Source organism: Nicotiana tabacum, chromosome 11 (assembly GCF_000715075.1).
Source record: "Nicotiana tabacum cultivar K326 chromosome 11, ASM71507v2, whole genome shotgun sequence".
Classification (NCBI taxonomy): Eukaryota; Viridiplantae; Streptophyta; class Magnoliopsida; order Solanales; family Solanaceae; genus Nicotiana; species Nicotiana tabacum.
This window is the reverse complement of record NC_134090.1, coordinates 150,969,338-151,033,520: the sequence shown is the minus strand read 5'-3', so window position 1 is coordinate 151,033,520 and position 64,183 is coordinate 150,969,338. Positions and strand designations below refer to the sequence as shown.

The following is a 64,183-nucleotide window of genomic DNA, read 5'->3' as shown; positions in this document are numbered from 1 at the left end:
TGAGGTTGCAGTCCTGCCGCCCAAGGCACCAGTTCCATTTGAAGTAAGGATAGCCGCGCCGATCCCAATGGCGATGGCTTCCATGACACCGTTATATACAAAGGCTGTACCCTGGGACTATACAGTCGAGGCGAGGAGGAAAGGCAAGGTCAGGATTGAAGAAACTGTCACAGCACAGGGTATGACAAGAACTGGTAGAGTCTATACCCCTGAACATCTAGCTAAATCAAACAAGCAGGCCTCCAATCGGCCACCCCTCATTGAGACAGGTTCGGACGACCTTTGGAGGAAAATACAGGCCAAGGAATATTCGGTCATTGACCAGTTGAACAAAACTCCAGCACAAATCTCCATTCTCACCTTGCTGCAAATTTCTGAGGCACACAAGAATGCTCTGTTAAAGGTGCTGAGTGAAACATACGTGCCAAGTAACATCACTGGCGGGGAGATGGCTAACATGGTAGGCAAGTTCTGGAAAGCCATAAGATCACCTTTCATGAAGACGAGCTGCCACCCGAAGGGCTGGGGCACAATAAGGCACTGCACCTCACCGTGCAATACGAGGATTATTTCACCACCAGAATCTTGATCGATGGAGGTTCCAGTCTTAACATTTGTCCACTAGTAACACTCAAGAAGTTGGGTAAAGGGCTGCATGATATAAAAGATGGAGCGATCAATGTGAAAGCCTTCGATGGATCTTAAAGGTCCACCATTGGTGAGATTAGTCTATGCCTACAGATGGGACCAACCTGGTTCGAGGTCGATTTCCAGGTGATAGATGTACCAATATCTTACAACTTGCTGCTAGGACGACCATGGATTCATTCCGCTGGCGCCGTAGCATCAACACTGCATCAGGTAGTAAAGTTCGAATGGAATCACCAGGAAGTGATCATTCACGGCGACAGTAGCAACCCTATATACAATTGCCAGACCATTCCAGCGATCGAAGGAAGAAGGAAGTTGGGTGGAGAAACTTACCATCACATTGAACGGGTAAATGCTATTGACAAAGACAAATGGTGGGATAACAAAATCGAGAGTATACTGAATTGGAGTGGGTACGAACCTGGCAAGGTGCTCGGCAAGAACCTCCAGGGAATCTCTAAACCCATAAAACTCAAGAAACATGGCACTACTTTCGGTTTGGGATATGATTACACCTGGGAAGAGTTTAATAACTGGTCGCCGCTATGGCGCGGTCCTTACTATCCATTAGAGCAGCCAATACCACATCTGGAACAGACCTTCCAACAGGCCGACATCATTTATGGGTAAGATGAAGAAGAAGCACTTGCAGCAGTGAAGAATTTGTTTCTAGGGAAGGATAATATGGACTATTGTGTTATTCTCGAAGAGGAGGGGGAGGAAGGCCCTTCCATATAGGCTGTGAGTAGAGGGGCCTATCTCAAGAATTGAACCACCAGGACAACCAAAGCCCGACGCGCCTCGGGGTAGCAAGGCTAAAATAAGCATTATCCATTGTTTTTAATGATTTTCTTTCACATTTTCAATTCCCGCAATAAGATCTTGAATGTTCAAAATAGTTATGCCATTTATCAAAGCATTTTGACTTTTTTTTTATGAATTAACACTTATTACTATCGTTTTCTCTCATTACTCTACTTATATAATATTACTATTACATGTCGTGATGAACCAATGACTGTGACATGCAATGAGGCAACGCAACAAACTGACATTGATTCGGAAGAAGATGACATACCTGACGAGAATGTTAAAGAAGTTGAGAACTTTGAGAACAGACCTAAGTCCAACCTAGACGAGACCGAGATTGTCAACCTGGGGGATACAAAAAATGTCAAGGAAACACGAATCAGCATTCACCTGTCGCCATTAGAAAAGAAAGAGTATACAAAATTCCTAAAAGAGTATGAGGACATATTCGCCTGGTCGTATGATGACATGATTGGTCTGAGTATGTCCACTGTAGCTCATAAGCTGCCAACCGATCCAACGTGTTCACTGGTAAAGCAAAAGCTCAGAAAGTTCAAGCCTGATATGAGTTTGAAAATCAAGGAGGAAGTCAACAAGTAGATCAAAGCTAAGGTTCTCAGGGTAGTGAAATACCCTACATGGTTAGCCAACATTGTGCCAGTGCCAAAGAAGGATGGGAAGGTCAGAGTCTGTGTCGACTACTGGGATCTCAATCGGGCCAGTCCGAAAGATGACTTCCCTCTACCAAATATACACATATTGATTGAAAATTGCGCCAAGCATGAGTTACAGTCATTCGTAGATTGCTTCGCTGGTTATCATCAGATCTCGATGGATGAAGAGGATGCTGAGAAAACGGCTTTCATTACGCTGTGGGGAATGTACTGTTACAAGATGATGCCATTCGGCCTGAAGAACATGGGAGCCACCTACATGAGGGCCATGACCACCATTTTCCATGATATGATACATAAGGAGATAGATGTATATGTGGACGATGTTATCATCAAATCCAAGAAGGTCACAGACCACATGGAAGATTTGAGGAAGCTCTTCAATAGATTGCAGAGATACAACCTGAAACTAAACCCCGCAAAGTGCGCATTCGGGGTTCCTGCTGGGAAATTGCTTGGGTTTATTGTGAGCCACCGAGGAATAGAAGTGGATCCATCAAAAGTCAAAGCCATTCAAGAACTACCACCGCCAAAGAACAAGAAGGATATGGTGAGTTTCTTAGGGAGGCTTAACTACATCAGCCGATTCATAGCACAGTCTACAATTATTTGTGAGTCAATCTTTAAGATGTTAAAGAAGGATGCCGCTACCAAATGGACCGATGACTGCCAAAAGGTCTTCAACAGAATCAAGGAGTACCTATCAACACCACCAGTCTTAGTCCTGCCCGAGCCAGGTAGACCCTTATTACTCTACCTTGCAGTATTGGATGGAGCTTTTGGTTGCGTTTTGGGGTAGCATGATGAAATGGGGATGAAGGAATAAGCCATTTATTATCTCAGTAAGAAGTTCACCCCGTAAGAGGCCCGGTATTCTCTATTGGAATGCATCTGTTGTGCTTTGACTTGGGTAGATTAGAAGCTAAGACATTACTTCTGCGCCTACACTACATATCTCATATCAAGGATGAATCTTTTGAAGTACATCTTTCAGAAGCTCATGCCCACCGGCAAGCTGGCCAAGTGGCAAATCCTACTGAGTGAGTTCGACATTATTTACGTAACTCAGAAAGTGGTCAAGGGACAGGCACTGGCAGACCATCTTGCTGAAAATCCCGTGGATGGAGGATACGAACCCCTAAAAACGTATTTTCCTGATGAAGAGGTAGCATTCATAGGAGAAGACATTGCAGAATCCTATGATGGTTGGAGAATGTTTTTCGATGGAGCAGAAAATTTCAAAGGAGTTGGCATAGGAGCAATCCTAGTATTAGAAACCGGTCAGCATTATCCGATGTCTGCCAAACTCAGGTTCCCGTGCACCAACAATATGGCCGAATATGAAGCCTGCATCTTAAGGCTCAACTCGGCCATTGACATGAACATTTAAGAGCTGCTAGTAATTGGAGATTCAGACTTACTTATATATCAGGTACGAGAAGAATGTGCAACCAAGAACTCCAAGATACTCTCGTATTTGCATCACGTACAAGAATTGATAAAGAGGTTCACAAAGACAGAATTCCAGCATGTTCCCAGAGTTCAGAATGAGTTCGCCGATGCATTGGCTACCCTATCATCTATAATACAACATCTAGACAAGAATTTTATCAATCCCATTCTGGTGAAAATCAACAATCAACCAGCTTACTGTGCCCATGTTGAAGAAGAAGCAGACGGAAAGCCTTGGTTTCATGATATCAAGGAATATTTGGCAAAAAGAGAGTACCCAGAGCTTGCAAATCCTACTCAAAAACGCACACTTCGGAGATTGTCCAACAATTTCTTTCACTGTAGAGGAATTCTGTATAGGAGGACTCCTGATTTGGGATTATTAAGATGTGTCGACGTAAAGGAAGCATCCAGTGATCGCCGCAATTGGAAACTAGGGCAGAATTTTGAGGAAGACCCTCAAAATTCCGAAATAATTTCAGTGATCGCCGCATGAGCAACAGTCAGAAGCGTCAACCCATCAAAATGGGGCAGAATTTTGAGGAGGACCCTCAAAATTCCGTAGCAGGAGAGGTTGCAATGTCCTGAACCACGTCATAGTCGTCGGTTCATCTAAAAGCTATTTTTAATTTATGTCACATTTTTACAAAATCATGCATGTTTATTATTAAAACTACTTTGTTTAGCAGCGCTACCCCAATGATACAGACGGTATCACCAGATCAAAGCCGAACGAGTCAAGTAAAAGCCAGCGGGGATACGAACTAACCTCCCCCTTACAAAACTCACGATTTTTCTTTGAATGCAGACATTAGGATTGTGAAATCATTAAATATATTGTACGCCCATGTAACAAACATTGTTCAAAAATACGACTCTCCGAACCATTGCACCTGCCAACATTTGCTATCCGCACACACTAGTGATGTCCCGTATGTCACAATGCTCCCAGTAATCACAACGCCGCAATCTGCTATCAGCTAAGAAAACTCTACTGTCATTTATTATTTTATTTTTTTGCATAAGGTTACTATTCTGCCTTCCGAGGTTAAGCTCTATCTCCATCTGCATCTTCATTCTTGCATAAGGATACCTTTTTGCCTTCCAATTTGCATAAGGCTACTATTCTGCCTTCCGAGGTTAAACTCCACCTCCATCTGCATCTGCATTCTTGCATAAGGCTACCATTCTACCTTCCAATCTGCATAAGGCTACCATTCTGCCTTCCAATCTGCATAAGGCTACCATTCTGCCATCCAATCTGCATAAGTCTACCATTCTGCCTTCCGAGGTTAAGCTCTACCTCCATCTGCATTCTTGCATAAGGCTACCATTCTGTCTTCCGAGGCTAAGCTCTGCCTTCCGAGGCTAAGCTCTTCCTTCCATTTTCTTCAAAATTAAAGCACTATACTAAGCATTATTTATATTGCTTTTCTTATGGGTTAAGCTCTGCCCTTCAATTCTCAAGACTAAGCTCTGTCTTGTCCGCATCATACTACTACATCTTTCATGGGCTGAAAAATTGCCAATTCATCCAAAGGCGTCATCGTTCGGAGGCACCATCCTCATAGCCCGAGAACATCATTTCATGGCATGTGAATCCCTTATCATATGCTTCATGGCCCGGGACATCATGGTCTAAAGACGTCACCTTCATTGTTCGAAGACGACATTCATGGTCCAACGGGAATTTGCATCATGTTTAAATTTATGCACAATATATGCTTGTATTATTTCTAATTGTAGGTAAACCGGCGAGCAACGACCATCCCGGCAGTAGCAATCCCACTCCATTTCCCTCAGCCTTATCAAACCCAACCATTCTCGTAAACCTTATCACCCACCCGACCCTAGATATTGCGTCCGTTCTTGGAACCGTCTTCATCGGTATACTCCGCCGATGGATCCTGAACTACATACGACCTGATTCCTGTAAAACTAGGGATATGTAGGTAGCTCAAAAGCCAGGGTATGGCCTAACTTCTTCGAACCATTTCATTCGGTCAAAATTGGTCATCATTTCTTTAACCGGAAACTCTTTCATTTTTCCCGAGTAAAGAGGGGCAGCTGTTGATACCCAATTTTTTTCTATATATTTTCAATATGAAAAATAACTTCAAAATAGCATATATATGCATATATAAGCAAGTCTAAATGTTTTATTATTTTCCACAATTTTAAAAGTATAAATTAATTTATTTTCTCCCTTTTTATCCAGAAAATCCCAATAATTATTTCCAAAATTATTATTTTGATAATTCATCAATTGAATTTTTATATTTATGCCAAAATATGGCTAATATAAGTTTTACATATTTTTACAATTTTATTTCGTATTTTTAAAGCTAAATTGCATATAATTGCAATGTTAGCCATTTTAAGGTTTAATTGTGTTTTATATTCATAAAATTGAGTCTTGTATTTTTATTTTGTTAATTATGTATTATAAATCATTTTATTCCTTTAAATTGATTTTCAAAAATTATTTATTATTTTTATAAAATTAAAAGGGGGAAACTGGCTATTTAAATAATAGCCTCTTTTGTATTTTAATTCTAGCCCAAATCGGACCCTAATTCCCTCAGATCAATTTTAATTTTAACCCGACCCTTACACAATTAAATCCTACCCAAACCCGGATCCCCACCTATCCCTTTTGATCTAGGCTGTTGATCATTCAGATCAACGACCACCATTGCCCCTTACCATTTTTAACCCAAAAACGACCCCTAACCTAAATCATTTCTCATCGCCCGACACCCTTGAATCCCTTTCCTCTCCAATCCTCTCTGCAACCTCACCTGAAACCTAGCCGCCGCCGCCCAAATCCACCATAATCCCTTTCAATCCCCACCCAATCCATGGACTCCCATGGCTGTTTGAGATGTACACTGGTCTCCTATATCTCCCGGTGGCCTGTTTGTGTAATTTCATGGACATATCTCGAAGAGATCTGGTCCAGTCCTTGCTCAACCTCTATCTCTAGCCTTTTTCCAGCCATTCATGGCCGTTAGAGTCAGATCCTTGACTTTTCCGGCTAGATCAGTAACCTTTCAAATTCTTTCTCACTTTTCTGGGTTCTCTGAAACCCTAACCTTTAAGGTCTTTCGATTTTCTTTCAGATCTATCTTAGATCTGTGTGTGTTACGAACCTCTTAAGTGTTTTCCTTAAGGGTTTTCCGATATTTCAAAGCGACTTCTCGTTTTCAACGATTAGGGTTTTTCTAAAACTCTTTTTAAAAGATCTCTTCTCTGATTTTAGTGTTGTTTTATGATTTTACTATGTTCAAACGATTTGTTTATGCTTTTCTTCTACTTGATTCAGCATGTTGAAAACCCTAGGTTTTTTTTTGGTTTTATCCGAGTTCTGAAACTGTCTTTATTTATTTTGTATTAATATTTGGTTCGATTAAGTTCTTTGTGTTTGAATCCTTTTCCTTGTTTGACATATCTGATTCTGAGTTCTTTCCATTTTAACTCGACTTTTGTTAAAACCCTAGTTTCTTGGAATTTCCCTCACTTGTTACTGAGAGTTTTAAAAGATCTCCTCTACCTATTGCTATGTTGTTCTCTTCATTTTTTTGGTTCTATGTGACTAATTGACTTTGCTGACTACTACGCTTCGAATGGGTTCTTTTACTACTGAGCCCTAGCTTACTCCTGTTACTGCTGTATGTTTGTATGTACCTGGTTGCTTCTTTTGCCAATGTGTTTGGCCTTGCATGTATGATACTTCTGTTCCTCCTATTTATATGTCAAAGTGCAGAATTGTGATTCTTTCTTGATTGATCTTGATTTTCCCAAGTTACGACTGATTGCAAATGTTTTCTTATAAAACCCCTAATTCCACCCGTTTGTTTGAATTGATTGATTCTTTTCCTTTGTTTGCTATGGTATTGTACCCCTGCTGAATCCTTTCCCCAATTAAGTATATTTTGTACTTAGACTTAATTATTTACTCTATACTTTTAATATCCCCAATATGGTCAGAAATCAATCTTTCTCAAACTGATTTCTTTCCTTAATTAACCCTGTTAGTATCCGTTTGAGCGGGAATCCCTTGATTAAAGGGAAGTACTTGTGGTAATTGATTCTTATTGTGATTATTTTCATATTTGTGTTAAAACCTTACTTGTTACCTTATTCTCTACTCGTTTTCAAAACTATAAATACCCCAATGCTTTCATTAACAAGACGAACAACTAAGTTCAAAAACACACACACTTACACACTCAAAACTCTATCTTTCTCTACTACTACTTGTGCTTCTGCCTTGTCTAGCCAGCTGAAAGCCAAGGCTAGGCTTTGGAACTCTGATTGCTTTACTTTTTTCTGCATTTTTCTCTTTCAACTAGTATGTTTTTAATTTAAATTCTGAAACTCAACCTATGTAATCCCTTGCTGTAAATCACCGCCTCTTTCTAACTTAATGGCTCATGCTGTTGAGTCGTACTGTTTGTCTACTGCTTTACTCAGCATGCCTAAAATTCCGCCCTTCTTAAAAAATGATCAGCATGTTTACCTCTTTATGTCTATATCCTTCATCAAGCATGTCTATAATGTGCCTAATGCATGACTAATTGTGTGATTCTGATTTGGGTCCTCTATGTCCTAAACCCCTATCCCTTCTATGTGTTTATTTCTGGCTGGTTTGTGATTATGCCAATATCAGCTATTGTTGTGCATGTCCAAACCAGACCCCTACTAGGGTTATGTGTTTACAGACAAATGTCTGTGTGTCCCCAAGTCCCTTGACCCTTTTGTGTGACTGCTGATTCTGTGCGTTTGAGTTTTTACTACAACTGATTTCCAATACCTATGTTACTGATTGCTTTAAAAAAAACGGACTTGCCAGTCTAGTTTTAAACAAACTATTTTCCAAATTATGTGTCCTGCACTTTCACTATACTCTTAGAATCTAGGTTTTGCCCCTCTTGTGTGAGCCTTGCTTTGGGACGCTTGAGCTCTTTCTAAACCTGGACACATAAGGGTTGGCTCTTTCACACTACACTTACTCTGTTTTGTTATGCAAATCTGGGTGTGAGCACTACCCAGGATCCCTTAAGGTCCTTAGGGAACTCTGACATGCCCAGATATGAGAAAGACTTTGGAATAATATTGGTATTTGAGGTGGTTTATTCCATAACTCAGAGAGGAAGTCAGAATCAGGCTTCATATGGTTGTAACATCTTATTTTTTACATTTTTCTTACGTAATTCAATCATTTGGTTTGTAATAATTTGTAAACAAGTATGAGGTTGGCTAGTGAAAATGTATGGGAAATCGCTTCAATAGTTCACTGAAATTTTTGTGAATGATCATGACAGCTCTTCAAATCCTATTCAGTCTGATTAGATATGTCACTGAAACAAAGTGATTCCGTTCTGTCTCTATTTTCTTTTCGGATTCCGAGGATGAGCCGACCGATCCTAACATCATTTATGAAGAGCCGGACAACGAAGCATCCTCCTCAGATAAAGACGTCTCTGACACTACTCTCCCGGCAGGAACAACTTTTTCTATTGTGATTTTTTTGGCGAGTTCTTACTGCTGCTGAATACATGGGCAGGCGACTCTACCTTTGCTTCCTTATCCTTGCTAACTAGAAATGAACCTTTACGAGTTGAGTAAAAGCACCTAGCCTATCTTACTCTCCATATGCAAAATAGTGCATGCTATATTTGTTAAAGGGTAGAAAATATGTTACTAGGTTTACATTCCTCATTGTGCAATAGAAACCATGTCTAGGAATTCATACAATGCATTAAGAATCATGTTCTTAGGATTCATGTTTCTTACTTTCAGCATCTCATTCATTAATCCATGTTTTATCTCTATCGCTTAGAAATGCTGATCTTAGGTCAATAATAACATTGGTATAAAAGTTGTATTCACAAAGTTATATTCTTATAATTCTGCAACCCATGCATACATTTAGAAATAATGCCTTAGGGACTATGTTTCTTTAACAACCCTACCATTTGCATATGCATATTAGATATCCTCTCTAGGATCCTATTTGCATTTCGTGCAAACGCCTAGTTAACTACTGATTCATGAAAGAGTAGTAAAGTAATAATTTTCGCACTATGTCTTTCTGAATAAAATTAGCAACAATTTTTGCGATTAGAACATCATGTTTTAATGTGCATCTGTCTTAATGATGCTGTATAACTACTGCATATGGTTTTACGCCTAGGCAAGCCTTATGTAATAACCTGACTAAAAACAGAACTGCCTTTGTTTACTGCTACAACCAGCAGGCGGGCCTGATTCGGACTTCTTATCTGAGTCATGTAATAAATTTGGTTCTGCTTCAACAACTTAAACACCTTGCTTTAGGATTTTAAATTCAGACCTTAACTGTGTATAAGTCATGTTGCCTGTGTGCATTGTCTGTGAAGGTATAATTGAGCCTTCTATTTGCTTACATGTTTTCCTCTAATTGCAGTCTTATATGTTTTGTATATAGCTTAGCATTTTTGCCTTTAAACCTGATGTCTGCTGTAAGCACGTGATTTGCCCTATATGAGAATTACTCCCAAAAAATTCAAAAATAAAATGATTTTTCTTTGGTGTACAATTTTGTGATATTTTGAAGAATTATTTGTATTTGTCTGTGCGTGTTTATTCGCTAAATTAATAAAAAATACAAAAATATGTCGCATTTTGCATGTAGGATTTAATTTTACAATTGTTAGTAATTAAAATTGTTTTACAAAAATTAAAAATTACAAAAATAGGCATCGTTTGCATTTTTAGCATTTAATGTCCAAATATACAATTTTATGCTTAATTAATACTTAATTGTGCGTTAATTGTTATTGGGAGTTAATTTGCGCCTTTATAACTTAATTTAGTTCTTAATAATAGTTTAAGTATTTTTATAATTTAGTTTTAGAAAAATAAAAGAAGAAAAGAGAGCGAAAATATAAAGAAAGTCGGAATTGGGCCTCTTCTTCAATTTCAAGCTATAGGCCCAAAAAATGGCCCAATCTTCCCTACGACCCAGTCCATTTCGAACTGGGTCGACCCAGTCCATTAACCCAACACCCCTTCTTCATTTTTGTCCAACACAAAACAAAACCAAAAAAAAATAAAAAAATAAAAAGTGAATTATCACTATTAATAGTTTTATTTTTTGTTTTTTTATATATAAAAAAAATCCGAAAATATTTTATTTTATTTATTATTTTTATTTTTTTAAAATATATATATATATATATATATATATATATATATATATATATATATATATATATATATATATATATATATATATATATATATATATATATATATATGAAAATAAAAAATAAAAAAATAAAAAAAAGTAAAAGAATGTAGAAAATTTAAAAAAAAAGTAAAAAGTTTTAAAAAATTTAAAAGTAAAAGAAGGTTGGAATTAAAAAATAAATATAAAGATATCTGAAAATTTAAAAAATTTAAAGTAATTGAAAGTAGCATTTTTAAAAGAAAAAGAAAAGATAGTGGTTTATTTTTTAAAGAAAAGTTAAATAAAGTGAGATTCTCTTTTAAAAAAAATAAAAAGTGGGATTTTAAATAAGATAAAGTAATTAAAGTTGGAATTTTAAAAATAAAAGTAAATAAAGGTGGGATTTCTTTTTCTAAAAAAATAAAAGCAATTTGTAAGTGGGATTTCTTTTAATTAAAAAAATAATAAAATAATAAAAAACAAATCTGAAAATTTCTAAAATTTTGCTATAAATAGAAGAGAAAATTTAAGAAGAAGTGTGGAAAAAGAGAGAGGAAAAACTAGATAGAGAGAAGAAAAAAAAAGGGGGCGGAGTGAGAAGTATACACCCGATATACATTCTGTATACACTGAATATACAGGGGCAGAATTCATTTTGGAGAGTTTTGAAGTTGAAAAAAAAAATAGTTACTGCTTTATTGCCTCGCTTAAGATCTGAAATAGTCAGAACCTTCCTGCCTTTTACTTCTTCACTATACTTGGAGTCGTTTATAGTCTCCTGGGTTTTCTGCTATTCCTACTGTACTGGTTTGCGATGTTGCTGAATCTGCTGTTGCTGTGTTATTACTGCTGCTGACTTCTCCTTCTTTTGTTCTTGTACTGCTGTTTCCAGGTACACATTTGTACAATCTCGGCTTGAAGCAAAAAATGAAATATTAATCAGGCTTTGTTCCTGTTGAATTCCTCCTGTTTAGATTTGTGGTTGAATATAATTTTTCTTTCTTCGTATAAAGATGTAGTTGAATGATTAATGAATAATGAGGTTGCATATGTATACTTTCTTCATCTAATAATGTTATTTTAAATTACGGAGAATAATTAATCTGTTTTTGATATTATGGTCAATCTCATGTTCTAGTATTATTGAATAACAGAATATAAAATGAAAGCAGTTTTTCTTTGTACAAACTCGATCGCAATTTTCCATTTCGCATTAGCCGTAAACTAATAACTAATAAGTTACGTTTTTCAGCATGTAAATAACTAAGAGATTTTCTTTTAGTTTAGAGACGAACTTAATAGAAAATATAGTCATTGTAGGTTTATCCTGTAAAAATAAAAATGAGACGAGCCTCGCCAAATAAAACGTATAGATTGCAGGGCCCTCACAAAATGTATGGTTTAATTAGAATTCAGAAGGACCGTTTAGCGAATTTCACGGTCTTCCCCAAAATAATAACGCGATAGTCTCTTTAGGCGCGTGTTTAATATTTTACTTTCTTAAGCCTGGGTGTGCATTTCATGCGACCCGAATCCAAATCCCAAAATATCAAATAAAACGTGTTCCGGATTGTGGGTGCATTTCATGTAACGCAGTCCAAAGACGTGTTTTAAGCGATGTTCATATTTCTTTTAAAAACAATAATAATAAAGCGGTTAAAAGATAAAATTTGCACATAAGTTCATATTTGTATAAAATCAGACAATCAAGCCGAATATAACAGTTGAGCGACCGTGCTAGAACCACGGAACTCGGGAATGCCTAACACCTTCTCCCGGGTTAACAGAATTCCTTATCCGGATTTCTGGTACACAGACTGTAATATGGAGTCATTCTTTTCCTCGATTCGGGATTAAAATTGGTGATTTGGGACACCCTAAATCTCCCAAGTGGCGACTCTGAAATAAATAAACCAATCCCGTCTCGATTGTCCTTTAATTGGAAAAACTCCCCTGCACCCTTGCGGGCGCGGAAAAAGGAGGTGCGACAGCTCTGGCGACTCTGCTGGGGAATTGGCCCAGAACCACTGGTTCAGGGTTAGAAATTCGAGCTTAAAATAACTGTTATAGTTGGCTTTATTTATTATCTGATTTTTACATGTTTATGCTTAATATGCTAAATGATGCTTTTACCGCTTTAATATTATCTGAATTGTGTATAAAACTGCTACGAAACTCTTCTTCTTTCTGAGTCTTCTAAATTTATGGTGTACACGTGCGCGTGACCCACCTTTCTGTTAGAAGTCATACCAAATAAGACGAAGTTGGGACAAGTAACTAGGCCGGGCAGACTTTCGTGCTCCCGGTACGTTGCCCCCATTTCGGCTCAAGCTGTCCACTTGGGTAAGCCAGGGCTAGAACAATATGCCTCAGGTTTTTTTTCACTTAGAATAACTCAGCTTCATGCCGGATCCCTAGTAAGAACGTTTGTTTGCATCACGTGCATTTGACTTTGGAGGCTCAACACAGGGGTTGGGTCTGTCTAGGACAGGTGTACCAAAAAATGAAAATGACCATCCTGATGCATCTTACTTGCTGCTATTTGCGCATTTATTTGATTCGGACTTTTGTGTTGACTGACTTTTGAATATCAGGAATAATATTTTGAAATTGAAAAAAATAGCGGTTAGGGAATTGATTGTTTATTTTTGAAAAAAAAAACAATGCCCAAATAACTGTCAAAACTCTGCCGAAATTTTGAGAAAATGAAAAAAAAATATTTTATTAGTTTGTTTTATTAAAAGCAAAGGAAAAATAGAAAGAAAAAAAAAGAGTCGTTGTTCTGTCTTGTTTTTAAAAAACAAATTAGAAAAAAAATAGTTTGTCTTGCCATAAAAAAAAATGAAAATGAAAAAAAGTCTTGTTTTAAAATGAGTTTTTATTTATTTATTTGTTTAGATACCAAAATAAAAATAACTAATAAAATAAAAAGAGTCGCGTCGAAAGTGGTTTTATTATTTGTTGCAAATATGTATATATATAAAAATCCAAAAAAGTTGTTCTTTATTTCCAAAAAATGTATATATATCTTTATTTGTTGCAAAAATATTTGTCGTGCCAAAAGTCTAGAAAAGTTTTTTTTAGACTCTCAATTTTCAAAACAAAAAAAAATCCAAATTTTTTTTTCCGTTATTGACTTCTTTAGAAAGTCTTTTTAATTATTAATATATATATATATATATATATATATATATATATTAAAATAAATAAATATATATATATATAATAAAATAAAATAAATTCGAAAATATTTTCCTTCTTCTTTAAAAATTGAAAAGAAAATTCAAAATTCAAAAAATATTTTTTTTAGAAAGCGTTTCTTTTATTAAAGGTAAAATTCCAAAAAAAAAATATTTTCTTTCTTCTTAGAATAAGAAAAAAAATATCTTCCTTTTACTTTTGAAATTCTCAAAGTTCAAATCAAAAGAAAAGGAATTCTTAGAAATCTTTCTTTCAAAAAGAAAATCAATCAAAAATCCAAAAAAAAATATAAAAATACTTCCTTTCTTCTTTTAAAGCAGTTCTTTTACAAAAAAAAAAAATCATAATTTAAAATCACTTTATTTACTTTATTCATGACCGGCCCGAACTACGCGGGTTTGATTCTCACTGGATGTGAGATACGTAGGCAACCCTCATCGGGTCCAACCCCCTTTTTTTGCTAAAATAGCCAAAAACCAATAAATAAATAAAAAACGTGTCAAAATTTTAATTTTGTCATAAATAAGTCGGGCAGTGTCCAGCCTCCCATTTGCTAAAAAAAAATAGCCAAAAAAAATATGTCTAATTTTAATTTTGTCATAAAGAAATCGGGTGATGCTGTTTTATCAAGACATAGCCGAATGTTCCCGAAAAGGACGCCGGAAGGCTGACTTTGCATAAACAGCCACTTTTTGGGTCATGTGTAGGATTTTGGTTCAGTTGACCTACACGGCCTTAAAAAAAAAATCTTCGTCCCCGAGGCGCTGAAGGGCCGTGTTTGCAACACCCTGGTTTTTATTGTAATTTGAAAAAAAAAACAAAGAGTCAACGGTCAGGTGAATACCGTTTAGATTTTTGGTCAAAATAAGCCGAGCCAGCTTCGGCCGCGTCTTAAACCGTTCTTGCCGAAATAGCCTCAGAGTATCTTTCAGTTGTCGAAAGGCTATTTTCGTAAAAGAACGGACAAGTGTGTAAAGTGTCATAAAATAATCCTCTCCGGCCTCAAAATTTGGACGGGGCCACATTTGCAAAAATAACCGTTTGGTTGCATTTGTCAAACGGAGAAAGGAAGCTGGCCGTTTGTTTTGGAGTTTGTAAAACTTTTGATTATAATATGTGGGTCGTTTGATTTTCTAGTTTGTAGGTCATTTTTAAACCTTTGAAACCCAATTTGAAAATTGAAAAAAAATGATTAGTATTGCTTATCTTTTATTGGTCCGAACTACGCAAGGTCTGATTCATGCGGGGGCATGATACGTAGGCAATCTCTATAAGATTCGACCACCACAATAAAATATATATAATAAAATAAAATAAAATATAAGTGAATAAAATTTTCAAGAAAACTGGGACGACACAAGCAGTCGAGCAAATGCATAATAGAAAGGGGATATTTGTCTAGGAGCATTGCATCTCAACGTGTAATTATATATGTGTTAAATTCTCAAAACTAACAAGTTTGTTCATTTCCAGAATTCAAGCAGTTAGTTTCTCTAAAGAGTATACTGGCATATTATCATTATCACACGAGATCAAAAGGACGAATACCCGAAAGTATGTCTATCCCAGATGTTGACACAGGTATTGAGCTAGAGGAGATGGATGTCGGGAAAATGAAAGAAGAGATGTTTAAACTCAAACAGCAAATGGCTGAAATGTACCAGGCTTGGTCTACAGGGCAGTTACCCCTATCTTACCCAACTAACCCTGCTCCATCAATGACCCAAACTCAGGATAATATTACCACTGAATTATCCCCAAATTTCCCCATTTACCAACACTACCGAGGAACCACCTCTCAAACACCGCAGTCTCCACCTCCAAAACCAGTTTCATACTTTCCTCCACATGTGACTCCTGTTTTCGTAGCACCTCCCCCGGCTACATTCCACAAATCTCCTAGTGAGCCTACATTCCAGGCCCAGGACAACCAATATTACCCCCGGAGCCCACCCTCAAAGCCTCCGAAATCCATTCAACTGCTCCTCGTTTTGATATCCCAACCGAAATTGACAAGCCAGCCAAAAATGCTGAACAAGAAGAAATGTTCAGGAAGGTCAAAAGTCTAGAACAATCATTCCGAGACATGCAGGGATTAGGTGGGCAAGTCAGTGTAGCTTACAAGGATTTGTGCTTGTTCCCAAATGTACAATTACCAGTTGGTTTCAAGATGCCTAAATTTGACCTATACAATGGGCACGGCGACCCAGTAGCCCACTTAAGGGGTTTCTGTAGCAAAATGCGAGGAGCTGGGGGAAAGGATGAATTATTGATGGCTTACTTCAGTCAAAGTCTAAGCGGATCAGCTTTGGAGTGGTATACACGCCAGGACCATGGGAGATGGTACACCTGGGATGACCTGGCACAGGCATTCGCATACCATTTCCAATACAATCTGGAAATCATCCCAGATAGATTATCTTTGACAAAATTTGAGAAGAAACATAATGAAAGTTTCAGAGAGTATGATTTTCGGTGGAGAGAACAGGCAGCAAGAGTGGATCCTCCTATGAAGGAGAGTGAAATGGTAGACTACTTCCTCCAAGCCTTGGAACCAACTTACTATGCCCATTTGGTTTCAGCGGTAGGGAAATCATTCAACGAGGTAGTGAAGATGGGAGGTATGGTGGAAGAAGGCCTCAAGACAAATAAAATTATGAGCTATTCAGCAATTAAGGCAGCTACTCAAGCTATTCAAGGCAGGGTAGGAGAAATCGGAAGAAAGAAGAGAGAGGAAGCAGCGGTAGTTGGTTCAGGAATTTGGTCGGGACCCAGAGGTTCACCGCCTTACTATAATCAACAACGACCTCGCCAATCAACTTACCACCACAATTCATCCCAACACTACTATCACCTTACAGAGCCCTATTCTTCCATTAACCAAGCCCAAACATATACTCAGCCTCCGGTTCGCTCGCAATGGCGCGCACCGGCTCCCCAGAACACACATACACCACTGCAAAACACCTATTCACCACCAAGAGCCTACAAGAACCCTCCAGGGGTAGGTTTCCGGGGAAATCAGGCTTTCAGAAATGAAAAAATACAAAGAACATTCACTGAGTTAGGGGAAACCTATACTGCCGTGTTCCACAAATTAAGGCAGTTAGGCTTGTTGAGTCCTGTTGAGCCCAGATTGCCAAATCCCTTTCCCAAAAATATGGACCACTCGGTAAGCTGTGAGTATTGTTCGGGGGCTCTCGGTCATGATACCGAGAAATGTTGGAAGTTGAAACATGCAGTACAAAATCTTATTGACACCAACAAGATTGAGGTTCAGACACCAGAGGCACCCAACATTAATCAGAACCCGTTGCCGGCACAACTTGAAACCCACATGATTGAGCTAATGCACGAAGGAGGGAAGCTAAAGAAACCCTCACAAACAGTGATGATGATCCGTGTCGGTTCAAAATAAATGTTAACCAGTGGGAAAACGGTGGTATAGTTGGAAAAGGTGGATAACAAGCCAATTATGGTGTTGGGAAAAGGGTCCAATGAGGCAGATGTACAGTTTGTGGGGTTGAAAGCAAAAATCAACAATTGAATGGCTACTCCTCTTCCTATACGAAGGGAGTCTTGGTAGTGGGCTCTGATTTTCTTTTTTGTTGTCTGGATTATTCCAGGGTTGTAATCCAAATCTTTCTTGTGCTCGCCAAAGTGTGAAACCTTGCTATCCCGTATTTTAATAAAGTGAAAGTTTTTTTCCCTCATTCCTTATTTGTTTTAATTTTTCTTCTTATTTTTGTCTTCTGAACAGTTCTCTTTCTACTGATTCTAATGACATGGCATGCACGACGGATCTTCAACCTAGTCTAAAAAAAGAAATCAATCAATCTGATTTCGAACTTATAGTACAAGATTGTGATGATAAGTCGGAATACGATGAGGACTAAGCCTTCAGAAAAATTAACAGAGAGTTGAGCCAAGTTAAAAAAAAAAAAAAAAGAGCCCAACTCAAATGACACGGAAGCCGTCAATCTAGGGGATGCGGATGACATCAGGGAAGCTAAGATAAGCATCCACATGGAACCAAACATCAGGGAAGAACTAATCAAAGCACTTACTGAATTCAAAACATTTTGCATGGTCATACGACGACATGCGGGCTTAAGCACCAATCTAGTGGTTCAAAAATTGCCCACTGACCCGGCATTACCCCCGTCCAGCAAAATTCAGGAAGATCAAAACCAACGTGAGTGGGAAGATTAAGGAAGAAGTGACCAAACAGCTGAATACTAAGGTTATTCGGGCCGCTCGATATCCTGATTGGTGGGCTAATGTGGTGCCAAAAAAAAAAAAAAACGGAAAATCCGAGGTATGTGTTGATCATCGCAATCTAAACAGAGCAAGCCCGATGCTTTATGATCCACAGATATCGAAGGGAAATGCGTCGACATGGCTATCAATTCTGACGCAGTTAAGAGATATTATGATTTCTGGTAATTGTAATTGTTGTTTGTTTGTACTTAGCATTTATCAGAGAATGAAATGACGGAGGCAATTCTTTCTTCTATCCAAACACTTTGACCTTTGCTTCCCCTTTTGAGCCTTATTTACTCTTTCATACCCCTCTTTTGGAATCTGTAATGAAAACGAAAAAAGTAATGATAATAAGAACAAAAGAAAAGTCAAGAAAAAAAAACAAAGGAATGGGAACTACATTTGACCTGATTCCTCAAAGAAGGATACGTAGGTGCCTCACGGCTCGGTCATAGTGTAACATAGTGTGCATAAGGTAACATATTGTGACAAAATAAAAATCCCCAAGCAAGAAAAACTGGGGCAGAAGTTGGCGCTTGTAATTTTGGCAAGAAAGTTTGATTCCAAGAGTTGTACTATTTTACCCCTAATAATTATTTTTGAACTTTTGATACCCCCTTCTCCTTTCAGCCATACATAAAAATCCCTATTGATGTCCAAAAAAGACCTCCCGATCAGTATCTGAGAAGTGCTAAGTCAATGCAAATGGAAGTCGGGAATAACACTCTGATCCCCAGCAAAGAAGAAGATCATAAGCTGGAACTAAATTGATAGCCGAAAGAATCCCCAACAGAGAGAGTCATATCGGCAACACTCCAATTCCCAGCTGAAAAATAAAATAAAATGAGAGAGTCTTATCGGTGAAAACCTTCACAGGCACCATAAGGCGACAGGAGTTGAGAGAAATGAGAGAGTCTTATTAGTGAAAACCCCTCGAAGGGCACTATGAGGCGACAAAACAAGATTGGCGGGAAGGATCCGCAAAGAGTTGAGTGCCTGTTTATCCCCAGCAACATGAGGCCGTCTGGAAGGTTGATTGATACAAATAGACTGGGTTGATTAATCCGGAATGCGCGACATGATTGTTGGAATCGGTTATATCATTCAGATAAGTTCTTTTCTTTCCTTTTCCCTAGCATTTGTTCAGAAAGACTTCTTCTTTTTTCTATTTTTTGAAATCATCACTTTTTTATTTCTTGGTTTAAAAGACTTACCTTCCCAGCAGTTTGTTTTTGAAAAGGATTTTCAGAGCTTACTACCAGTTGCCAAAATGATGCAAAGCAAAATGCGAATAGGACACGCCAAATATAAGACGATAAAGAGAAAAGAAGTTGGTCGCAAGACCAAATGATGAAAGGGACCTAGATCCCAATAGGACCAAATTTCCAGGGGAAGTTGGAGAAAAACAGGAAAACAACAGTTGAGAAAATTGTGGACCTAATTCCAAGAGGGCCCCTGACAGATCATCGAGATGTAGGAGCATCCCCAACAGATTTTCGACCAAGTTCCAAGAGGGTCGGACAACATAGAGTGGGGAAGGGAGAAAGGGAAAAAACCATCCCAGTAGGAGTATCATAACCAACCACCGGGTTTTTAAACTAACAAATTTTGTTTGGTTTGAAACAGGTAAATGGAATGGCAGTGAAGACCATAAGGGAAAATGCAAACTGGGGCAGAAAATTTTCTTTTCAGTTAGAAAATTTTCTGGAAATCAGGTACCCATTTGGGGAAGAATAAAGATAGCACCAAGGAAGTGGTCTTTGAACCAGGGTTTCCCCCAACATAATAAGCTTCCAATGGAGGAAGTTGATCCCCAGCAGACAAAACAAAGAGATGACATTTGTGCTCAGAAAAGCAAAGAGCCATTATCCTCCCCAGCAGCTTCCAGAAGAATGAAGCATCAATTTGAAGGGATAAAATTCCCCAGCAGCGTTATCCTCAACAACGTTATCCCAAAAAGATAACACTTTTATCCCCAGCAGTGTTAAGAAAAAAAAAAAGAAAAAAGAAAAAAAATTGAATTTGAAGGAAGGAAAGAAAGGAGACTCCCCAGTGGTATTATCCCCAGCAATCAGGCATCCACCTGGAGAACAAGGATGAGTAGTTGAAGTATTAGTAATCAGGCATCCACCTGGAGAACAAGGAAGAGCAATGAAATATCAGAAATCAGGCGTCCACCTTGGAGAACAAGGAAGAGCAATGAAAGAAACAACAATCAGGCGTCCACCTGGAGAACAAGGATGAAGAAAAGAAATAGCAATCATTTGGAGAACAAGGATGAGTAGTTGAAGTATTAGTAATCAGGCATCCACCTGGAGAACAAGGAAGAGCAATGAAATATCAGAAATCAGGCGTCCACCTGGAGAACAAGGAAGAGCAATGAAAGAAACAACAATCAGGCGTCCACCTGGAGAACAAGGATGAAGAAAAGAAATAGCAATCATCTGGAGAACAAGGATGAAGAATTGAATTAGCAGTCAGGCGTCCACGTGGAGAACAAGGAAGAACAGTTGAAATATCAGAAGTCAGGCGTCCACCTAGAGAACAAGGAAAAGCATCAAAACTGGGGCAGAAGATTTTCTGCCATGGTCGAAAATTTTCTCAGAAGAACAAGGAAATCAATTCAAGTTTTAAGAGATAGCAAGACAACAAGATTTGGAGAAAAACAGTCGGAGGTAAGACAATTCCAAGATGTTGAAAATGGGATCATCCGCCCTCGAATAGGATATTTGGGTTCATCCACCCTCGAATAGGATATTCTGGGTTCATCCGCCCTCGAATAGGATATTCTGGGTTCATCCGCCCTCGAATAGGATATTTTGGGTTCATCCGCCCTCGAATAGGATATATTGGGTTCATCCGCCCTCGAATAGGATATTTGGGTTCATCCGCCCTCGAATAGGATATTTTGGGTTCATCCGCCCTCGAATAGGATATTTGGGTTCATCCGCCCTCGAATAGGATATTTTGGGTTCATCCGCCCTCGAATAGGATATTTTGGGTTCATCCGCCCTCGAATAGGATATTTTGGGTTCATCCGCCCTCGAATAGGATATTTGGGTTCATCCGCCCTCGAATAGGATATTTGGGTTCATCCGCCCTCGAATAGGATATTTGGGTTCATCCGCCCTCGAATAGGATATTTGGGTTCATCCGCCCTCGAACAGGATATTTTGGGTTCATCCGCCCTCGAATAGGATATTTGGGTTCATCCGCCCTCGAATAGGATATTTTGGGTTCATCCGCCCTCGAATAGGATATATGGGTTCATCCGCCCTCGAATAGGATATTTTGGGTTCATCCGCCCTCGAATAGGATATTTTGGGTTCATCCGCCCTCGAATAGGATATTTGGGTTCATCCGCCCTCGAATAGGATATTTTGGGTTCATCCGCCCTCGAATAGGATTTTATTTTTTAAAGTTGTTGAAATCAGGAGCCCCCCTGAAGAACAGAATGGCGATGTATTGGTTGAAGAGAGGAATGACATTCATTTTTAAAGTTGTTGTTGAAGTTGGGAGCCCGCCCATAGAACAGAGGCATACATTTCAGTCTTTAATTTTCAAGCATTGAACTTGGGAGCCCGCCCAGATAACAGAGGCATACATTTCAAGTCTTTAATTTTCAAATATTAAAATTGGGAGCCCGCCCAGATAACAGAGGCATACATTTCAAAATCAAGTCAGAGGACAATAAAACAGAGGGTTACAATAGGAATCCCCAGCAGGAAACAATAAAATTCCCCGGCACCGGGAAACAGAAGGTTGCAACAAGAGGTCACAGTACAAACTCAAGTACATGTGTCAAAAGAAGTAAAGCACCGAAAGAAATGCAAGCAGACAAGGAAGCAAGGCAACAAAAACAAATTGTACTCTAGCCTAGCTTCTTGTTTTTTTAAGCACGGTGTAACAAGGAGATCGGTAAGCAGTAGTAATAGCATGCAACAACAGTAACATTGCAGTCCAACGGTAGTCCCAGCTACCAAAATTTCTCGAACTACATTGACCTGATTCCTGTTTAGCCCAGGATATGTAGGAAACCTTTGAAGCAAAGGTTCGGTCAAATCTTTTTCAAAAAAATGCTTCAACGGAGTACTCGGATGGGCAAAAATCGCTCGCTTTATCTTTGCACGAAAACCCTTCGTGTCTCCGGGCAAAGAGGGGCAGCTGTAAGCACGTGATTTGCCCTATATGAGAATTACTCCCAAAAAATTCAAAAATAAAATGATTTTTCTTTGGTGTACAATTTTGTGATATTTTGAAGAATTATTTGTATTTGTCTGTGCGTGTTTATTCGCTAAATTAATAAAAAATACAAAAATATGTCGCATTTTGCATGTAGGATTTAATTTTACAATTGTTAGTAATTAAAATTGTTTTACAAAAATTAAAAATTACAAAAATAGGCATCGTTTGCATTTTTAGCATTTAATGTCCAAATATACAATTTTATGCTTAATTAATACTTAATTGTGCGTTAATTGTTATTGGGAGTTAATTTGCGCCTTTATAACTTAATTTAGTTCTTAATAATAGTTTAAGTATTTTTATAATTTAGTTTTAGAAAAATAAAAGAAGAAAAGAGAGCGAAAATATAAAGAAAGTCGGAATTGGGCCTCTTCTTCAATTTCAAGCTATAGGCCCAAAAAATGGCCCAATCTTCCCTACGACCCAGTCCATTTCGAACTGGGTCGACCCAGTCCATTAACCCAACACCCCTTCTTCATTTTTGTCCAACACAAAACAAAACCAAAAAAAAAATAAAAAAATAAAAAGTGAATTATCACTATTAATAGTTTTATTTTTTGTTTTTTTATATATAAAAAAATCCGAAAATATTTTATTTTATTTATTATTTTTATTTTTTTATATATATATATATATATATATATATATATATATATATATATATATATATATATATATATATATATATATATATATATATATATATATATATATATATATATATATATATATATATATAATAAAAAAAAAATAAAAAAAAAAGTAAAAGAATGTAGAAAATTTAAAAAAAAAGTAAAAAGTTTTAAAAAATTTAAAAGTAAAAGAAGGTTGGAATTAAAAAATAAATATAAAGATATCTGAAAATTTAAAAAATTTAAAGTAATTGAAAGTAGCATTTTTAAAAGAAAAAGAAAAGATAGTGGTTTATTTTTTAAAGAAAAGTTAAATAAAGTGAGATTCTCTTTTAAAAAAAATAAAAAGTGGGATTTTAAATAAGATAAAGTAATTAAAGTTGGAATTTTAAAAATAAAAGTAAATAAAGGTGGGATTTCTTTTTCTAAAAAAATAAAAGCAATTTGTAAGTGGGATTTCTTTTAATTAAAAAAATAATAAAATAATAAAAAACAAATCTGAAAATTTCTAAAATTTTGCTATAAATAGAAGAGAAAATTTAAGAAGAAGTGTGGAAAAAGAGAGAGGAAAAACTAGATAGAGAGAAGAAAAAAAAAGGGGGCGGAGTGAGAAGTATACACCCGATATACATTCTGTATACACTGAATATACAGGGGCAGAATTCATTTTGGAGAGTTTTGAAGTTGAAAAAAAAAATAGTTACTGCTTTATTGCCTCGCTTAAGATCTGAAATAGTCAGAACCTTCCTGCCTTTTACTTCTTCACTATACTTGGAGTCGTTTATAGTCTCCTGGGTTTTCTGCTATTCCTACTGTACTGGTTTGCGATGTTGCTGAATCTGCTGTTGCTGTGTTATTACTGCTGCTGACTTCTCCTTCTTTTGTTCTTGTACTGCTGTTTCCAGGTACACATTTGTACAATCTCGGTTTGAAGCAAAAAATGAAATATTAATCAGGCTTTGTTCCTGTTGAATTCCTCCTGTTTAGATTTGTGGTTGAATATAATTTTTCTTTCTTCGTATAAAGATGTAGTTGAATGATTAATGAATAATGAGGTTGCATATGTATACTTTCTTCATCTAATAATGTTATTTTAAATTACGGAGAATAATTAATCTGTTTTTGATATTATGGTCAATCTCATGTTCTAGTATTATTGAATAACAGAATATAAAATGAAAGCAGTTTTTCTTTGTACAAACTCGATCGCAATTTTCCATTTGCATTAGCCGTAAACTAATAACTAATAAGTTACGTTTTTCAGCATGTAAATAACTAAGAGATTTTCTTTTAGTTTAGAGACGAACTTAATAGAAAATATAGTCATTGTAGGTTTATCCTGTAAAAATAAAAATGAGACGAGCCTCGCCAAATAAAACGTATAGATTGCAGGGCCCTCACAAAATGTATGGTTTAATTAGAATTCGGAAGGACCGTTTAGCGAATTTCACGGTCTTCCCCAAAATAATAACGCGATAGTCTCTTTAGGCGCGTGTTTAATATTTTACTTTCTTAAGCCTGGGTGTGCATTTCATGCGACCCGAATCCAAATCCCAAAACATCAAATAAAATGTGTTCCGGATTGTGGGTGCATTTCATGTAACGCAGTCCAAAGACGTGTTTTAAGCGATGTTCATATTTCTTTTAAAAACAATAATAATAAAGCGGTTAAAAGATAAAATTTGCACATAAGTTCATATTTGTATAAAATCAGACAATCAAGCCGAATATAACAGTTGAGCGACCGTGCTAGAACCACGGAACTCGGGAATGCCTAACACCTTCTCCCGGGTTAACAGAATTCCTTATCCGGATTTCTGGTACACAGACTGTAATATGGAGTCATTCTTTTCCTCGATTCGGGATTAAAATTGGTGACTTGGGACACCCTAAATCTCCCAAGTGGCGACTCTGAAATAAATAAACCAATCCCGTCTCGATTGTCCTTTAATTGGAAAAACTCCCCTGCACCCTTGCGGGCGCGGAAAAAGGAGGTGCGACATCTTCCTAGAACCTCCTTCTTTTAGGAATATGAGTCCTAAAATTCCTCCGGGACTGATAGGAAGGGACGAGTAGCAACATGCAATAAGAATCGAGACCAGCCATCGCTCTAATTACCTTTACGGTGTGGGAAAGGGTAGATATGAATATGATGGCCGGTGCATTAATGCCACGTGTAGCCCCTCTTTTGAGGAGTGTCATACCGGGTATTGCATTGACGTGATCCATATTATAAACAAACCTAGGACCCCCTCCCTCTTATATTCTCAAGTGTATTTAATCTATAACTCTTTTCAAAATTTCGCCTTTCAATAATTGTTTTCAAACTCTTGTGTGTTTAAATTTAAATCCCCTACTATTTGAGCCTGAGCCAATACTTGCCTATCTGTATAAATTCACAAAACTGTCTGGCTGGGAACCACACTAGTGGATCCTGAGGGGTTCCTAACTACTTCTCCTTAGGATAATTTCAAGCCCTTACCCTATCTTTGGTTATCAAACGCAGTTGTAGACGAACCTCAAAATCGTTAGGTGACGACTCTTCAAAAAATGCAAACCCTGTTCCCAAAAGGAATGAGTTGTCCCATACCAAATGTCATAAACCCGACTTCCCGATGTGAAGAAAGAAAAAAGGGGCGCGACACCACGACATGGGTCATATACAAAAATTATACAAACTTTATACACTTTTTCGACTACCAGATGTAAATAATTTCTGGCGCGGTCTAAACGTGATATAATTTTGGGTTATTATCACGTTTAGCCCGCGCCAGAAATTATTTACATCTGGTAGCCGAAAAAGTGTATAAAATTTGTATAATTTTTGTATATAACATACAGAATGTATAAATACACAAAAAATATACAAATTTTATGCATTTTGTCGGCTATTCATTTTAAAACAGTTATACAGTGTCATTTTTCCTATTCTTTTTTGGTTTCTCGGATTTTGATTTATTTGAATTTGTGTCGTTTAAGGTTCATTAAAGGGGGCATCTCTTCTTAATTATCAAGTTTTTTTTTGTTTTTATAGTTGGAATTCGAAACCTTAAATTAAGAATAGACGAATCTTATCGCAATCATTGGTGGTGGTCATCATGAAATTTGTGATGTTGTGATTAAGATGATAGTTTTTGACCACTCATCTCACCCCTTGAGATAAAATATTGTTTTGCAATTTCTGTGAAAAGGTTTTGAAAAGTACTGAAACAAGGAAATAAAAACAAGGAATAGGCTTTGCCGGCTTATTTTGAGGCATAGCAATAACCATTTCGTCCAACCTAAAATGGCACACATTATAATGCCAGTGGTCCTCTAACACTCTTCTTTCTCTTTTCATAAAATTGAATAGGAGTACTTTTTTCTATCTCGACTCTCAATCTTACTTATTTTGATAAATTGAATTTGTTTCAAAATATCAAATGATTTAGTAAAATAAGAGTGATTAAAATTTATATTTATTGTTATTGTTCTAATTAGTGGAGTTAGTAACTCATTGAGACGTTTAAAGAAAGACAAATGATAATTTGTATAAACTCTTATAATTAAAATTATTAAATATCTTTCTAATAAAGGGATGTATAAATAAAAACATTACAAAGACAAATAATATGAACCACCAAAAGTTCTTATTGCAAAGAATTGTACACTTTGGCTTTGTGATTCTAGGACGTGATTATACTAAATATATTTGCTTCTAGAAAGTAGAAAACACTTCTTGTATATTTTCTTTCTTTTTTTTTGGAAGAGGGGCCCTCTTGAATTTACACTTTTTTGGCAGGGTGTATTAAAATTTATTATTTTCTTGATAACGACTAACGAGTAACCAAAAAGAGATAATAAAGAAGAATAAAACAGAAAAATAAAAGAAACAGTACTATGATGACTTCATTAAATGCTTCTCAATTTATTAGTAGTACTATTTTAATACAAAATCCTAAAGCAATAAAAGCTAGTTTCACAAAATTAGACAATAAGATAAAAAGTCATGAAATTCAAATTGCCACACCCCTCCCCCACCCCCCCAAAAAAAAAAAAAAAAAGCATTTTCAACAAAAATAAATAAGAAAATATATTAAACTATCTTTAAACTTAAAACCCCCACTTACATTCTAGGCTTAATCTTAGCTCTTAGAGTATTTTTCATCACCACAGTAAATTCCAACTTTTCACTAAAATCCACTTTGGTATTTTCCGGGTAAACGGACCATTCGAATTCTTGAACCAATCGGGCCAACATCAAACTCACATGAACCGTAGCCATATTCAAACCGGGGCAAATCCTCCGACCCATACCAAATGGTATCATTTTCACACCGCTCACACCAGTAATATCAGCTTCCTCCTTACCCAAAAAGAACCTATCCGGATCAAACTTCTCAGGTTCGGACCATAACTTCGGGTCATCAGATATTCCAGGTAGGAATATCTCCACATTTGCATCGGTGGGTATATCGTACCCACCTAATTTAGCTGGCTCAATTACGGCATGAGTCAGTGAAAAGTACGTAGGAGGATGTTTACGTAATAATTCTTTTATTACGGCGTTTAAATATGGCATTTTTTCTATGTCCTTCTCGTCAACTTTTTTGTTGTCCTCAACTGTGTTTTTGATTTCTTCGTACAATCTTGATTGTATACTTGGGTTTTCAATAATTCTTGCTATGGCCCATTCTATTGCTGTTGCTGTTGTGTCTGTCCCACCGTTAAGGAACTCTGAACATAATGTGACTAGTTCAGGATTTGTTGGGGCTGAATTTCTCCCTGTTATAAAATAAAATAACAAAAGATATGTGAATATAATTTTTCTTACGGCGATCTTGCACATAAAATGTTTAGAGAAATAAAAACAAATTAATCCATTCAAAATACAACAAAGCTAGGTATGCTGCAAATTTTATTAATTATTGCTATTTCGCATAAAATATTTGTATTTATGAAGTTGAAAGAAAGGAATTCTAAATAGTCATCTTATTCCAGAAAGAGAGTGTCCCCTTAATTTAAAACTTACGTAAATTTCAATTTATATTTAGATTCAAGTTTCAGAATAAAACTGAAAATATCGAGTCTTTTAATATATAAAGCCTTCATATTTATTTTTGCCTTCCTATGTATACGTATATGTGTATATACACGTACACACGCTATTCCTTTGTTTCATTTTACATATATGACATTAATTAAATGATAGAGAGGCAAATCCAGAATTCACAATTTATGAATTCATAATAATAATTGAGTTACAGTCAACTATTATAAATATCTTATGGATTTATTAATATGTACATAAAACCCTACCTGGTACTCCAGATTTGTCACCGACTTAATATGAAATTTAAGAAAGAAAGTACTTTGACACATAACAAAAATATCCTTGAAACTCACATGATTTTAGACATTGACATTTTTATGGATATAAGAGCATGCCATTAAATTTAAAAATAAAAATCTATTCTTTTCTAAACAGATTAAAAAGAAAAAAGTGTTACTCCATATAAAATGGATAGTACAAACTATCTAACAATACGTACCTTCGACTTTGACATCGAAAAGTGTGTCAAGGTACGAGAATGAAGCTGCTGTTTCATCAGATTCTGGGTTGCTGAGAATTTTCCTACGTTTTTCAATGAACGGTACGATGGTCTCAATCTGTTGTTTCCGTACATCCATGGCACGTTTTCTTTGTTTAGAGAAAAATGGACTCAAAATTGGAAGATAATCATCTAATCTTGGATCAAGAACAATCAACACAGTTTTCATCATTTGATCAATTGTCTCAATCGTCTGTTCATCCATTTCTACACCAAAACACATTGCCAAAAGAATGGCAAAAACAGCAAACCTAGCATTTTTTAAAACCCAAACGACGCCGTTATTTGCTTTAGCTTCTACTTGAATTTTTTCGATCATTTTATCCATAGCGGTTTCTCTCACATTCCTAAATTCTTTTAGCTTCGTTGAACTCAGCCCGTTTTGAACCATGTTTTTCCTCAAGGACCGCCAAACAGGCCCGTAAACAGCTGCGTTTACAGTAAACTTGTCGCAGCTGAATACGGTCCTGGTCGGGTTTTCGCGAGGTCTGCTCGCGAAAACCTGACCCTTCTGGACCAGTGCCTCGTGGACCAACTCGGCACTGGAGATAATAATCATGGTTCTTGTACCCATTTTTAGGGTAAAAATAGAACCATATTTTGGACGAAGATCTCTCACGTACTGAAAAAATGGTTTTCCAGAACGTGCTACTTGAAAAAGATTACCTATAATTGGCCATCCAGGTGGTCCAGGAGGTAAATTCAGTTTCTTTGATTTGCTTTTTTTGGAAAACAAGAAGATTAGACTAGAAAGAGCAAAGGCTAAAGCAGTGAAAATGAGATGATAATAAGGAGAAAGTGACGAAGTTGAGAAAGAATCCATTGAAACAAAGGAAATATTAGTGTGGTGTATACTCTCAATATTTTTTTGTGGGTAGGATAACAAAAAATGAGAAAAATATAGGAGTATATAAATAAGAATGAGAAGACAGCTTGAAATTACAGGTGGGGGAATGGAGGAATAATTAAGGCTCCTCAACAGAAGAAAACTGTGGGTGTTAAATGCACAGGGCATAACTAAAACCAAAGTAGGAAAACAGTAATGGATAGAAACAAGAAATTCTATATTACTATGGATTTAAGTTCTATTTATCGTAAGCTATGTTGCTCAGGCTCTCCAAAAATATATTGTTGTACTCGTATTGAATTTTTTAATAAATACATTATTTTTAGAGGATTATTGATACATACTCGACGATATTTTTAAGGAGTTTGAATAATATATATTGACAATATAATAAATTTTATGCTATTACTATAATTTACATACTATAACAAATTTACAATTTATTTTAGGTTACCGATAAATACTTATCAAATAGATTTAGACATCTACTATTAAAAAAACTAGGAATTAGCGACGGACAAATTCTATAGCTAAATAAAAAAAAATTATCCGTCAGTAATTTTACTTAGCGACAAATTAGCAACAGATAATCAAAAAATTCTATTAGCTACGAGCGATTTAACGGCACATTAACGACAAAATTTATACCTAATTTCAATTTCTTAATAATGGTTGTAACTTTTTAAAATAAATTAATTGTATAAATATTTTTTACACTATTAATATCCAGAGATTTTAAACCGTTATACTTAAGTCCAAAGTAGGAAACGGTAAAGATAGAAACAAGAATGTATATGCTACAGATGGGTGAAGGAGATGGGATGGCAAAACGGTGGAGGATGTACAGATAGTTGGGAGTAAGTATCTTCACAACTACCTCCTAATACTCATTAAATTTGGCCAGGAATATATTAATTAAGATTTGATAAGAAAAAAGAATGGAGTGTTGACCTCAAGAAACATGAATATTTATGTAACATGCATGCATGGCATTTTGTGCATAGTTTTTCAATTTCTTTTTCCCATTCAGCTGCTTATGATAAAGAGGAAGATGAAAATGAACTGTCATAACAACCTAGGTAATGATAAGTATTCTATATACATCATTTTGTTTGGAGAAAATTTGACATTCACATAGAATTATGTAGTACTCCCTCCGTTCACTTTTTGCTTGTCGATTATGATCTACAAGTAGATTTTCATTTTTATTTATTCACTAAATAATTATTTTTTCTGTTTTACCATTAGTATTAGTTACTCATTTCAAATTATTTTTCAAATCCATTAAGACTATACACCAATTAATATGGATATCATGATAAACTATGCACGTTATTTTTACTTCTTAAGCAGTCATGCAAAATCAATAATGGACAAGTAAAAATGAACGGAGAGAGTATTACTTTTATCGTGTGTGCTTCCTGTTAAAATCCTAATAACTAGGGTAAATCTTGTATAATTAATACACTGTTTATTTTCGATATTAAACTCCACTTAACTAACTAATCATGGTCTAACATATACTACAATTTATGAAATACTATCATATATAGGATGTGATGCGAGATAAGATTATGTGTATTAGTAATATATAAATAGGGAGCATCTAAAGACAAAATGCCCTTTAAATTGGGAATCCTTACATAACTATAATCCCTGTATTATCATTTGATCCTTATACCAATTTATCCATCAATATTAATCACCACATAAATTCTTATTAGATGAATAAACAATTTATACATTATAATCCTGGCATAATTGAGGGCGGACGCTCGTTCAACAAAGTGGTATCACATGACAATATTTCGTCAAAATTTTCTACTGAAGATATGCATTAATACTTTGAGAAAACAGATAAGTAGGAAAAATGACATCACTGAATACATATTCTCCTGGAGCATTGGTTATGTTCATGATTTTGCTCTAAGAGGTCAGCCTCAATTAGATGCAAAACCAAACGGCCCTTATTGTTTAATTTACATCCAATGAAAAAGCTAAAGATGTAAGGTTTTATTTATTTTTTTATCCAGAAGGTAAGATAATATATATGCTTTGACGAATCCAGACATAGCAAACTATGTATCACGATAAATACAGTTAAGTTATATACAACATTGGTATAGGAATTGTTTTACATTACTAGGTCACCCAAATGGACATCTACAGGTAAACCATTTAAAAATGTAAAAAAATTGATATTGAAAATAAGACAAGTTACCTGCTATAACAGATAAAGACCTAATATGGGGTAAACACTTCCTTATTTCGACTGTTTATATAACTTAAACTTGAGTAAGTATATATGAACTGAAACATTACCATTTACTTAACGTTACCATTTACAGTATACTGTTATTGTGAATTTACTACCTTAAGTTTAGGCTATTATATTGTACTTTTTCAACTAATTATGGTTGTCATAACTCCCTTCAGGGGAATTAATGGGAGCGGATTATAACAGAACTCTATGATATTAGATATTAGGATGCTAAGTGTTAGACCTCCGCCACTTTAAGCCTGACTTGACAACGAGAGTGTTGTCAGCAAGAGTGTTGCAAGCTAGGTGCACGAGTAGCACCAAGGCAAAAAGGGAAACGGACAAGTGATGGCCAAGGCTTTGACGGAGGCGAGGCAGCTTGGCAAGGGCATGACAATGAGTTGCGGGCTGAGGGTGACGCTTGATCATGGCAAAGACATCAAGGCATGAGGCAGTGATGCCAAGGCAAGGCAAAAACGGAATGGCAAAGGCAGGCTAAAGCGCAACGGAAGGCAGTGCGCGGGACAGACTTGTCATGACATTGGGGCCCGACAAAGGACCATGTTCGTGGGCAATGGCATAAGCAAAATGTGGCTACAATGCAGCTGGATACAATGGCACTAGCGCCTGATTCAAGCCAAGACACGAAAATGGGCACCAAGCTTCAGATTGACTAAGTCAAGGGCGGTTACAGCATATACTGTGCACATGGGCAGCAGTTGAGCTTTGCTAAAAAGGTTGGCAGAAGTGTTAGCACATTTTAAGGCCATGTTTTCCATTATTATTAGCCATGATTTACATGTTCCTATTAGTTGGGGGTTGTTAACTACATTAGGCTAAAATAATGGGCTAAGTGGGACAAGCGTCTAAGCCTAAGGCAACTAATGTGAAAAAAGGGGCTGGTTCATGTATTATAAATGGGTAGCACCCTTTATGTTTATGGCAGGAGTGAAAAACGTGTAAGAGTGAACATTGAATTAAGAAAGAGTCCTAAGTCTGGTTTTCAAGAGTGAAAACGCCTAAGGCTAAGAGTAGTCTTGTAAGGGTCAAGAGTGATCTTCTTATACACGGCATTGTACTTCGAGTTTGAGTTTCTTTGTATGCTCGAGTTAAATACAAAGTTGGAAAAAGAGTTTCTTGTATATTGTGCCTTGTGTTCATCTATATTTTCTGTTCCTTTACCTATTTTTGTTGCCTAAAATCAGTCCTAAACTTACTACGTTGAAAAGCTGCCTAAAATATTCTGAGTCCAAAGATACTGTAATTTTGGCTAAGTATTGGAGGAGGCTGAAGTCAAGTGTGAGACTTGTCTGCCCCGCTAGGCTATTTTCGGCGGACTGAAAACGCGCCTATAACACTAAGGTAGGTGCCCGTCTTTTGATTTTACTCTTATAGCAATTTTGGTTTGTAAGGAAATGGGAAGGAATAATTTAAGATGTGTCACTTTTATATTTTCACTAGTAAATTATTCGTGCTTCGCGCGGTTATAAGAAACAATAGTGAATTCACATAATGGCCTTGTAAATTCAGTGAGATAGGAAAAAAATTCAAATAAAAAAGTTAAACTAAATCTTCTATATATGCATTTAAAATTAATTCTGTAAATTTGATTAAATATTTTCGATAATATCCATGGGTGTAATTTCAATACTTCAAGCACCATACATGTTACAAGTCAAATGAGCAAATCTTGTTGATAAGCATTCCTTAATTAATTGTGGATTGTTCATTTCTTATAAATGAAATCAGTTTCAGGAGAATTTATTATTTTTCGAAAATAATAATATCTTTGTCCAATATATTTAATATATTAATTTATTTTTTAAAATATTTTCCAGTGTTTCTCATATTTTGAAAAATAAAAAAGAAGATATGTCAAATAAAAAACAACAACAACAACAACCCAGTAAAATTTTACTAATGGGGTCTGGGGAGGGTAGTGTGTACCCAGACCTTACCTCTATCCCAGAGGAGTAGAGAGACTGTTTCCGAAAGTCCCTCCACTCAAGAAGACAAAAAGACAAAAGGAGACAATATCAGTACCACCACAGAAATTAGAGGAAAAATAGAAACAACATAAAATCCAGAATATGTCAAATAAAAAAGAAAAAAGAAAAAAAAAGAAAAGAAAATACAAAACAAATAAATCTGCACCTTTGTCATTTCTCTTTTTTTCACCTTATTTTTAAGCAAAAGCCATTTACGGAAGGAGATGATGTTTTGGTGTAATAAAACCATCTTGCAGGTGACAAATTAATTGTTAATATCTAATCTTTATTTATATGAATATATACATATTACATCAAGAACCAATACATAGACGTTTTATTACACCATATAATACTCCTTTTCATAAACTTCTAAGTGAAGAAGGGGATCAGGATATTATACTTGGGGAATCGAGGAATGCCGACAGTCACCATGAAGTTAGTAATTGTAGGGACATTGAGATCGATGAAGTCATGGAGGCAATACGTAAGATGAGAAGGGGTAGAGCTACCGGGTCAGACGAAATTCCGGTTGAACTGTGGAGGTGTGTGGGTAGAGCAGGCTTGGGATGGCTTACTGCATTGTTTAGTGTTATATTCAAGACTAATAGAATGCCTGAAGAGTGGAGGTGGAGTACAATGGTCCCGTTGTATAAAAACAAAGGTGATGTCCAGAGCTGTAACAACTATAGGGGCATCAAATTACTAAGTCATACCATGAAAGTTTGGGAGAGAGTGGTAGAAATGAGAGTGCGGAGGACGGTGTCTATTTCAGACAACCAGTTCGGGTTCATGCCGGGACGATCTACCACAGAAGCTATCCACCTTATTAGGAGGATGGTGGAACAGTACAGAGATAAGAAGAAGGATCTCCACATGGTGTTTATTGATCTGGAGAAAGCGTACGATAAGGTTCCTAGGAAGGTCTTATGGAGATGCTTAGAGGATAAAGGGGTACCGAGTAACTATATTAGGGTGATTAAAGACATGTATGATGGAGCTAAGACTCGGGTTAGGACAGTAGGAGGCGACTCTGAACAATTTCCAGTTAGTACGGGGTTGCACCAAGGGTCTGCGCTCAGCCCATTCCTATTTGCCCTGGTGATGGATGCACTGACTCATCATATTCAAGGGGAGGTTCCATGGTGCTTGCTATTTGCTGATGACATTATTCTAATTGACGAGACAAGAGGCGGCATCAACGAGAGGCTAGAGATTTGGAGACATGCTCTTGAGTCTAAAGGTTTCAAGTTGAGTAGGACGAAGACGGAATACCTCGAGTGCAAATTTGGAGTTGAGCCGACGGAAGCGGGAGTTGAAGTGAGGCTTGACTCTCAAGTCATTCCCAAGAAAGGTAGTTTCAAGTACCTTGGATCGGTTATTCAGGGGATCGGGGAGATTGACGAGGATGTCACATACCGTATAGGGGTGGGGTGGATGAAGTGGAGGTTAGCGTCGGGAGTCTTGTGTGACAAGAAAGTGCCACCGTTACTAAAAGGAAAGTTTTATAGAGCAGTGGTTAGGCCTGCCATGTTGTATGGAACTGAATGTTGGCCGGTAAAGAACTCACACACCCAGAAGATGAAAGTAGCAGAGATGAGGATGTTGAGGTGGATGTGCGGGCATACAAGGATGGATAAGATTAGGAATGAAGATATTCGAGAGAAGGTGAGTGTGGCCCCCATGGAGGACAAGATGCGGGAAGTGAGACTCAGATGGTTCGGGCACATACAGAGGAGGAGCACTGATGCACCGGTGAGGAGGTGTGAGCGACTGGCTGTAGTGGGCACGCGGAGAGGTAGAGGGAGACCTAAGAAGTATTGGGGAGAGGTGATCAGAGATGACATGGCACGACTTAGGATTACTGAGGACATGGCCCTTGATAGGGATTTATGGAGGTCGAGCATTAGGGTTGTAGGTTAGGGGAGAGTGTGAATATTTCTACAGCACAATAGAGGGAGACTATCCAGTTAGGAGTTAGACTAGGAATGTCATTAGGCGTCTATTGATGCAGGACTTTACCTTCTAGTTGTACTATACCAGCCATCTATTTCGTATTTTCGTTGTCGTATCCTGTATTTCATATTTCATATCTCTTATATATTGTTGCTGTTTTATTACGCATTTTTACATAACTAATGTATCATCTCCTATTGCTTCTTTTGAGCCGAGGGTCTCCTGGAAACAGCCTCTCTACCTTTCGGAGTAGGGGTAAGGTCTGCGTACATACAACCCTCCCCAGACCCCACTTGTGGGATTATACTGGGTCGTTGTTGTTGTTGTTGTTGTAATACTCCTTTTCTCTTTTTCCTTTTTTCTTTGGTTTTCTTTAGTTCTTTTTTAGTCTTTCTTCTGTTTCCTTGAAAGTACTAAAAATCGTAACTTACACGCACTCCTATTGTGGTATCAAATGATTCTTTTCTGTTCATGTAATACTTGTATGAGCAGTTTAATTAAGCTCAAATAGTAGTAGAAAAAACTTGCTCAACACGAAAGTTTAGTGCACTAACAAATTTAAAAATTATTTACAAGTAATAAATTAAATTATAAAAAGTGAATACTTCTTTCCAAAGAAAGAACAAACTTTGTTAACCTCACCACATATTACTCGTGTACTGATTGTTGGTCCTTAATCGGAAACTTCTTCTGATGCCTCCTTGGAGACTACCAATTCCAGCAAAGACTAGCCTCCAGCTTAGTTCCGATTCTAGTTTCTTCATTTCTCTCGTTATTTGCTCATCTACCTTTGTTCTTCGCCAGATTTGACTCCAACTCTTCATTTTCAATCTCTTGAAAACTCTGATCTTCCTTGGGTCTTGCCATTTTCTTGAACATGGAATGTTGTGGGTAACCCATAACTAGTTCAATAGCTATATATTTGTATAGGTCAAAATCTGCCCCAACGGTATTTAGCATAAAATGTCGTTAAGGAAAATGATGTGGCCGAGGTCGACTAGTAAACAATGGGACTCATAGCTGGGCAGTCGATAATGGTCGATGTCAAACATCAAGAACAGAGCACTAACGACTAGTTTTTGTAATAGGATATTTAAGAGAATATTCCATTGAATATTCTCTTTACTTGTACTATTAGGATTGATTGGGGATATGCCCCATATAAATAGAAAAAGAGATAAGGGGATAGGACGTGTAATTTTCATTTGATTAGAACACTTTTTGAAAAGAAGACTCTCTCTCTAGAAAAGATACAAACACTACCTTTTTACTAAGATTCTACCATCCATTATTCTATATTTTTCCATCAGATCCGAGAATACTTCCAATATTCTAGGATTTGTCTGTCATTCATCGCTATCAGAAAGAAGAATCATCCACCTCATTCAATATTGGGTGAATCATTCTCTTTATTTATACTAATGTCATTTATTGCTATTTATTGCTTGATGGTCCTCTATTATTGCTCAAATCTTTTGGAATACTAAATGTACACTGTATTTAATTCCCCACCAGTACTATCCTACGTTACCTATGTTAACTAGTAATAAATCTATAAATATTATCCTTAACTAGGTTTAACCCTTTATTACTTAAAATTAATTAATTTAACCGAAGGTTTATACCTTTTGGTCAATCGATTTGGCACCGTCTGTGGGGATTCCTAGTTAAATTTTTAGTTTCCTCTAGATCTATAACTAGCACGTGTTGCTAACAAAAAAAACACAGAACAAATATTTTCCTTGTACATACAGATCTGACATGGCAGGTAATGGAGAAGAAAGAATGAGGGTAGTAGCCAACCTCACCACCAATATCTTGAACACCATCGATGAGGTTTTTTGAGACAGAAGGCGAGGACATGACGCCTAATGCCTCCCCACGAAAAGTGGGTCTCCCTCCCCCACGGAATTATCGCAACGTCCCGCAGTACAAAAGCTTCCACGTCCACAATGGAAGAGACGCCACCAGCAGTGAAAAAGCTCCTTAAGACTTGGCTAGCTAACACGCTAACCAACATCCTCAACAAGCTCGCCCAGAAAACAGTAAGAGAAAACGCAAGGACTTGTATTACACCGATAACGCCCGGGCAACATGGAATTTTCCCTCCAATAATAGGTATTACTCACACTGTTAATAATTGAGGCGATGACACCCTTACAACCATTTTGAAAAAGATGGATGAAATGAAAAACGAGAACAAAGTGCTTCGGGACCAAATGAGAGAGCACCAAGAAAGAGTCGACAAAATACTGGGTGCCCCAAAACTCTTGCCAAAAAGAGATGTTGGTCGGTTTATCAAACAACCATACAGTGATGAGGTCGCCCTGCATGTCATACCAAAGATCTTCAAAATGCCACCATATCTGAAAATATATGGCGGCACGACCGATCCCGAAAATTAGGTGACTCACTATGTCATCGCTGTAAAAGGCAATGACCTCGCCAAGAAACAAGTATCCTCCATCTTGTTGAAAAAGTTCAGCAAGACCCTCACTGGAGGAGCATTAACTTGGTAATTACAGCTACCCGCACGTTCCATCAAAACATTCGAAGAGATGGCCGACAAGTTCGTAACGGCCCATGCTGGGGCCAAAAAAGGCAGAGTCAAGAGTGAACGATATATTCGCCATCAAACAATTGTCCGGAGAGGGATTGGGGGACTTCCTCGCTCCATTCAACCGAGTACGGATGACCTTACCAAATATATCGGAAGGAATAACCGTAACAGCTTTCCAAAACGGGTTGAGCAGGAATGGCTCAAGGGTTACCAGAAAGTTATTAAGCCGGTAATGAAATATCCCCCAACCACTTGGGATGAAATACATAATGCCTACTGTACCGAGGTCCGTGCAAACGAGGATGACCTAAATGGGCCAACTCATTGGTTGACCTCGGTACAGGCCGAGTCCAGGAAGGATCAAAGAAATGATATCAGGAGAGATCTCGTAGCTCCACGACCTAACCGAGAACGGCACCAACCATATAACAGAAGCGTCAACATGCCCCCTCCTACCATGAAGAGGCCCACCTAGACCATGGACAAGGACTCATCGGGACGAGAGAAGTATGCCCCCTTTGTTATCTACTCACAATTTTTATGTATACCCTCAAAAATAGTCTACGCATTGGAGAAGCTCGGACCAAAAGTAAAGTGGCCACAAAAGATGAGGTCAGATCCAAGTACCAGAAAGTCAGACGCCCTCTGCGAGTTCCACCAAGAGTGATGTCACAAAACTGAGGACTACATCGCCCTAAGGCAGGATGTCGTAAACATGCTTCGCCAAGGACACCTCAAAGAATTGCTGAGCAACCGGGGGAGGACCAACTTTGCCCGAGGACGTGAACAGCACCAGGGACTGCCAAAATCACCCTCACCGACCCACACCATTCAAATGATCATCGGGGCGGCGACGCTTCAATATACAACATAAAGTTCACCACAACCCACAAGCTCAAACGGTCGATCACTAACGAACGGTATGACGAACTCGAAGAAAGTATCATCTTCAATAGGTCAGATACCCATGGTTTGGTATTCCCTCATTATGATGCCCTTGTTATCACTTTACGAATATTAGATACAAATGTGAGACGCAATTTGGTGGACGATAGGAGTGGCGCGTGCATTATCCACCCTCGAGTAATTGCACAAATGAAACTCGAGGATAAGATAGTGCCGTGTTGCATCACGCTAATAGGTTTTGACAATGCAGTTGAACGAACATATGGAGAAATGACACTTCATGTCCTGGCCGACGGCGTCACTCTGGAAACCACATTCCACATTGTGGACCAGGACACGGCGTACAACGCCATAGTATGCCGACCCTGGATACACACTATGAGGGCCATCCCCTCCAGCTTCTACCAAGTTATCAAATTTCCAACCCTATGGGGAATATTCAGCATACGAGGAGAACAACGCACATCTCGAGAATGCTACCGCATCGCCCTGGAACCTTACAAATAAAGGGCAAAGCAAAAGAGGCATAGCAATTAATAGGGCCGAGGTCGAGTTGCGATAAAAAAGAAGACATCATCAGAGATCCCGAAACGGTTGAAGCCGCGGAATCAACCATAGAAGACCTCAACCCTATCCAACTTGATGACAACGACCACAACAAGAAAGCCTACATAGGCTGCAAGCTTCAAGAACCAGGTAAATTCCGTCAATTCTTAACTGCTAACATGGACTTGTTTGCTTTTTCCCATGCAGATATGCCAGGTATCTCGAAGGAGATCGATACACACAAGTTGAACATTCGACCCATTCCACCCCCCGGTGAGGCAGGTTAGGTGGAAGTTCAAATCCTCGATGAACGAAGCAGTGCGCGAGAAGGTCAAAAAATTACTGGAAAATGGCTCCATCAGGGAGTTAAAATATCCCCAATGGGTCACCAATGTGGTCATGGTGAAAAAGAAAAACGGAAAGTTCTTTTGGACTCTGTTTGTAGAAAACTCTAGAAGCTCGTGAGTTGTGACTCCAGATCCAGATTGTATTAGATATTATGGGCTTTTACGTTATTCCGCATTTAGTTTTAGCTTCTATTTGACTTAATTGACTTTACCTATTGAAATTGGATAAAATTGGCTTGAAGATTCTCTAACGTTAGCTTCCCTAGCAAGTGAAAATGTTAGGTATTATCACGGTTCCGAAGGCGGGAATTCCGGATCGTGACACTTTTCATGACCCAAGAGTTAAATTCTACAAAAAGTGAAGGTAACTGGTGGGCAAGAGACCCTCTTAAAGACTTAGCATCTTTGTACAAAATGCAGAGAATTGCTTAAAGCCGACCGTATAGGGTAAAATCTTAATACAACAATATATTGAAAAATTGTGTATTTTAATATAGCCGGAGGTCTACCGGAAACAGTCTCTCTACCTTAATTTAACTCTCAGGAAAAAAAAATGAAAAATTATTTTGGTAAAAAAAACTAGAGTGAATAATAAAGTAAAAAGGAAATGAGGTGGCTGAGAACAATAAATATAAGGAGGTAGCAGTGGTTAACTGGTAAACAAAAAAGATTAAAAAATAAAATAAAAGGGTAGTAATTGAAGAGGGGAGGGGTCGAAAATTAATGAGCATGTGAAGTTAGTTGCATCTGAACTCCGGAAAGGTACAACTGTCAAATTCGATGTACTTCCAGAACTCGGAATTCGGTAAATAACTTACTCCTTGCTATCAATAAATGCATATTATCAGATCAATAAATGTAAATTAACATACTCCAACAAGTATTTGCACATATACTTTTTCACTTAAACATAATTAATTACTCTCTATGGTCTGGTCTTCTTTAGTTAATTTTTTTATCTTTTCTTTTATGATCCATAATATTTGATTTTTTTCAAATATCAAAAAAAAATTAATTTCTTTTTTTTCCTAAAATTGTTATTGGAGTAAAGAGCATAGGAGTATTTGTTGTATTTTCAATAAACAAATTAAAGTTAATATGATAAATTTCTTTGTTAATTAATTCTAAAAGGTGAATTCCTTAATATATGTGAAAACAACCACAAAATCAATTAAAGTGAACCGGAGGGAGTATTGCATAATGTTTATCTTATTTACTTTTATTTAATAAGTTAATATAATTTGGTATAAATAACTTATGTAAGAAATTAAGTTTTTATTAAGCAATACAGTTTGATGGATAAGATTTCTTGTTCTTTAATATTGACTCTGTTTCTATTCACTTGTCACGTTTCGCTTATTGATAGTTAATTTGACTACTCTTTGAAGCTATATTAGTTTAATTTATTTCAATATTTTAAATTAAAATTAAAATATTATACAAAAGTACTATAATTTGTATTTTTTCTCACATCAATATAGTTAAAAAAAACATGTTAAAATATTAGGTAAAATTTATATAGTTTGACTCTCGAAAAACGGAACGTGACAACTAACTGAAAACGTAAGGAGTACTAAGAGCTTTTAAGTTTGAGATGGAATGAAAAAATAGTAAATACAAAACGCTTTCTTTTTTATAATCATTAATAATCAGTCGGAAGAATGATTAAATAGAAAATAGAAAATTTATAAGCAATGTTTTAAGGGTGAACTTGTGAAATCGTTCGGGATGAAGTAGCCTTTAAAAGGTGATTCTTAAACGATCAAAAAAGAACTAAAATATATCTCAATTTTATTGTATCTTCTATAAGTAGTTAAAGTGCATAATCTTTGCATTATTCAAAAGTATTTAAACCAAAACTAAACTGCATGGAGAAGAAAAAATTCATAATATTTGAAATTCATTTTTAGAATTGCAGAAAATGTTTCTCCCTGAGTTTATATTTCTAAGGCGACTATAAGTGATCCCAGTCAACTTAAGAGCTAAAAAGTTTTAAAATTAAAACTGTCAAACACCAAAATCCTTTTCAATATATCCTTTTCGGAAAGTTTTATAATAATATACCAATTTGTTAGAATACGAGATAAAATAAAATATTTTATTTGTATATGATGTTAACTGATATTTTTAGTGGGTATATCGCATAGATTTTCCTTTTTTTTCTTCTTCTTGGCATATTATTAAAAGTAATTTTACAAGAACCGTCAACATTTAATATAACTGTAAAAAGAAAACAAAGTAAAATAATATAAACTGTGTCACATATTGTGTCAGCAGCTGCAAGTTCAGTGAATAAGGGCAAATTGAAATGGTGATGAGCTTGGATTTAATAGGGCTCGCAGACCAAAACCAAAACCAAATTCAACGTTATCCCTTTTGTCCCTACCTTTGTATCTTTTTTTTTCTTTTCTTTTCAATCTTGAAATATGGTTATTTATTAGATGGATGGATGGTATGAGACTATATTCCAAAACTAATTATAATTAATTCTGAAGATGATTGAATGTTCTTATGATTCTGCTAATGTAAGTCTCGCATAGAGCGTTCCAACTTAATTGGAGTAATAGAGAACATATATTGTATTTCCTTAGTCCCAATTTTATTTGATAAGTTCAAATTTCGAAAGTTAAATTTTTAATTTTGATTATAAATCCGGACATAATATTTTAAGTTTTTTGAAATAAAAATTTACATATTTAAAAACTACATAAAAGTACTATAAGCCATAATAATTAACGATTTAAAATATTTTAAAGACATGAAAAAATCGTGATCAATTAATATATGACACTCAAAATCCGAACTGTATCAAATAAATTGGGACAAATGGAGTAGTAGATTGATAGGCAACACAAGTACATTAATGAGAACATGGAAGACTAGAAACTCAAAGAATTAACCAGATCTGCATTTTTTAATACAGATGAAGATTCACATTTCGGCCCTGTTTGTCCATAAATTCTTTAAAAAATATGTTTATCCGTGAAATTTTATAATTTTTTGAAAAATTTTTGAAATTGAATTTTTTTTTCCCACTCACAAAATTATAATATTTTTACAAATGAAATGTATGTCCAAATTTCAACTTAACTCTATATACTATTCTTTTTCCAAAAATAAAATTTTTATGTCCAAATACCTATTTCATCTTCGTAAGTCTATTTAGTTTTGTCGTTTGTTACAGTTGATATACATCTTAGGTTTACCCATTCTAAACAGGACCGCGTAGCGCAGTGGATTAGCGCGTTTGACTTCGGATCAAAAGGTCGTGGGTTCGACTCCCACCGTGGTCGCTCATTTTCATCTCTGTTCAATCTACTGCAGAACTTGTTCTGCATGTTCACCAATTTCTCAAAATGAAAATGAGGGTCCATTCTTCAGTTCTCGTTTTATTTGATTCATGACACTGTTGGATTCTTTTTTTAAGAAAAAAAGAGCATAACCAAATATGCTCCACAACTCGAACCCGTGACTTATAAGTCATAACTTTACCATTGCTCCAAGAATCTTCTCCAAAAGAGCAACAAATGGAATCAAGAATTTGATAAACAATCTCTTTCTGTTTAGCGTTTCATATAGAACTACCAAATAAATTTCCAGTATATACTATAAAAGTACAAATTAAAGATGCTTACAAGTTACAATATCTGTTTAGGGCATAACCCCATGATTCACTTCTTATACCTTAACTCTTTTGACCAATACATGAAATAAATAACTACAGTAGTGATAGGCAGCATTCACATTGTAAAAGAATTACAAACTATTATTCATAAATTTTAAATAAAGATTAGTACTTGAATCAAACATTGCTCCAAAAATATTTTCAAAAATCAGCTAAGAATTTGGAACAAAGACTCCAATATAGCTAAATCCAGCCACAAAAAAGGCCATGCTTTGGAGGAAGAGGTATATGTAGAATCTATTCTTTCCGAATGAGTAATCGTACCACCCACAAAGCAAAAGGTACAACCCGACAAAAATCTCCATGAAATGTAGCTTGTACCTTTCTCCAATTCGAAAACGATCTTTCTTAGAAGCTTTTGAGCTCATTTTAGTCTTCAGGGCATCTCCCAATTTCTCTGTCACGATCCATTCGTTGACTCTTCCCACCTCAAAAAGGCCGATGAACGTTGCCCTCGTTCGATGAAGGGACATTACATTCTCAAATAGGATCCAGAAAACCAATAAATGGAGCGATCTACACACCAACAAGAAGAAAAGGAAGTAAGACGTGTCAACAATTCAACCAACGAACTTAATTTTTGTAAATTCAATGAAAATTTGCACGTAGCGTCTGGTCTATAACATTAGAAAAAAGATTTTTTTTTTCTCTACCTTGGCGTGCCGACAGCGTTGAGGAGAGTGATAGTGGAAGGAATATAGACAGCTCCCCATATAGGAACTTGAACTTCAGGGATCAAAACAGTGGCAGGCATAACAACACAATAAAAGATGAATGTAACAATATGCGCAACGATTTTTCTAACAAAGAAGAAGCTGTAAATCAGATAACACTTCTTCCACAGAGAGACTTTCTGCAATGATATAATAATAAAAAAAAAATCAAATCGACTTTTTACTTGTTGGAATTTCAATTTTTATGTTAAATAGCTCAAAATAATGGCTATATATGCTTGTAACACACCTTGTTTGCAGCAATTTCCAGTGCCATTTTCCTAAAAAGATTAGCAGGTCCACATGACCACCTGTGCTGCTGATAACGATAGGCCTTGAATGTACTTGGCAATTCATTTTTCACCTAATTGAATTTGTTACAAAGAGAAAATGAAAACGCTGAAATGGAGCCATATGGACACTGAAGATTCATATAGCCAATTACAACTTTCTTGGAATTGAAATGCATTTACTGTTGTCGTAATAAAATGATTTTTTCTTTTAAAAAGAACCATTACGTGAAGTTATAACAAATTATTAAAATAGAACTATTGATTCATTCATTGCACTGTTCTTGACTTGTTTTTTTTTTTTTTTTTGTAAAAAAACGCCTGAGGGTCTATTAGAAACAACATCACTACTTTTACTAGGTAAGGGTAAGGTATGCATACACACTGCTCACCTCAGACCCCACTTGTGGAAATACACTGAGATTATTGTATTTTTTTGTAAAAAAAAAAAAAAATCAGAAAATATAAGATTATGGGACCCTTTTCAGCCAATTGTTTAGCTTAAATCTGACTTCCTATCATTTGTCTTTCAGAGTGATTGTGGAAGCTACTTCTAAGAAAATGATTTCTGACATAGTTCCACTGGCATTTTCTGCTAATTCTTACTAATACACATGTGACATGTCTAATCATTTCTTTCCATCATTCTTTCAGAGGAAATAATTGGAGATAAAATTTTGTAATTTTCACCTTCTCCCCACAATAGAAAAAGGTGGGGTTTAGTGATCATGAGACTAGACTTTACCTACCATATATATATTTCCACTGATATCAAAATGAACATAGTATTAGTCTTGAGCATGAATCTAATTAATAAATGGTTCTATTTAATAGTTTTGTTAATTCTATTGGTTATTGTAGTCTGAATCCATGAGCCGAGGATCTACCGGAAATAAATTCTCTATCTTTATAAGGTAGGAATAAGGTCCGCATACACATTACCCTCTCCAGATATTACTTGTAGGATTACACTAGTTTTATTGTATCGTAGTGTAAATTATAATTATACCTTAAGTTCACCAACATAGACAAATTTCCAGCCTTTGAGACCAGCTCGAACTGCCAAATCCATGTCTTCCACAGTTGTCCTGTCTTTCCATCCTCCAGCTTCATTAAGTGCTGTAATTCTCCACACCCCAGCAGTTCCTGCATCCATATTATCCACTTTAGCAAGAAAAGGTCTAATTAAACGAACGATTACTCACTGAATTTATCCACTAAAACAGTAAAGTCATAACCATTTTTGTCACATTATTTCCTTTTTGGCGAATGGAGAGGGGATTCTGCTATAGCCTACCATTGAAGCCAAAAAATGCATGGGTTGCAGATCCAACTTCTTGCTCCACTGTGAAATGGTAATCCAATGACATTTCTTGCATTCTTGTCAATAAGCACTCATCAGAATTTACTGCAATTAAAATACACCATTAATTTTCCTTTCAAGTTCTTGTATTGCAATTTTAATATGAAATGAAACTTTACTAGCTCAAGTGATAATATTTTATGGTAATAAAGCATATAAAAACCAAATGGGGTTTGATATAACGTTCCATCTTATGAAATTTTAGTGTGGCAAAAGCTACAATTTTGGCTATACTATGCTTCCTATAAAACTTACTAAGCTAGTGTTTGGACGTAGATTTAGCTTAAACTTGAAAAAAGAGTTTTTAAAACTGTGTTGAAAAATAATTTTTGAAAGTTAGAAGCTGTGTTTGGATATGTATTTTATTTGAAAAGAAGTTGAATTTTTCCGAATAGAAGAAAAATTTTCTTCCAAAAATTGCCTAAATTAGTTTTTGAGAACTTGAAAATCTTTTTCTTCAAAATTTTTCCGAAAACTGATAATATTTCATGAGCAAACAGTATTTTCAAAAAAAAAATTGAAAAAAATAGCCAAAATTTGTGGCCAAACGGGAGCTAGAGAAAGACGGCGAGAAGATTGAAAAGAGTGGACCACCTATCATATTCTCTACTGCACTGTCTTAAGGACTATTTATGGTCTTGATGTACTCTGAATGTAATTATGTATTGAAACCAACAAAAAAACTTTTGTTTTTTTTAATAATCATGATGTTGTGTACTAATGCTCTTGATAGTTTCATGTCGAAGTCTTAAATCAACCCATTTTTTTATAAATCCGTCCCACGCATCCAAGATATTGGAGCATGCAAGATTAAGTGGTTTAAATTTCAATACCAACCAAAAAATCGAAATATATTTTCACGTATGAAAAAGAATCACGTCCACACGTAAGGGGCAGCGTGTTAGGGAATAAGGCAAATACCGAATTTCCAACGAGCTTGAACAAGTCCAACTTCAGGATTGTGTACAAGAAAAGGGATGGTGCGCATCAAGAAATCAGAGTCAGGTTGAAAATCAGCATCAAATATGGCTACATAGTCACACAGCTTCACATAATTGTGCTTCATTCCTTCCTTTAGTGCCCCAGCTTTGTACCCTTTCCTGTTGTCTCTTATCTCATACTTTATGTTCACTCCCTTTCCTGCCCATCTCCTGCACTCTTGTTCCACCATAGCCTGTTGTTTTAATAGGAAAAATTTAGCAATTAAACTCTCCCTTTACCAAAACCAAGATAATTTAAGTTATATATATTGGCAATGTAAAATTTTCTACACTATTAGCCTAATTTAACGTGTGATAGTACGTTATTAATGAAGTACTATTTTTATCATCAGGTTACCAACTAAGGTTTATTGTAGAAATTTTACGTCTTCTAATTTTATAAGTGATATGATTATGTAAATATTTCTTAACCTTAACTAAAAAAAAGGATCACTTTTAGAAGCCTATGCTAGATTTAGGTGTACTACTATTAGGAGTTCACTCTTTAAATTAAAGAATCACTTCAAATTATAGTAGAAAAAGATGATAGTCATTTGTGCATCTTCTTTTTCCTAATAGTAGAAATTTAAGGTATGTTGGACCTTAATAGTAAGATCAGTTGAATCATCAAGAACTTGAACTAAGATTCTATCAGCTGGCCATGAAAGGTTACAAGCAGCTCCAATAGACAACTGATATACCTGCAAAGGAACAAAAGAAGTTTAATTTTGATAACATAAATACATTTTTACACTGGTCATTAAAAACATAACTACATGCCACTATTTATAAAAATTTGGAATTAATAACCTGGAAAATAAGCAAATACACTTGCTACAACATGTTAAAATACACTTATAATATAAAAAGTCTTTACGCTAGTGCTGTATAGGCAGCCCGATGCACAAGGCATCATGCGTTTATGCAGGGCTCGGGGAAAGGCCGCACACGAAGAGGTGTGATGTAGACAAGCTACCCTAATGCCATCAATAGTGACTGCTTTCACGGATATATAAATTATATATTCAAAAATCCCACTATACTCAGAGCAAGCCATATATCAAGAAAATACTATGTTAAAAGAGAGATTGGAAAAGAGTACCTCTCTTTCATTGTACATTGGTATTTGCACTAATACCATAGGATAAGAATAATTTGCTAGCTCCAAATCATCTTTTACTGGCTCCCATTTGTACTTCTTTTCCGGCTTTCGCCTCAACACCTTGATAAAAGCTATGACAATTCCCATATAAACTCTCTCCACAAATAACATCAAAGACATAGCCAAGCACAAGAAGACCATAATTCTGAGAGATGGCACAAGCAATGGAGCTCTAACTTGCTGCCACAGCAATCCAATCTGGCTAGTAATGCCATCACGAGTACTCAAAGAAGTCTCAGAGGAAATCCAGTCCATATTCTTGGCTGCTTAAATGTACTATTACTTAATTTAAGCTAGCCAAGAAAATGGTAGAGTAAAAAAAAGGAAGCTTTGATCAGTGAGTAGATAAAGACCTAGGACAAGGTGCTATATATATATATGAGTGTGTTTGTGCATGTATATATTAATATATTGTGTATGAATATATGTTGAATATGTTGCTTTGCGAAAAGAACAAGAATGATATGCAATTCTTGCTTTAGGTTTGAGTGGGAAATGCCTTTGATTTTTGCTTCTGAGCTACTCCAAAGACTTAGCTGTATATATCTTTGTCAGTTACTTTGAAACTTATAGGCCAATGGGGGAGAACAGAGTCACATGCAATATTATAATATCATCAACCTAACAGAAACTACTCAGACTTGATACAATGCAGATCCTCTTGGTAAGCAATGGATCGGATGAAACAGTTTGAAAAAGAGAGACAACTTTATATTTTATTGGGTTCAACCAGCCGGAAGATATGCTTTATATTGTGTGATACTGTCCGCTTAAGGCCGAGCTCGCACAGGTTTTTTCAGAAAGGCCCAGTGACGGATCTAAATGGCCACTTGTGTGTGCTCAAGTACCCATTATCTTTGACAGGATTGAGTAATTTGCATAGGCAATTATAAAAATATTTTGATAAATATTGAGTAAGCACCAACAACTAAACTCTTTTTTCCTTTTCTTTTAGAATTTTTATCGGCTCTTACACACGATTTTAAAATCCTGATACGCTACTGAAAAGGCCTCACGCGATTAACAGTATCTTGACACCTTATTTTAGCTACCAATGTGAAATTTTAGTTGTACAGCCGACATATTTATATACATATCATTAATTTCTTGGTTTTTGTTGATACTTATAAGATTTTTCTCTCATTTCTTTATTCAATGTTTAAGGAGTCAAAGCCCCATTATAATTACTATTATAGGCAAAAATTGGGATGTCTTTTTATAAGCAAGAGTAAAGCCAAAGTAATAAGTCAAAGGGAAAGAGACTAGAGAACTCAAACCAGCATCTCATCTCATATTCTATTGGGATTATTCGTTTGCATTGTTATTCTAGAAGTGTAATTTTTCATTATCCTTTTTAATAGTTTCCTTAACATCATCGCTGGTCCATATATCTTTCTAAACTACCCTTTATCTTTATCTTAAACGTCTCACTTAATTAACACTTTCATTAATTGGAGCATTTCTAGTGAATTTGAAAAAGGGTTACTAATAAATGCTTCACTTATTTTCTAACTACTTACTATTCGTGCAGAAACATTTAGATAACTGAATTTAATTTGATCTGTGTATTGGGAACAATTACATTTATATAAAGATGACGTGTCGAGACACGTGAACTGGTCAAATAGTCAAAGAATTACAATTAATCAAGAGACACGAGCAACAATAGAAACGAGCAAGGACAAAGGAAGAGGCACGGGTGGCCGTACCTGTTTAAGTCATTTATATCCAAGAATCAAAAGGAATGGATCTGACCATAGTAAAGAGCGCAGATACAGAATTTGACAGGCATTAAATACTGGATATGTTAGACAATTTGTATTGATTATAATGATTATGTAACGTAGCATTCAATGTCTTTAATTATTCATAATAGCCTCATTATAATTTGGGAAAACGCATATCTTCAAGATACCTATAAAAGGGAGGTATCTGATCAATTGTAGGGACAAGAGATATTATCGGAATATACTTTGATTTACTTGTTTTTTCTCTTGATTACACTCTAATTACCTCAAATTACTTTCCTTTGCATATTCTTTTGATTATCAGTAACCCGTGTTCTTCTAAATTCTAGCTTTGACTGAAATTCTATTTTTTGGTTAAACAAATTGGTTCCGTTACCGGGAATCTGATAATATATTTTCTTTTCACTTAACCTTCCTTGTTGCATCAATCATGTCGAATAATAATGACAATACCCCAGGAAACCAAGAGAACCAACAAAGTCAGGGAGGTCCACAGAATATTAACATTCAAGTTCCTACTCCGCAAGACTCTCCACGACAATCTCGTGAGGGTACTCCTGATGGGTCTCAAATAAACGAGTATGCTCAATTTGAAAATGCTGAAGCTGTTAATGAAGCTTTGCAGAAATTAATTGATGCTCAGGTCAACAAAGCTGTTGAGGCACTCGTTAACCAGTTACCTGTTGCAACACCCACACCTACTCCAAATAATAACATTGTGGAAAACCCTTGTTTTGGGCTTGTTAATTCAGGTAGCGGTGGAACTCCCAGTAAATCACACGAGAGAGAACAAGGTAATGTAATTAATTCTGATTTACAAAATTTAGTACTAACCTTGCAGAAACAGCTCAAGGAGCAAAGTGAGCGCATAGAGAAGATACCCGGGGTGCCGCCCATAATCAAAAGGGTATATATGGATAGATATTCGCAACAACCCCGAAAGCCAAGTGTTGCTCCACTCCCAATACCAAAAAAGTTCAAAATGCCTGATATTTCAAAGTATGATGGAATAACAGACCCACGAGATCACGTGATTGTGTTCACAACGGGTGTAAAAGGCAACGATTTGACTAAGCAGGAGATTGAATCAGTTTTAGTCAAAAAATTTGGTGAAACACTCACCAAAGGAGCGTTAACATGGTATTCTCTTTTACCCGAAAATTCTATAAATTCTTTTACTGAGCTTGCAGATTCTTTCATTAAAGCACACTCGGGAGCTCAAAAGGTCGAGAAAAGAATGGAGGATATTTTTAAAATCAAGCAACGGGACTCTGAACTGGTGAGAGAATTCGTGGACAGATTTCAACGTGAAAGAATGACATTGCCACGCGTACCTGACAACTGGGCAGCGATAGCTTTCATAAGTAATTTGAATGAAAGGAGTTCTGAAGCTATGAGGAGACTTAAGGAAAGCCTTCGAGAATTCCCAGCTACAACGTGGAATGGTGTTTATAACAGGTATATCACGAAGTTGAGGATTGAGGAAGATATTGTTCCGCAATTCCAAAAAGAAGAAAAGATAAGTTCGAGACGGGCGGAGACTGAAAAAAGGTCCGGTAAAAATAGGTACGAGCCTTATATGGGACCTTTGGGAAAAGACTCACAGTCAAAGCAGGATAAGACTCACATGAAAAGACTCTGTTGCAAATACAAGCATGAGAAGTGAAGGTAAATAGCAATCATAGAGGGCAGTTGAGGACTTCACAACACAAACCTCAACTGAACAAGGGCAAACATATGTAGACTCAAGTCCTGATACCATTCAAGAACTAGAAGAGAATGAAAATATCAAAACAACGATAGAGGAATTAGAGTCTGTCGTGTTATTTGTTCAATGGCCTGATAAAAAAGTCTATGTAGGAGCCAATCTTGACCAAGGAATGAAAGGTAAGTTAATTGAATTTTTGAAAACTAACATGGACTGCTTTGCTTGGTCCCACTCTGATATGACAGGAATACCACCAGAGGTGATGACTCATAAACTAAATGAAGATCCATCATACCCCCTGTGAAGCAAAAAAAAAAAAAAGCAAGGAGCTTTCAAGAATCAGGTGATTCAAGAAGAAGTTCAAAAATTGCTAAAAATTGGTTCCATTTGAGAGGTAAAGTATTCTAACTGGCTAGCAAACACTGTTGTGGTTCCAAAGAAGAACAGTAAGTGGCGGGTTTGTGTAGATTACACAGATCTTAACAAAGCCTGCCCTAAAGATTCTTTTCCACTACCACATATAGATCAATTGATTGATGCAACTGCAGGTCACGAGCTGTTAAGTTTTTTAGATGCATATTCAGGTTATAATCAAATTAAAATGGATCCGGAAGATGAAGAAAAAACTTCATTCATAACAGACAGGGGGACTTACTGTTATAAAGTAATGCCCTTTGGTCTAAAGAATGCAGGTGCAACGTATCAAATGTTAGTTACCAAAATGTTTCCAGAACATTTAGGAAAGACCATGGAGGTATATATAGATGATATGCTTGTTAAAACTCGGCACTCAAAAGATCACATATCACACTTATCTGACACATTTTCGATTTTGCGCAAATTTAATATGAAGTTAAATCCCGAAAAATGTGCGTTTGGCGTTGCTTCAAGTAAGTTTTTGGGTTTTCTTGTTTCTAACCGTGGTATTGAAGTGAATCCTACACAGATTAAATCCACTGAGGAAATTCCTGACATACTTTCAAACAAGAAAGAAGTTCAAAGATTAACATGAAGAATTGTAGCCTTGGGAAGATTCATTTCTAGAACATCAAAAAAGTGTTTTAAATTCTTCTCAGCCCTTAAGAAGCAGGATCATTTTGAATGGAATGAAGAATGTCAACAGGCACTTAGGAATTTGAAAACGTACTTATCAAAGTCACCTTTGCTGGCAAAACCAAAGGCTGGGGAAAAACTACTCATTTACCTTGCTATTTCAAAAGTGGCGGTAAGCGCTGTTTTGGTCCGAGAAGAACAAGGCAAACAATCCCTTATCTATTACGTAAGTAAATCTTCGTTAGATGCGGAGACGAGGTATCCTCAATTAGAAAAACTTGCACTTGCGTTAATCATGGCATCTAGAAAGCTAAGACCTTACTTTCAGTGTCATCCTATTGTTGTAGTAACCGCCTTCCCTTTACGTAACATATTACATAAGCATGAGTTATTAGGTAGGTTAGCTAAGTGGGCAATAGAGTTAAGTGAATACGAAATTGCATACCAGCCTAAAACTGCTATAAAATCGCAAGTATTAGCTGATTTTGTGGCTGATTTTAGCCAGGGAATGCAGTTAGAGGCAGAAAAAGAATTGCAGGTGTTTAATGGAGCTAATCCAGGAACTTGGACTTTATTCATTGATGGCTCATCTAACGTAAAAGGAGCAGGTTTAGGGGTCGTATTGGTACCACCTACGGGTGAAACCATTCGGCAAGCTATCAAATGTCATTCCATAACTAATAATGAGGCAGAATATGAGGCTATGATTGCGGGTTTAGAACTGGCACGGGAACTTGGCATAAATCAGATTATAATCAAGAGTGATTCACAACTCGTAGTCAATCAGATGCTGGGGACTTATACAGCTAGGGAAGCAAGGATGCAGCAGTACTTGGAAAAGGTATGGGAATTGACAAAACAATTTCAAAATTGGAAAGTTAGGCAAATACCCAGGGACGGAAATCTTGAAGCAGACGCCCTAGCTAATCTCACATCTGCAGCCGACGTGGCAAATGATGCAAATGCCTCAGTGATACATTTATTTCATTCAGTTCTTGATCCTGATGTGAATGAGGTAAATTTTAATAACTTAACCTGGGATTGGAGGAACGAAATTATTGCTTTTTTACAGTATGGAATCGTCCCTGATAATAAGAAAAAGGCTTATGCGCTCCGAAGAAAGGCTGCTCGGTACTGCTTAAAACAAGGCTATCTATATCGTAAAATATTTGGTGGTCCCTTAGCAAGATGCCTTGGACCTTCGCAAACAGAGTATGTAATGAGAGAAATACACGAGGGACATTGCGGGAATCATGCAGGTGGAAGATCACTGGTAAGAACCTTAATTAGGGCAGGTCATTACTGGCCTAAAATGGAAGAAGAGGCTGAAAGTTTCGTGGCCAAATGTGATAAATGCCAAAGGTACGGTAACAATTTGCATAGACCTGCGGAATTATTACATCCGGTCATTGCGGCATGGCCATTTATGAAATGGAGAATGGATATCGTGGGTCCATTACCACAAGCAAAAGGACAGGTAAAGTTTTTGCTTGTTCTCACTGATTATTTTACTAAATGGGTGGAGGCAGGTGCATTCAAACAGGTGCGAGAAAAGGAAGTCAGAGATTTTATTTGGCGGAATATTATGTGTCAATTCGGCGTACCAAAGGAGATCGTATGTGATAATGGCCCTCAATTTATAGGAGCTCAGATCACGGAATTCCTTCAAAGTTGGCAAATTAAAAGGATAACGTTTACGCCTTATCATCCAGTGGGTAATGGGCAAGCAGAATCAACAAATAAAGTCATTATCAACAATTTGAAGAAACGATTAGAAGAGCCAAAAGGGAATTGGCTAGAAGTGCTACCTGGTGTTTTATAGGCATATCGTACAGCGACGAAAACTAGTACGGGAGAAACACCATTTTCATTGGTATATAGAACTGAAGCTTTAATTCCAGTCGAGATAGGACAACCAAGTACCCGATTTACGCAGGCGACACAAGAATCTAATGACGAGGAGATGCGGGTCAATCTAGATTTACTCGAAGCAAGGAGAGAAGCTGTACTAATAAGAATGGCAGCACAAAAGCAGGTCATAGAACGATACTACAATAGAAAAGCACGCCTCAGGTTCTTCAAAATTGGGGACTTCATGCTTAAAAAGGTTTTTCAATCTACAAAAGCAGCTAACGCAGGAAAATTAAGTCCAACATGGGAAGAACCCTACAGAGTTCGTGATGTTGCAGGAAAAGGAGCATATGAACTGGAAACAATGGATGGCAAGGTACTACCTTCACATTGGAATGCTGTTCATTTGAAGAGATACTATTTCTAAGGGAAACCCACGGTCAGGTATAACCATTTTATATTTCATTTTTGAATTGTTAAAATTTTACTAACGATTTTAGATGATAGGCAAAAAGTTATCCCGTACTAAATGATGAGTCATGACCTGTAAGGCACACGGAGTAACCTAAAATTCCTGGCCTAGGGTTAAAACTATTCTGTTAGAAATAAATACGGGGTATGCAGTCTTCATCTATAATCGCCCTTCCGAGTCCCGTATGTTTTTCCTTTTCAGGAAAAGGACCAAATAAGAGGAACTATCAAGTGTTCGAGGCTTCATACTTCAACACTCAAACACTTGGGGGACTACATAATATACATAGACATGTGTATAAAGAAGACAAAGAAGATTGAGGGAAAATCAAGCCTAAAAGAGTCAAGTGCAGAGTAAAAGTTACGAGATGGAGCCATTATAGTCAGGTATTAGGGTAATGGCCATATACTAAAACGAGTTACAAGGAAAAACCCCGTACCTATTACTCCTCTTCTGTAAAAATCTGTTACAAGAAAAAGAGTTACGAGAAAGTTATAGATGTACTTTAAATACATGTAAAGTATTATAAGTTCCAATAACAACTTGTCAAATTTATTTCAGAGAAACATGTGTGTTCATATTTCTTTTATCGTATGTTAACACCATTATGAAGATCACGGAATATCAAAGGAGATCGTATGTGATAATGGCCCTGAATTTATAGGAGCTCAGATCACGGAATTCCTTCAAAGTTGGCAAATTAAAAGGATAACGTCTACGCCTTATCATCCAGTGGGTAATGGGCAAGCAAAATCAACAAATAAAGTCATTATCAACAATTTGAAGAAACGATTAGAAGAGTCAAAAGGGAATTGGCTAGAAGTGTTACCTGGTGTTTTATAGGCATATCGTACAGCGACGAAAACTAGTACGGGAGAAACACCGTTTTCATTGGTTTATGGAACTGGAGCTTTAATTCCAGTCGAGATAGGAGAACCAAGTACCCGATTTACGCAGGCGACACAATAATCTAATGACGAGGAGATGCGGGTCAATTTAGATTTACTCGAAGCAAGGAGAGAAGCTGTACTAATAAGAATGACAGCACAAAAGCAGGTCATAGAACGATACTACAATAGAAAAGCACGCCTCGGGTTCTTCAAAATTGGGGACTTCATGCTTAAAAAAGTTTTTCAATCTACAAAAGCAGCTAACGCAGAAAAATTAAGTCCAACATGAGAAGAACCCTACAGAGTTCGTGATGTTGCAGGAAAATGAGCATATGAACTGGAAACAATGGATGGCAAGATACTACCTTCACATTGGAATGCTGTCCATTTTAAGAGATACTATTTCTAAGGGAAACCCACGGTCAGGTATAACTATTTTATATTTCATTTTTGAATTGTTAAAATTTTACTAATGATTTTAGATGATAGGCAAAAAGCTATCCCATACTAAATGATGAGTCACGACCTGTAAGGCACACAGAGTAACCTAAAATTCTTGGCCTAGGGTTAAAATTATTCTGTTAGAAATAAATACGGGGTATGCAGTCTTCATCTATAATCGCCCCTGCGAGTCCCGTATGTTTTTTCTTTTCAGGAAAAGGACCAAATAAGAGGAACTATCAAGTGTTCGAGGCTTCATACTTCAACACTCAAACACTTGGGGGACTACATAATATACATAGACATGTGTATAAAGAAGGCAAAGAAGATTGAGGGAAAATCAAGCCTAAAAGAGTCAAGTGCAGAGTAAAAGTTACGAGATGGAGCCATTATAGTCAGGGTATTAGGGTAAAGGCCATATACTAAAACGAGTTATAAGGAAAAAAACCCGTACCTATTACTCCTCTTCTGTAAAAATCTGTTACAAGAAAAAGAGTTACGAGAAAGTTATAGATGTACTTTAAATACATGTAAAGTATTATAAGTTCCAATAACAATTTTTCAAATTTATTCAGAGAAACATGTGTGTTCCTATTTCTTTTATCGTATGTTAACACCATTATGAAGTTGAGACGTCTACTTCATTAAGTGTCGAAATATAAAAGGGCCCTCTTCATAACAGGTTAGCATCTGTTGATGTAGATGCGGTTTCAATTTGGCTTGTAGCAACAAATTCGATTGGGCTTGAAAGAATTGGAATACCCATATCAGCTTCAATATTCACGGGAGATTCACCCATGGGAGAAGGGAAGTCCTGAGTTTGTTGAGCCTTTTCAATGGTTTCGTTGATCTTAGCTAACTCCAACTCCAGGTTGAAGTTTTCTTGACCAGCTTCAAGTAGGGTATCACGACGAGAATTCAAAAATGCCCAACTTGTCTCGACACCAAATTTTTCTTCAAGGATCTCATAATCCTTTTCCCAAGTAGCGATCTCATTCTTTAGCTCTTCATTTTAAGCTAAGGCGGAGTGGTAGGAAGTTTGAAGAGAGGCATGGGAGCATTCTAAAACACGCACTTTATCAGCAGAGATTCTGATATCCTCTTGTGCTTGAGTCAAGTTTTGCATGAGCTCCCCAGCGTAAACTTCCTTTTGGTCCAAAAGAGCTTTTAACTCTCTGATTTCTTCACTAGCTTTAGATCGTTGCTCTAAGAAGGAGGACTCGAGACGTTCTTTGTCTTTTTCTGCTTGGTTTGAAGAAGCTTTTGCAATCGCCAATTCTGAAGTTAAAGCCCGCACTCGCTGCTCTAAGGTACTCTTGCTCTCTTATAAGTCTTCTATATCAATCTGTGCACTCTCAAATTGCTCCTTCCAATTGATCGCTTCCGAATGAGAGTCACGTGCTATCTTCTCCAAGGGGGCGATTTTTTTCATCATTTATGTGCTAATAAGGTTGGCCTGAAAAGGGGAAAAATAAGTAAGAATCCTCAAAGATAGACGAATTATAAAGCAAAAAAGGAAGAGAAGGAAAGTACCTTCAAAGTAGCATGTACGATATCATTCATTAAAGTATGGGAACTTGACTCTCCAACTTGGCTTTTTCAATTGGGCTGATTAAAGGCTCCAACCATGCATCTGCCTGACCTGACTTTCTCAAAAGGCTGCTCTCAGCAGGAACTTCAATAGTTACCCGCCTCATAGCGACACTTCTACTTGAAGAGCCCGCTTCTGCATGATGAACGATAGGAGAGAGAATAGTCAAAGGAGGAGCCGGAGAAGAGGTGAAAGCAGTAGAAGAAGGAACGGAAATAGCTGGGGCCGATAAGGAAGGAACCACAAGCACGGGAGTTGGAAAAGAAGATAAGGTTACTTCGTCTAAAATAGGTCCTACATCTTCACGGTCAAATCCGCTGATGAAAAGTTGGTCAATAGACTCACGAGTATCGTGGGGAGTGACGTCATCGTCAGGAATTATTATTGGAGTTTCAACAGGTTCGGTAAGAGAAACCAACACTTCAGCTTCGTCATCAGATATGATGCGTCTCCTAACTCGAGGTCTTGTCACCAGGGAGCCCTCATCTCCCTCTTCTTCAGAGTCTTCCTCTTCTGTAGCTTTCCTTTTTGCAGAAGAAGAACCCAAAACTATTTCCCAGGCTCTTTCTAGAGAGATACGGGTTCCTGAAGGAGTACGGGTTCCCGAGGAAACACGAGAACCCGCAACTGATTCAGCAGTAACTCCTCAAGTAGCAAATCTTGACGAAAAGAAGGATAGAAATTAGAGCAATAAAAGAGAATATAGATATGAAAGGCACAAAATATAAATTCTTACCATGAGTCTTTACCTTCCAACCAAATCGGTTAGAAAGTGTTTTCCAAGACCTACCGTCCATCGGTGCGATCTTCAGTAATTTATCTACCCAACCACGGAAGTTGGGAACATTCCCCACAACTCCCATGGTAGCTAAAAAAACAACAAAAACAAAATTAGAGAAGTTGGTAAACTTGAAGGAAAAAGGTACGAGAAGGTTAAAAGACTTACGTGCAAAATTCCACTTCTCAGGGAAGGGAACATTATCCTCACCCACTAAACCAACAGTGGGGGCAACAACAAATCGGGCATACGAGCCGCGATTTTTGTCATCTTCGGGACTCACCAAAGCCCTCTTACTCCTGGCTACTAGTGTAAAACACCATTGCAAAAAAGCCTAGGTGAGTAAAGATGAATCAAGTAGGGGAAAGTAAAAGGAACTTCGGCTTTAGTGGCTAAATGCCTTAAACAGGTAACAACCCTCCATATGATCGGACCAATTTGGCCCAAACAAACATTGAAGAAACGGCAAAATTCGAGAATGACTGGGTCAATCGCTGGTCTGAACCCTAAAGTAAAAAGGTATGTGTAAACAAAAGAAAACCCAGTTAAATAAGAAGTTATCCTCTGATTCGGATTAGGGATAATAATGGGAAAATCGTTACTCCAATGACAATCCTTACGAACCACAAGAGTCAAAACTTCTGTAATTTGAGTGGGGTAAGTATCGACACGATCTAAAGCGGCAGTCTGGTTTCTAAGAGATTCCCTATCATGGTAAAAAGATAATTTTGTAGGGACTATTTCTTCTACTAAAGGTCCGCGTAATGGTTCAGAAGGTTCTTTATTCCTAGAAGAATATTTGTGAGAAAGGGAACCTCTGGTTCTAGAAGAGGGACCAGAACTAGAAGAAGACATAGACAAACCACCTCGAGTAGATCCTAAGCTACGAAGTCTACCTCCCCTTCTATGCCTAACAGGGGCATTGGGGAAAGAATCAATAATGGAGACTTCTCAAGAGTGAGGGTTTGGTGAAGACATAGCGAAGAGGAATGATGTAAAGAAGAAGTAAACAGAGAATTGAGAAATTAAGTATTCAGTAAAACTTTATGAGATAAAAGATAAGGGAAGAAGTTATACTTATATTGATAATCGACCGCCAAAGGTAAAAGTGCAGTGAAGGAAGGATCACAATTATGATAACTGGCACTTCGTAAATAGTGGAACCGTAAAAACCTTGAAATAGGCTGCAAAAACTGCAGAACCAATGAAAAATTGATATGTGTACGGAGTATTAAATGGAAGTGACAATTGAAACGTCAATTTTGTCATAGCATTAATGGTGACAAAAATTCTCGTTTTAATGAAATCCACTTCCCAAATATTCAACTAATGAATAAATGGAAAGTGAGGGGACTATCTGTATTGGAAAAAATTACATTTATATAAATATGACGTGTTGAGACACGTGGACTGGTCAAATAGTCAAAGAATTACAATTAATCAAGAGGCACGAGCAGCAAAAGAAACGAGCAAGGACAAAGGAAGAGGCACGGGTGGCCGTACCTGTTTAAGTCATTTATATCCAAGAATCAAAAGGAATGGATCTGACCATAGTAAAGAGCGCAAATACAGAATCTGGCAAGCATTAAATACTGGATACGTTAGAGAATTTGTATTGATTATGTAACGTAGAATTCAATGTCTTTAATTATTCATAATAGCCTCATTATGATTTGGGGAAAACGCTTATCTTCAAGATACCTATAAAAAGAGAAGTATCTGATCAATTGTAGGGACAAGAGATATTATCGGAATATACTTTGATTTACTTATTTTTTTCTTTTGATTACATTCTAATTACCTCAAATTATTTTCCTTTGCATATTCTTTTGATTATCAGTAACCCATGTTCTTCTAAATTCTAGCTTTGACTGAAATTCTATTTTTTGGTTAAACAGTCTGAAAAAAGAAGAAGCTAGAACTGTGATTGCTGAAAATAAAAAAAGGCTTTTTTCTTTCTCTCTCTTTTTTAACCTTCATTCTCCTTTTACATGCCGAAGGGGAGCCTTGGAGCAACGATAAAATTATCTTCGTGTGACCTATAGGTCACGGGTTCGAGCTGTGAAATCAGTCACTGATGGTTGCATCAAGGTAGGTTGCCTACATCACACCCATTGAGATGCAATCCTTCCCAGGAATATGCATGAACGCGGGATACTTCGTACACCGAGATGCTCTTTCTCTCCTTTTGCATGCTAACAGAATCATACTTATTATTTTACTTTAGTTATTCAAAAGTAAATTGTGGAATGAATTGAGGTAAAATGTGTTTGTGAGTACTTTACCAATTTGGGAACAAAAAAAAACCTTTTTACTAAATTATTAGCAATGGTTATGCATTATATGGAAAAATTCTAGCTTCTTTGATTTAGACTCTCCTTTAAAGTTAGTTATACAAGCATCCTTTTCTCTTGGTCCTAAGTTCTTAATTGGAGAACGTCTAAAGGAGGTTAATTGATTATAATTCTTTGCAAAATTATTACTAGTTCCAATCCATTTTAAAAAATAAAAATAAAGTACACTAGAAATGATTGGTCAAACTTTGGAGTTAAGATATGTCATAATCTTAGGTGGCAAATCGTAGGCAATGACATCTACCTTAACAAAGAAAAGGAAAGAATTAATACCATTTTAGGATTGAATGTATCATTTTTCATCATTAATTTCCAATTGGCCCTCCCTCACCCCCCTAACTCTTTAAGTAGGGGGTGAGATGTACATATATCTTGTGTATGTGTTGGGGACAAGAGCGATAACATTAAAAATTTACGAAGATCTTCAAAAGATTAAGAAAACTTCAATTGAAGATGAATCCAAAAAAAATCTGCATTCAGAATTGGGAAGAGGCCTTAAATCAATAGGCCAATAGTTTAACCATTAATGACATGACATCTATTACATTAGTTAAGCATAATCTTTCATATTTCGACCGCTCACCAAACTAATAGTTAGTCCTTAGCTGGAATATACCAGCAAAATGTTGTTTGTTAAATTAATAAGTTTTTATATGAAATGTTATATATCATGTGACCAGAAAAATATGTGGATTTAAATTATAAAAATACTCATAAAAGAAAATATAAGATTATGTATTATAGACCAAATATGGTTCGCTCATGCTTACTATTACGCGACGCCTTCTTGAGATTCCTTGGAAGGGCGACGTAAGGCTAATCAATCGATGTCCGTGTAATTACTATTTGCCAACTGGGATCCCTTCTGTACGCTAGACGAGATTGTCAGTGTCATATGAAAAAACCAATATCAAGAGCAATTGAGAGAACAGAAAAGAGAATTGAGAATGAAATAAAGCTTGATTGCATTAATGAAAGCTATTACAGAAAAGCAACACGGTGTCAAGGGGGAGAGACACCAACACAGAGAATTACTTGTTTGCTATAAATTTTGATTACTTGATCCCCCTAATAGTGCTTAAAAAATATAAACTAAAGTTACAGGACTTGACCTAACTAAGCTAGAGAGACATAATGAAAATATATGGAATAAAACTACTCCGGGGGGTGATGTGGCATAGGACTTGGCTGTATTTAGTTTGCTTTGCCATTTTTATGGGGGCGTTCGTGAGCCCTTTGTAAAAAATTTTTGTAATATAGAAGCTGTAATGGAGCTATTACTTTTTATTGTGTACCTCTGAGTTGTTTTCTTGCTGGGTTTGTTTATTTGGCGGTGTCCTTTGTCGTAGTCATGTTTATTTCGAGTTGTCTAAACGCTACCTATTGTGTTTCGAGCGTTATTTCTCTTATGTCGAACTTTTTCCTTTAGTAACGGCCTTAGCCATAGGGATGTTGCTTTCGAGCTAATGTCGAAGTGTTATCTCGTCGTGTTTCGAGCGATGTCGAACTCATTTCTTATGGCGATAGCCTTATCCATGGGGTGTTATTTTGATTTAACATTGAAATGTTAACCATGTCGTAGTTCAAATGGTATCGAACTCTTTTCGTGGTGATGGCCTTAGCCGTGGGGTGTTATTCCGACTTAATGTCGAAATGTCAACCCATCGTGGTTCGAGTGGTGTCAAACTTTTCTATGGCGATGGCCTTAGTCGTGGGGTGTTATCTCGACTTGATGTTGAAATATTAACCCGTCGTGGTTCGAGTGTTGTCGAACTCTTCTATGGCGGTGGCTTTAGCCGTGGGGTGTTATTTCGACTTAATGTCGAAATGTTAACCCGTCGTGGTTCGAGTGATGTCTAACTCTTCTACGGCGATGGCCTTAGCCATGGGGTGTTATTTCGACTTAATGTCGAAATATTAACCCGTCGTGTTTGCCGAAGGACGGTGGAAGGTAGCATACCTTGTTTTATTCGCTGGAGTGTCGCGTATGCCTGTTTCATTCATACATTGGAGTAATTTCATTCATGCATTGGAGATACATGTCGATTTTGTACATCCAACGGAGTAATTTCATTCATGCATTGGAGATACATGTCGATTTTGTACATTTAACGGAGTAATATCTTTGTATCTAGTCCCTTCATTGCTCGGCCCAGAGATGCTATCGGCAGGCTGAGCGATGAATTATACCTTGAACATCGAGGAGTCCCCCTCGTCGCCTTGTTAAACCCCCCCTCCCCCCGAGAAAATCCGATTGGGTCAAAACCTGGGTGAGGGGAAAAGAGTACGACTTAGGTAGCGTCATTTCTCAGAAGTGGAAATATTTGAGGTGGGCTTCATTCCAGTTATTTTGTAGTAGTTTTCCTTCCATTATTTCTAACTGAAATGCTCATTTGCTTGCTCCTGCTGTGATTTATATGGCCCGTCCCAGTTTATTCCCAAGTTTCCATCATTTGGGTATTTTGTTGCTTGTGTTTTGGCCTTGAGGACGTAGTACCCGATTCTCAGTGGTCGTACTTTGGCCTTTTTGTTGTAGTACCTTTCTGCTTGTTGTTTTTGGGCTATCATTCTTATATGAGCTATGTCCCTTCGTTCTTCTACCTCGTCCAGGTCTTGTATTATGTTTTCGTCGTTGCTCGGTCCACTCTCATTGGATTACCTCAGGCTGGGTCTCCGACCTTAACGAGTATAATGGCGTCGGTACCGTAGACCAGTGAATATGGTGTCTTACCTGTGCTGGTTTTCAGCGTGGTGCGGTAGGCCCATAACACCTCTGGTAGCAGTTCCGGCCATAGCCCTTTGGCATCTTCGAGCTTTTTATTTAATATATCCAATATTGTTTTGTTGGAGGATTCTGCTTAACCGTTGCCGGCAGGGTGATATAGCGTGGAGAGTATCCGTTTGATGTGCCATTTTTTGAAGAACTCGGTCGCCTTTTTCCCGACAAACTGAGGTCCAT

At 36.8% G+C, this 64,183-nt stretch overlaps 2 protein-coding genes and 1 non-coding gene across 3 annotated transcripts; 1 reads left to right on the top strand and 2 right to left on the bottom strand.

Annotated features, from left to right (window-relative positions):
- Positions 1-27,176: 27,176 nt before the first annotated feature.
- LOC107803585 (cytochrome P450 77A2-like) lies at positions 27,177-29,634 on the bottom strand. The gene is made up of 2 exons (XM_075225569.1): positions 28,676-29,634; positions 27,177-27,908 (listed from the first exon to the last, which is right to left on the bottom strand). The coding sequence occupies exons 1-2, from the start codon at positions 29,556-29,558 to the stop codon at positions 27,250-27,252; spliced, it is 1,542 nt and encodes a 513-aa protein (XP_075081670.1). The 5' UTR covers positions 29,559-29,634; the 3' UTR covers positions 27,177-27,249.
- A 13,730-nt stretch (positions 29,635-43,364) lies between these two features.
- Positions 43,365-43,438, top strand: TRNAR-UCG (transfer RNA arginine (anticodon UCG)). The gene has a single exon. It is a non-coding gene; the product is annotated as a tRNA-Arg (tRNA).
- Positions 43,439-43,714: 276 nt separating this feature from the next.
- LOC107803587 (glucomannan 4-beta-mannosyltransferase 9-like) lies at positions 43,715-48,704 on the bottom strand. Its single transcript, XM_016627332.2, has 8 exons — positions 48,279-48,704; positions 47,779-47,877; positions 47,118-47,370; positions 46,131-46,241; positions 45,843-45,979; positions 44,794-44,907; positions 44,484-44,683; positions 43,715-44,346 (listed from the first exon to the last, which is right to left on the bottom strand). Exons 1-8 carry the CDS (start codon positions 48,591-48,593, stop codon positions 43,983-43,985), a joined length of 1,593 nt encoding a protein of 530 aa, XP_016482818.1. The 5' UTR covers positions 48,594-48,704; the 3' UTR covers positions 43,715-43,982.
- Positions 48,705-64,183: the final 15,479 nt, after the last annotated feature.

What these genes read in the sequence shown, in the direction of transcription:
- LOC107803587 (XM_016627332.2), bottom strand. Translation starts at nt 48,593, where the DNA reads ATGGACTGGATTTCCTCTGAGACTTCTTTGAGTACTCGTGATGGCATT. An exon ending in CAACTGATCTTACTATTAAG is followed by an intron (nt 47,371 to 47,778) that starts GTCCAACATACC and finishes TTAAAACAACAG; the next exon opens with GCTATGGTGGAACAAGAGTG. An exon ending in TGGAAATTGCTGCAAACAAG is followed by an intron (nt 44,684 to 44,793) that starts GTGTGTTACAAG and finishes ATATCATTGCAG; the next exon opens with AAAGTCTCTCTGTGGAAGAA.
- LOC107803585 (XM_075225569.1), bottom strand. Translation starts at nt 29,558, where the DNA reads ATGGATTCTTTCTCAACTTCGTCACTTTCTCCTTATTATCATCTCATT. An exon ending in TTTCGATGTCAAAGTCGAAG is followed by an intron (nt 27,909 to 28,675) that starts GTACGTATTGTT and finishes ATTTTATAACAG; the next exon opens with GGAGAAATTCAGCCCCAACA.